Source organism: Pezoporus flaviventris, unplaced genomic scaffold (assembly GCF_033815535.1).
Source record: "Pezoporus flaviventris isolate CSIRO_AGI_PZ_B2104156 unplaced genomic scaffold, CSIRO_AGI_Pfla_v1 ptg000002l, whole genome shotgun sequence".
Lineage (NCBI taxonomy): Eukaryota > Metazoa > Chordata > Aves > Psittaciformes > Psittacidae > Pezoporus > Pezoporus flaviventris.
Genome location: NW_026892550.1, coordinates 69510088 through 69575601, shown reverse-complemented (window position 1 = coordinate 69575601; position 65514 = coordinate 69510088). Strand labels below are relative to the sequence as shown.

The window sequence follows — 65514 nt, the reverse complement described above, 5'->3', positions numbered from 1 at the left end:
TCAGACAAGGTTCGCCAAATGCATGAAATGCAAAGGAAAGAGGAATTGCATTCAACCTGGGCAAAAGTGCTAGAGAAGGTGAGCATTTCTCCTTTTCTCCTTCTGGGTCAGAGGAGGAAAACAACCCTGCTGGCTCTGGGCTCTGCGCCACAGCAGTGTGAGTGGGTGGGAGGACCTGGTCCTTGCCCTCTAGGGCCTGAGAAACCCCCCATGTTCTCTCCATAGCCCGACAAGCATACTAGTAACTTTCCTCCCTTAAAGCGTTCCCTGGAGGAGAGAGAATTCTGCGTTCCCTTGCCCAAGCTCCCTCCTTCTGCAGGGCAGGTGATGTTAAGCATGACCTGAAAATCTCAAAGAAATTAGGCATTGGGAAGCTTCCAAGCACGGAGTTGGTTGGGGTGAGACTTGAGAGCATCCTCTCAAGAGACAGAGGCAAAATCTCCTTCCCTGTAAGACACTTGAGAATCCACTGGATTCCCCTCAGAACAACTCTTTTTTTTCCAGACCATTGACAGAAATGCCATATTTGTCATCGACAATGCCCATTTCATTGACCCCGCCTCCTGGAGTATCATGGCACCTCTGCTCTGGAACATCTCTGTCTTCATGGTCATGAGCTTATGTCCCGGCTTTGCAAGAACCGAGAGCTTTCACAAAGCCACAGCAAACAACCTGATGTCCCATAAAATCATCTGCTTTCAACTAGAGAAGCTGAAACCTTCAGCTGTGGTGCAGAAGCTCTGCCAGGACCTTAGAGTGGTCAGCATCCCTAGGGCTTTAGTGAGGTAAGTTGGAGCAGGGGAGCTCCCTGGACACGAAGCATAGGAGCTGCCAACCCTTTGCTGTTTCACAAGGAGGAAGGGAGGAAGACCCCCAAGGCCAAGCATATCTGGGGTGTGAAAAGGGCTTGGTCTAAGTGGCCAGGCTGTGTGGCAGATTCCCTGGGGCAGAGGTCTGCCCTGCTGCCAGAGAGCACCTAAGCTCCTGAGGAGAGGAAAGGCAGGGCTTGCTGCTCTGTGCTTTGGGCACTGTCTGCAAGTCTTTCCCCAGGGACTTCAGCAAAGGCTGGAGGTTCAGGGGGGCCAAAAACCACATGCCAGCAGGAGGACCTCCCTTTCAGAAGTGAGGTGTAGCTGTGACAAAGATGCTGGCTCCCCAGCTATGCCTGAGTGGCTTGCTACCCACCTCAACTGTTTTTCCTTTTAGGGTGGCGAGTCACTGGAACATGTTGTCCAAAGATGTGGTGAATGCTCCACCCCTGGGAGGGTTCAAGGTCGGGTTGGACAGAGCCTTGGGCGACATGGTCTAGTGTGAGGTGTCCTTGCCCATGGGAGGGGGTTGGAACTAGATGATCCTAAGGTCCTTTCCAAACCAACCCATTCTATGATTCTACTTCTCTTGTGCTGATCACTGCTGGATCTGTTCCTGCCCAGGTTCCTTGTCCAAAGAAGCTTGGGGATCCCGTATTACTTGGAGGAGCTGGTGCACTTCCTTCGTTGCAACGACATGCTCTTGTTCCGCACCAAGAAGTGGGGTGAAAAAGCAGAGGACAGCTGGGAGAACCTGAACAGTAAGAACCTTTGCCACTGACTAATGAGTTGCTGTGTTGCATTCCCTACAGCACAAACTTGCCCCTTCATTGCCCCATGGATTAGGGGCAGAGTAAGATCTTGCAGCAGATCATGCAGAACTTGGCCTGGCAGAGGCACGGGCTTCTGTGTGCCTTGTTGTCAGGACAGCCAAAGCAGTGGCTCACAAGTTGTGGCTTGGAGGGGCCTCAGTTCTTGGGGCTAAACCTCAGGGGAAATGGTTCTGGACCACGTAGGTTGTGGTCGTGAGACGTTCTCATGAGCACAGAACTTATGTTGGCCAAATGCTAGCTTAACTGAGAACAAACTCCAGCTTGAGGTGAGGGCCAGGAGCGGGAAACTTCCAGTGAAAACTATTTTGCTCTGCTCAGAGAGCATGTTCAGCACCCGCAGGTCAGTGCACCTGTACTGTGTGGTGTGAAGGGGCCTTGGACTATTTCAGGTGAACTTGGAAACATTTTCAGGCTGCAGGTCACTTTGCAAATTGCCTCATTCCTTCTCTCTTGCTCCACCTAGCTTTTGCAGTCTTGGAGTCATCCCTCACAGCAAGCTCAAGGTCCAGAGCAGGGGCTGCGGCCATGATCTGCATTGTAAGGCCAGGCGTGAACCTGGACAGCACCATGCTGCCCAGTAACTTGAAAGGTGAGGGGCAGAGAGCCACTCTGCTGGCTCTTGGCTGTGCCGCAGGGGCTGGAGGGAGGCTGGGCATCACTGTGCTGCAGAGTCACCCTCTCAGCTTTGGGGCTGTCCTTGGAAAAGGTGGCTCTGCTCCAACCAGCAACAGTCCTGGCATTGTGGGCAACCATTTTTCCTTCCTGTGTGTGGAGCAGCTTGAGCCTGCTGGTTGCTTTCCAGCAGCAGGTAGAAGAGGAAAAGTTGTTGATGCAACACTAAAATGACTCCCTTTTCTCACAGAAGCAAATCTTCTAATGGGACAAAAATTTGACTTGCCTCTGACTCACCTTTGAACACAGCTTCTATCTTGCTACTTTCTTTTTGAGTTCCCCAGCTAACAGTGGTTTCATGGCATGTTGTGGTGGTTTAAGCCCAGCCACGCATCTCACACTGTCACTCCCCCCCACCCCCCCACCCCCCCTCCCGGAGGGATGGGGAGGAGAATGGAAAGAATGTAACTCCAATGGGTTGAGATAAGAACAGTTCAGTAACTAAGGTATAACACAAACCACTACTGCTACCACCAATAATAATAATGATAAGGGAAATAACAAGGGAAGAGAATACAACCGCTCACCACCTGCCAACCGATACCCAGTCCGACCAAGCAGTGATCTAACCCTTCCTGGTAACTGCCCCCAGTTTACATCCTGGGCATGATGTGCTGTGGTATGGAATACCTCTTTGGCTAGTCTGGGTCAGCTGTCCTGTCTCTGCTTCCTCCTGGCTTCCCCTCCTCCCTGGCAGAGCATGAGACTCAGAAGATCCTTGGTCAGACTAAACATTACTTAGCAACAACTAAAAACGTCGGTGTTACAAGCGTTGTTCCGAGGCTAAAGTCAAAAACACAGCAGTGCACCAGCTACTAAGAAGGAGAAAAATGACTGCTACTGCTGAACCCAAGACACACGTAATTAAAGAAAATAAACCACTTTCCTGTGGATTTTCATGGAAGTTCACCTGTAGCCAGGGGAACTGTCAATGACTGTTGAATGTCCCTCCTGTCTGTCAGTAGCCATTTGTATGAACCTTGAAGAAACATTCCTGCTCTTAAGTTGTTTTGCCCAAAGCAACCCAAGAAGAAAAGTCAAAGAAAAGAAGAGTAAGGTCTGGCTGAGTTGAGACAACCTTTCTCGGGAGCTCTGAGTTCACCTCTGAGGTGGTGAAAGTTGTCTGTTCCCTGCTTGCAGGGCTGGCAAAAACCTAGTCCAGGTTTGGCAGGGCACATTGTGGGACGCATGTACCTGCTGGATCCTGCCCTATCCCAGTGGGGGAGTGTGTCTGTTGAGTGTCTCACTTTTTCCCAGGCCCTGTGAACTGCAAATCCAGTAGGAGCGGAGCCATTGTGCAGACACCTGTCCTGGGCTGCAATTGCCCAGAAGTGGCCAGTGTAGGGCCAAAGCCTATCCTGTTCATGCGTCGAATCTTTGCAGTGCCTCCAGCCTCAGTGTGGGGAAGAGGTAGGACTGAGACGTGTGGCTTCTCCTTGACAGAGATTGTGCTGGCTCAGCTGGACGAGATCACCCCACTGGAGCAGACTGTTTTGAAGTTTGCAGCCATCATCGGGCCGGTGTTCACTACCCAGCTGCTGTCATACATTCTTCCGATTAGAATGAGGCACAAGATGACTACCTTGTTGGACAGTCTAGTGAGTGACAACATCCTCAAGTGGACGGAGAGCACTGAGGAGCCAGAAGACGTCCAAGATCCTAGCAAGGAGCCAGCCACCCCTCCGCAGGCAGAGATTGGTAAGTGGTAGCAGTGGGGTGGACAAGGAGCTCCCAGATGGGCTCCTAAGGGCGTGGCGTGATTCCCTTCCTGTGAGGGCTGGCATGGCTGTTGGGGATGGGTTTGTCAAAGCTGTTACAAGTCAGTCTGAAAGCACACTAGGTTTGCACTGGAGGGAAGTTCCCACCAGCTGTCCCAAATGCCTCTGCTCCCCTGAATCCAAGTGCTGCTCGTAGCGCAGGCATGGGACGAGTGGAATCCCTGACATCCTCTCCCAGCCACCTGCAGCATCCAGACAAAAGATGCCCTCCAGAATGGCCCAGGGTCTTCAGCAAGCTTTTATTGGGCTTTGATTACCCTGTGATGCAGGGTTCCTGCTCAGGAGGCTGGTGGCTGCCATGCCAAGAGCGGGGAGAAAGTGCTGGCTGGGGCTTGCTTTGGCTGGCAACAACATCCCCAGCTCCTGCCTGGACCAGTGCAGCTGAGAACTGCATCCCCAAGGCTGTGCTAGCATCAGCCCTTTCACCCCATGCTGCAGGGCTTGGCGTGCAGCAGCACTGTTGCTATTCAGGATCTGCACCGAGGCATGACTGGCTCCCCATCTGGCCACAGCTTGGGCTCATACAAAGGCCCTTTGCCTTGCAGGTGTGGAGACCTCCCCCCCAAGCAAGCAGAGTGTGGGGTGTCCATTTGGTGTGCTGATGTTCCATAAGCCGCTGCTGCGGGAGGCTGCCTACGAGCTGTGGGTCCAGAAACAGCGGGTCACCCTGCACTCCAAGTGTGCTGCCTTCCTGGAGCGGTATGCACACAAATGCCAGAGCTGCGGCCAAGGGGACTTTATTGTCTTCCACCGCTTCGCTGTCAGCAGCACCCAGGACAAAGGGAGCTGTAAGGACTTTGATGATGGGGATGACCCACACACCTGGAAGGCCTTGGTGCTGGCTGGAAAACAGCTGAAGAAGGAGAGGTTTTACATCTCTGCAGGTATGCTGTGCACCATGCTCTGTAATTTGGGCCCTCCGGGAGCCCAGGGATTGGTGCTGGGGGTCGAGTGGGAGTAGATCTGCTAGGAACGAGCCCAGCAGGAGTGGACACCCACTGCAGACTTTCCTCAGTGTGTTAGCACCTTGCAAGGATCCTTGCAGGCCTACTGGGAGAGGGAGAGCAACTCTTATCCCAGGATACATGTGGGAGGTGTCCCTGGTTTTCTTTCAAGGTATTACAGATACTCAGGAGGAGCAGGAGCAGCAGCAGCAGCAAGCTTTTGTGGAAGAGGATTTTGGGTGAGCAGACAAGGTTCTGATTCTTTTTGAAGCGAGTGAGTTCAGGGTGTGCAGAGGAGACAAAGAAAATGCTGGCTTTTGGCTGTCAGCTGTGACTCTAGCTTAGCGAAGAGGCTTTCCGTGGGGTGGGAGCTGAGAGGAGATGGCTGTGGAGATGAGTGAGTGCTTAAGGACGCCCACGGCTCAGTGTCAAAGAAGCCCTCGCTTTCCAGTTCCTGCAGAGTAGTACTGCAAAATCTACAGGGAAAAAGCCACCACAAGGGCTCAGGTGGTTTGCCTGTGGGAGGTGACAGAAAGCCTAGCTTCTTCCTTACTCCCTCCTCCCAAAGGACTTGTATGACTAGTACCTGTCTGTGGCTTCCTGCTCTGCTTTGCACAAAGGGCTTTTGATGTTGTCTCTGGGAAGGAAGACCACTCTAGATGATACCCTTGTATTCTTTGCTCTCTTCTTCCCCTGGGCACTGTCCTCTGGGTAGTGCGACTGACAGAGAGGACAACAATGCGCTCTCATGTGACTGCAAAGGCATCGTGGAGTCAGTGCTTGTGCCATTGGTTCACCACTACACAACACTGGGCAATGCTGCCAGAGCCTTTTACTATCTTCTGGAGACTGCAGCTGCCTACCTGCATGTCTCCAACTACTACATGGTGAGTCGCCCTGCTTGCAGTGTGTCCTGCCTGGCTCTGGGAAGGACAAGTTTGCGTTGCACTAGGACACGACTTTGTGGGTCCTTGGAAGGAAGATGTTGAGCTCTGAGCCTCACTTCTTCCTTTGGTTTGCCTCTTGTGTGGGAAGAGGCATTGGGTGCTGTGCCCTTAGCATGAGGGGCATTAGCAGGGAGGAGGCCTGAACGATCAGTGGTGCCTGTGCTCTGAGGCACACAGTCAAAAACATGACTGTTTGTGCAGGTATCACCAGGGGAAGAAACAGACCCTCTGAAGACAGATGCCAGAGGCAATGGGGGAGGACAAGGGTAGCCATGGGCTCTGCACTAATCTCACCTGCTCTCCGTGTGCTTTCACAAAGGCCCTCAGGAAGCTGAGCGAAGCAGATATCCTGAGGAACTCTCTAAAGAGTAAAGCGAATGTGATATCCCGCTTTGAAGATGCCACCTTCTTCAGCCTCAAAGGGGAGGTAAAGGCGCGGTCTGGAGGGATCTCCTGAGTGATGGAGCTGGATGCCTTCCCCAGATGCAGTGGACAGGAGAGCTCTGGCTTCTCTGGCCACTGGCAGATCCCTGCAGTCTCTTGGGCATCTAGTCCACATTGCGATGTTTCCCTTTTCCTGTGCAGGTCTGCTATGGTGTGGGACGCACAGAGCTGGCAAAGAAAATGATCAGAAAGGCTTTGAGCCTGCTTGGAAGGCCATTTCCCCGGAACCGCGCTGAAGACTTTGTCAGGTCGCAGGTTGAAAAATTGCAGTGTGCCGCTTATGTTGCCAGAAGAGCATCTTCCCTTCCACAGAAGGCCCAGTAAGAAACACGACCAAGAACCCGGGGGAGAAAGAGTTATTTCCTACCTGGTCACAGGCATATGGGCACAGACCTGACGAGGCTTGAGGCCACACAGAGCAATGTGAGGGTAGAACAGGGAACGATAAAGTTCCTCTCTCCCTCCCTCCCTCTGAGGCCCTTGGAACAAAGCATACCTTAGGGTATCAAAGCAGCTTGCAGCCAGGGATGTGTCTGCTGGCACGAGTTGTGGCAGTGGATTGGTGCTGGCTGGGAAGAGAGAGCTGTACTGAAAAGGGGTGGGGGGGCTGGAGGCAGGACCAGGGCATGGAGAAGGAGCAGTAAGAGGAGCTTGGCCCCCCTGGTGCTGTCAGGCCAACATCCTCTCTAGCGGCCAGCTTCCCACTGTGGTACTTGTTGTTTGCCCCTTTCCCTTCTGGCAGCTCCCCCTCCATCAGCTCTATTTCCTCCAAGGAAGTGTAACGGTCTTGTCTGGCACCCGTTTTGCCCCCTGGCCCTGTCTGACCCAGCTCATAGGCTCTAGCCTGTAGAGCTAAAGCCTCTGGGCCTAGCAGTTTCTCTTGCTTGGCAGGAAGAAGAAGCTCGCCTGGCTGCTGCGGCAGAGCCGCTGTCTTTCCTTACTGGAGCACCTCTTCAGGCTGGAGGGCACTTCTGCTGGATGGAGGCTGTCCTGCCTGGCAGCGCGCATGAGGGCCAGCACAGACAGGGCAGTGGACTTGTATCTGTCAGCAGCCTGCACGAGCTATGATGCTGGCTTGGAAATGATCATATAGTTCATTACCACCATCTATCTTACATTTGGAGAAAGACGGTACTCTCCAAATATTTGTAGTACCGTAAGAAGCAATACATACAAATTATTAAATATTCATGTGTCCCTTCGCATTCAGATTAAATCCTTTTATTGTTACAGGATCTGTAAATATCTCCCAGGACACAGAAGGGAAAGGACAGGAGAAGCAGGCAGTTACTTGGGAGTATTTGCTGGGCTTGGTTGGTTTTTGTTGCGTCCCTAATGAAGAGTCCATCCCCAGCATCCCTATAGCCCCCGTTCAGATACTGGAAGGCTGCTATGAGGTCTCCACGCAGCCTTCTCTTCTCCAGGCTGAACAGCCCCAACTTTCTCAGCCTGTCTTCATACGGGAGGTGCTCCAGTCCCCTGATCATCCTCGTGGCCCTCCTCTGGACTTGTTCCAACAGTTCCATATCCTTTTTATGTTGAGGACAATGGAACTGCACACAATACTCCAAGTGAGGTCTCATGAGAGCAGAGTAGAGGGGCAGGATCCCCTCCTTTGACCTGCTGGTCATGTTCCTTTTGAGCATTTGGTCAATGAGAAACTGAACCTGAGTCGGCTTCAGTGTGCGCTCACAGCCCAGAAAGCAAACCATATCCTGGGCTGCATCAAAAGGAGCAGGACAGAGAAGGGAAAGGACAGGAGAAGTAGGCATTTATTTGGGAGTATTTGCTGGGCTTGGTTGGTTTTTGTTGGGTTTTTGTTGTTTTTTTTTCATTTTACTTATTGTTTAAATTGATTTTAAAATTATCTACCTCTTTTCGCAAGGATTTTCCAGCCAAGTGCAGTCATTTTAAAAGAGCTTTTAAAATCCTGTTGCATTATAGAAGTCTATTATATAAAAGCATGTATTAGTTTTCACGTAATACTATGAATACTATCTTCAGCCCAGTGGTCTCATCTAAACAAATCCAGTGGCTCCCTGGATTAAATCCTTTGCAAGCATTCAATATCATCCAAGTCTTAACAAGTTAGAAGAGCCATGAGGTGGAAGTTCACACCTGGAGGCAGGGAAATGAGCAACTTCCAGTACTTTTTACCAGCAGTGGTAGTCACCTGATGGTAAAAAGGGTCCTCAGACTGACAGGTACAGCTTCACTGACATGTCCATCTGGTGTATACACTGTACATTTCCCATCCTCAGTCCAAGTGAAGTGTCTCACCTCACCCACGTGTTACTGGTACAGCCCAGATGCCCTACGGCCTTCCTTGGAACTTCTTGAACGTGTGCATTTGTTGATCTCCTTCGCTCCAGAGTCAGTGGAGCACTGCTAGTGCTGCCGCTGTGCGGCCTCTTGCAGGGCTGGGAGAGTCCTGGGGGCCGGGGCCTTCTCTTTGGGGTCAGCAGGACCCTGCGGAGGGCGGCTGCAGCGGGATCTGCCGGTTCCAGGGCACAGGGTGCACTGACCCCCCCTTGTGACGTCGCGTGTGGCGAGGCCAGCCTGGCTCGTGCCTGGGGTCCTGCTGCGCACGCTGCGAGGTCTGCAGGGTCGAGCGAGGCTTCTCCTGTTGCTCTGGGTGCTCTGGGGCTGCTGTCAGCAGCACTCGCTGCCCATCCCAGAGCCATCACCAGTGTTTGCCTGGCCCTGCCCGGCTCAGGTAGACGCAGCGCATGACATGTGGAGAAACATTAAAAAAGCAGCAGAAAATCAAGGTGATGTAAACCTGCCCCAAAATCTGAATGCTACATATCCCGTCCGTCACGAGGCGAAGCGACGGGAAGGAAAATGGCGCTCCCGCGAGAACCGGGCGGAGGCAGCGGCGGCGGCTTTCCTCCGGCGAGGGGCTGCGCCTGGTGGCGGCGGGACAAGAAGCTGCAGAGCACGGGCGTGCCGCCTCCACCTCCGCGTTGCGGGAAGGAACAAGGATGTCAGAACTGGAAAGAGGATGTTGATAAGAAAGATCAGGTACACCTTTTGCCCGATGTCGTAAACGTAACCGCAAGGCAGACACAGAGGTGCTTGGCTAATTGCTTGGAAGCGTATAAATGTCGTGTAATCCTTGTAATAAGCAATCCAGCTTGTACTCTACCTCTGGGTCCGTGCCTTCCATCCTCACAGTCAGGAGCACAGGCAAGCTGTTTGGTGCATTTAGACTGCTGCGAGGGGCCAGCTCCACCGCCTTGAGCACTGAACCTCGCCTGGAGCCCCAGCCACTTGCGGCTTTCCGCCCCGCTGCGGATGGGCTGGGGTGCGAGGGCCATGAGACTCCAACCGAGCACTTGGCTGGCCCCAGCAGCACCTGTACAAGTTACCGGCTGAGCCAGGCCTTGGGCGATGTGGCCTTTCCCCTGGCCATGAGCTGAGGTCCTTTCTTCTGGAGAAGCTGTGGCTCCCCCATCGCTGGCAGTGCTCAAGGCCAGGCTCGTCAGGGCTTGGAGCAACCTGCTCTAGTGGAAGGTGACCCTGCCCGTGGCAGGGGGTTGGGACTGGATGAGCTTTAAGGTCGCTTGTAACCCAAACCAGTCTGGGATACTATGATTCTGTGACATGAAGAGCAAAAGCTGCGTGCTCACTGTGCTCAGGGCTGTGGTTTCAGCTCCTGGAGGAGCTTACCAGAGCCACCTTCCTTTGCCAGGTACAGTGGGAGCACGTGTCAGTGGCTGAGGGTGGGAGTCCCAGTGTGATATCCAGCCCAGCCACATCCAGTCCTCTGCAGCTGGGCAGGGATCCTGGTAAGAGAGCCACGCTCATACCAGCCTTGGGCTCTGGGGCGTCGAGAGAGCTGCCTCTCCAAAGGACGGGTAGTCTCGTTGCCGGAAGGGTGCTGGTCCATGCCGCTGGCAGCTTTATGGCCACTTACAGGTGGTTTCATTTCCAGCCGCAGCAAAACTTGAGGGTAACTTCAGGACAACAAGCCTCCTGAGCGAGATGTAAAATGGAAAAGTTGAATCTGAGATGGTATTTCCGCCCCCTGGAGTGGTCTGAGGGGATGCCCCGGGGCTGAGGTGCAGAAAGAAGGTGGAAACAACGGAAAGGCTGTCCCGGACGAGAGAGGGGTTGAGGTGATGGGGGCTCCTGAGGGAAACACTGCTCCCAGATTTCCAGGAGCCTGCAGGTCTACATTAGCTCCAAATGAGAGGGGTTTCCCGTAACGAAAATGCTGCTCCCAGCCCTGTAGGTGGCTGCAGAGGTTCAGAGCTGCGGTGTGGGGAGGGTGCCTCTCCCTGAGGAGAGTGTGTGGGGCTGTGGAAGTGGGTGGAAAGGGCTGTGTGTGAAATAAAGGTTTTGGGAACCTGTGGAACAGTGGAAGGGGAAGGTTTGAGTGGGAGACGGTGGCGTGGGGTGGTTTTGGGGGTAACTGGGGAAGGGGCTTGAAACCTGGGTTTGAGGGAAAGACAAAGCGGATGGAAGAGCTGACCTGAACAAACAGCTTCAGGGAAGCTTCAAGCACAGCATGACTGGCCTTGCCTCTTCCCTGTGCATTTTGCAGGCTGCAGTTACCTTGATTATTGATAGAGTTCCATTTTTCCCACATGAAGGGTGAATATTGCTTCCCCAGACAGCTGTTACCTCGCAGTAGCCGGTAAAACACCAAGAAAGTATGTTCAGAGGAAGGAATGGGTGGGTCTTGTGGCTCAGCAGGATCCCCTTTAGCACCCAAGCTATTTTCATACCTTTGGGGTTCCCCCCCCCCCCCCCCCCCTCCCCCCCGCCTTGCTCTCTCCCCCTTCAACTTCCCCAGTTTGTTTCTTTATGATTTTTAAGGAAATTACTTAGGTTCGGTTTAGGGCATTCCTCCATCCCGGTTTGAGTGTTAGCCCGTTCCATCATCCTTCACTGTAATAACCGTATTTCGTGGTTTAAGCTGAGCCTGTAACCCAGAACCACACAGCCGCTCGCTCTTTCCTCTCCCTTCTTCCTCCCCCTGCTTCCCCTGAGCTCACCTGGTTTTGTCAAAGTTCATTCCTTGTTGGGATGATGGTCGGAGGGAAGTCAGGGTCAGTTGATGGTGACGTGAGGAGAGTTCTGCTGCTGCTGCTGGCTTTTCCCATGACTTTATTCTCCACTGATGATCATGACAGCACATTTCTTCTTTTCAAAGCCCAGAGTGGTGGGGATGGGCATCCAGCTGATGGGCTATAAAAGTGTTATATACCAGGCAACAGCATATAATTGAGTTCATTGGCTGTTTTCCCCCCAGACTGAATCTCCTTGAGGTACACACGGGAATTCCCCATCTTCCCCCATCACCCACCAAGTATATCCGGGTCCCTGAGCAAAAGCAGTCCCACGAGTGGGTCTGCCTTTACCTGAAGCAGGAATAACCCAGACCGTCTTCTCCAGCAAATTCTTCATGTGCACCACAGGAACTTTATCCCCTTCTACAGTATGTGAAAGTTCTGACTGGGCTGGGCCAGCCCTGTTGGCAGATCCTCTGGTGTTGACCAACCAGGTGGCCTTTGGTAAGTGTGTATCCCAATGCTTGAAAGTCCCACCACCCATTCCTCTCAGTGTAGTTTTTAACATCGTACCGTTCGATTTCCCAGAGGCTGGTGCATGGTAGGGGATGTGATATACCCACTCAATGCCATGCTCTTTGGCCCAAGCGTCTATAAGGTTATTCCAGAAATGAGTCCCATTGTCTGACTCAATTCTCTGTGGGGTGCTGTGTCACCACAAAATCTGTTTCTCAAGGCCCAGGATAGTGTTCCGGGCAGTGGCGTGGGGCACGGCGTGTGTCTCCAGCCATCCGGTGGTTGCTTCCACCACGGTAAGCACATGGTGCTTGCCTTGGCGGGTTGGTGGGAGTGTGATACAATCAATCTGCCAGGCCTCCCCATATTTGTACTTCAGCCATCGTCCTCCATACCAAAGAGGCTTTAACCGCTTGGCTTGCTTAACTGCAGCACGTTTCACACTCATGAATAACCTTGGCAATAGTGTCCATTGTTAAGTTCACCCCTTGATCACGAGCCCATCTGTATGTTACATCTCTGCCTTGATGGCATGAGGTGTCTTAGCAACAGCTAAAAACACCGGTGTGTTACCGCATTATTCTCAGACTAAAGTCAAAAACACAGCACTGCACCAGCTAGTAAGAAGGATGAAAATGACTGCTACTGCTGAACCCAGCACACCATACTGATGAAGAGTCTCATTTGTCGGTTTTATGTGCGTGGTCTGGCTGTTGGGTGCCACTGGGATCCTGGCAAAGTGATCTGGGAGAAGCGGGAAGGAAAATATCCATGTCTGTGTGGTCTTAATAGTAATCAATCAGTGCACTGCGTGATATGCCTGCACTTTCTTGCTTCAGCAGGCGGCTTTAACCTCATTTAGGTCAGTGTGAATGTATCCTGGAGGGGTCATTTCCCAGATTTTCCCCCTCTGAAAGCTGGAAGATTTTGTCTTAGGGGGGATTTTTAACCTGAGAAGCAGTGAGACTAAACTGGATTGATTTAAGTGCTCTGGGACAGAGCAAAACAGAAAATAGTGCAAGGCATCGCTGCAGAGTTGATTACTTCTTGTGTAAGAGCCACTGCTTGGGGTTCATCTCCTTCTCCCCTCTGCATTAAACAGCTCTGAGCCCTGATGTTTTTTCGGCACTGGACCAGCTCGACCTTGGTGGGGTTCCAGCAGTGAAGATGAGTGGCATTGGTTGGTGTTGGCTGTGGTTGGAGAGAGAAACGCCCCCAAATGGACCCCAGTAACGTCCCCCCAGGTACAAAGGGCATGTGCCAGCCACTCTGTGGCTCTCAACAAGGTCCCGGCCTGGCCTCTCACGCAGGAATGACTCTTCCTGGTCAATCCTATGAAACATGCCTAATGATTGCATTTGATCCTGCCTACCCCTGCCTGTGTCTGGCAGCATCAGACCTGCAGCAGAACAGACCCTCAATGCAGGGAACGTGTAGCACAGGCAAGCCTGCTCCTCCACTCCTGGGGTTATCCCAGCTTTACTACGTTATTTTTCATGAGGATTCAAGAATTAACTGGGGAAATGAACTGGTGGCACCTTGTAAGCGGCGAGGAGAATCAGACAGGCCAACCCAATATGGGTGATAAGCAACTTCTACCTTATTTGTGACGCAGTTCACACATATATAGGAGTGGTATTCAGCCACTCCTTCTTGGCGCAACAGTATTGGTTAGCCCCCCCACAGCTTCCTCCACATTGTCCTCCCAGGTCCGGTCTCCGACCACCTGTGGGGGCCACCCCCTGCCTTGCTTGCACAGTCCTCCAGAACTCTATGGTCCTGCTCTTAGAGTCATTCTGCAACAATTCCCCCCTTTTTCTTTGTGCAAGCAAGGCATTATGGGTTATTCTGTTCACCTGTTTTATCACACAACTATAAACAAGTCTAATAGCTACGATGATTAACCTAATCATGATACATAAGTGCAATACTTTTAAACAGCAGTGTCTGACTCAACCTGTAATGCCCCGTGAAGACAACCATCTAGTTATTCTTAGGATATTGCTCATTTACTATTGCTGGGTAAGCTGAGCCAGGGTTCTCAGCTGTGCGTGCATCGAATTAACATAATCAGAGAGACTCATACAAGACATTCCATCAGACTCTTCACATCTATGTCCCTGTTCCAACAACAAAAGGTTCTGCAGTGTTGCATGTCTTACAGAGTCAACATTAAAACAAATCGGGAATTGCCTTCGATGTAGAATTGTCTGCTTAGCAACTCAGCAACCCAGTCTGCTTAGTTGAGCTGAAGCACTTACAGTGATTTGGCATATTATGATTGGATACATGTTTTGAAGACCCTTAGTGACTAACATATAATTGCTTAAACACAGCTGTGAGAACTCAACCTTGAAAGCTTGCCAACAGTCCACAGTTCTCATTAACTTGGTGAATTCCAGCCTCTTACCTTGCTTGCTTAAGCTTCTTCGGGCCTCCCATGGCCTTGCTGTATCTTTCAGGACTATTCAAAGTTTATGTACCACTTATGCATTCTCCTGTGAGAACACCGTCTCCACATCTTCCCCCTTTATGTTTTATATATGGTTTGGGTGGCTCTACTTGAGCAGGGGATCCGGGCTAGATTATATTTCCAACATACGCCAACTAGAGGCTGCCTGGGCCTGCCCCTTTTTTCTGCTGTATGGCTCTCTGATAACAGGCTGTATAGCTCTCTGATCCTTCACATCAAGGTCTGGCATGACATGTGTCCCCACCGCTCCACGCCTGCTGGGTTGCAGCCAACAGCGGAGCTAAAGGTTCTTCTTGGTGGCAAACACAGAAGCCAACCCAGTCTTGCCCTTGATTGTGGTAGCAGGCATTTGGTCAGCCTCAGTCCTTGCACCTTGTTGTCAATGCACAGTTTCACCTGCTTCATCCAGTAACAAGTTGCTACTACAGCAAGGCACACACACATTTACATTAGCAGAGTAACTGTTACAGGGTGCAGCAGCATGTTGAAGATGCTGATGGCAGTGAGGGACTAGCCAAAGAAATTTCTTACCAGTGGAATTCTCCCCCCCTCTTAAATTTGTTCCATCACCTGCTTTATAACACTACCATTGTATTAAAATTTTTCTAGCTTTTGCCTTAGCATTTTCTAGCAGCTACTGCAAATTTCCATACTCTAACATCTCTTTTACAAGTGACAAATCTATACAGTACAAGGTGCAGTTTCTTATTAGCAACTAGCTAGTAAATACAGGTGGTTTTATACACAAAATCACAACCTCTAATAATAGCTATTTTACAAGCACACATATTCAGGATGTTACTTTTCAGTTGCCCCCAAGTGATGTTTTGCAGTTATTTGTTCTTTCTCTTCCTCTATCTCATTCTGCTTGGGGTAATCACGGTCAGCTCCTGTAGCTGAGGCATCAGGTTTATCCATTCGTCTGTCCAGCTCATGGCAAGGCTTGACAAACTTTGCAGGCAGTCACCATGGACCTGTAGGCAGGAGGACACCAATATACCCCCTCCCCCAGGTTATCAGTTCTTCAGTTCTTGAGAAGTAGACGGGTTAAACAGGTTAAGTGCAGCATCATTACTCTCTCTCCCTCCCCCCCTCTTTTTAAGTCCCTGCAAAAGCCATCATTACTCCCACTACAGTCCCACGTACAGAACGTGGCACAAGGACCCTGTGGAGACTAACAGCAAACCAGCTCCGAGAAGCATCACTGCAGTGCGAGGTGGCAGGCTCAACCTTAGCGGGCGTCCCCGCAGAGGCTCTGCCTCCCCCACATCGTATGAGGCTTGGGCTTTTATACTGACCAAAATGCACACTCATTCCGACACAGGTGGCCAGCCTGTGCTGGAAGAAGTGGCCAGCAGTATCTACAGAGGTCTCCAAGGGTTGATAGAAACCTGGACATACTTATATTTACCAACTTCTAGTACATGAGTATCACAGAGAAACTGTATGGGCTCCCCCTGTCAGTTGCAAGAAAAAATCATAACATACACAGCTTGAGTATAAGAGGATTGTAACGCATACGTGGTCACTGTTTGTCAGGCCTCCTTAACTATTTTGAGATCAAGAGCTTCCCACTCTTTAGCCCCCTGCTGTGTAGTAAACACAGGATATGCAAAGATGCCCATTGCAGAAAATTCCCCGGTAATGTTCACCTCTTTGATTATCCATTGTTACAACTGAGCGTCTCCAGGGCCAGTAAGTCTGAGCAGACCCACCCGGGAGACGAAGAGTCAGGGTCTGGAAGCAGAGGATATAAATCTGGCTCGGATTCAGGGGATTCGGGGGCTGATCCTGCGCCGAACTCGGGGTCTCCGGTGCTCGCAGCTGTGTCTTTCTTATCAGATGTATCTCGTTCGGTATGTAGCCATCTGCAGACCTGGCTCCTCCGTGACTGAGTTAAAAATTTTTTCACTCTAGGGCATAGTGGGTTGGAGAGGCTCGCGGTTCCTTTAAATCTCCCGCTCGCGCATGATCCCTATTTTCTACTGCGTGCTTCAAAGTGGCGCCGCAATCGATCCGGCGCCGAGGCACCGCCCTCTTTCTTTCGGATTCCTCGGCATTTATCATACGTATACCTTCTAATATACTTTCTCTGTCCTTTTCAAAGTCCCTACTTTCGGAACTGGGGTGGTGGGGGAGCAGGGGGTTGCACCTCCTCCGCGGCACCTTCTGATGGAAGGGGAGAAAAGGAAGGGGGTGGGGGTGGGGGGTGGGGGGAAACCCTGTGCTCCCGCGAGTTGGGGGGGGGAACGAGTTGTAATCTTCCCCCGGTTTCAACCGACCGGGGACGTCTGTTCCTAGTTTCTCCGTTGCTACCGCGGCAGTTTTCTTTTCTGCCTTGTATCTTTTTATACAGTTCATTACTTCCCTCCGTGGTTTACCGAGTTTCTTTGCCTTTTTATAATCATTAAGCACTGAGTCAAATAGTTCATCACCAAACTTTCGCCACTCACTCTCCTCAAATATTGTATTAGGATCTGCAAAAAAAATCCCTTAGCCTTCCCTAGCCGCTAGACCTGCTAGCTGCTTTAGAGTCTCAGGCTCAATTCCCCGCTTTATAAAAAGCACTGTAAAAAGTTCAGGGCTCAGTTCCCCGCTCTTATAAAAAGCACTGTAATAAGTCCAGGGCTACCTCTCGGTCCATTTTCATGGCCAGCCTTTTCCGGATCATCTTCTTCTGGGTCGTCCTGTAACCTCGGTCTCCGGATCGGCCTCCCGACGCAGCAGTGTCTGGTTCGCCCCAGCGGCGGATTCCTTTCGGTTAGTCCGAGCACCCGGGTCCGTCACGCCACCGCAGCAGCATTGCCCGCGCTTCCCGGCCACTGCCGCCGGCGCCGCTCACTCGCCGTTCCGGGTCCCCGTCGAGCGGGGCCGTGTATCCGGGTCCCCGTTAAACCGGGGCCCTGTATCCGGGTCCCCGCTAGTCGGGGCCCTGTATCCGGGTCCCCGTCGACCGGGGCCCTGTATCTGGGTCCCCGCTAGTCGGGGCCCTGTATCCCGGGTCCCCGCTAGTCGGGGCCCTGTATCTGGGTCCCCGTCGACCGGGGCCCTGTATCCGGGTCCCCGTCGACCGGGGCCCTGTATCTGGGTCCCCGCTAGTCGGGGCCCTGTATCCCGGGTCCCCGCTAGTCGGAGCCCTGTAATCCGGGTCCCCAGCGACCAGGGCCCTGTAGTCTGCGTCCCTGTTCGGGCGCCATTTGTAAGCGGCGAGGAAAAGCAGACACGCTAACCCAATATGGGTGATAAGCAGCTTCTGCTTTATTTGTGACGCAGTTCACATATATATAGGAGTGGTATTCAGCCACTCCTTCTTGGCACAACAGTATTGGTTAGCCCCCCCACAGCTTCCTCCACATTCTCCTCCCAGGTCCGATCTCCGGCCACCTGTGGGGGCCACCCCCTGCCTTGCTTGCACAGTCCTCCAGAACTCTATGGTCCTGCTCTTAGAGTCATTCTGCAACAGCACCTAAAGACTAGATTTTATGGGGAGGAAAAAAAATATTAACGTAGGGACAGCATCTGCAACCAATGGGATTCACCTTCTTCTACCCCATAAATATTAATTTTGGCATTTTGAGCCTGTGTCGTGGAGCCAACATCATGGAGCCCCTTGAGAGGCAGGAGGGAAGTCTGCACTGGAGATGTGTCATGGTTTCAACCCAGCCGGCAGCTAAGGACCACGGGGCCACTTGCTCACCCCTGTTCTGTTCCCCTGGGTCAGCTGTCCTGTCTCTGCTTCCTCCTGGCTTCCCCTCCTCCCTGGCAGAGCATGAGACTCAGAAAGTCCTTGGTCAGACTAAACATTACTTAGCAACAACTAAAAACATCGGTGTTATCAGCGTCGTTCCGAGGCTAAAGTCAAAAACACAGCACTGCACCAGCTACTAAGAAGGAGAAAAATGACGGCTACTGCTGGACCCAGGACAGTAAGGAAACATTTTTCCTTGCTACCTGCAAGTGTAAACTCAACATCCCCAAGCTTTCATACACATAGCCCTTTACAAAATCTTAACTACTTCCATTGCCAGATAACATGCCCACCATTTTGGAGTCTGTCCTGGACTTCTGGGTGGCCCACTGCATGCTGCCTGGTGCTCTTCAGATACAGCCCAGCAAGGGTTCCCAGTCCCTCTCCCCCTCCTGTCTCCAGACCAGAGAGCACTGTCCCTTCCCTTTGCTGCAGCAGCAAGGGAGCACTGGAAAAAGAAGCGGGCAAGACTACTGGGAAAACGGTGACAAGCTATTCCGCTGTCGGGAAGGAGCAGTGCTCTCAAACAGCTGTGTGTGCAAGGCACTGCAGCAGGTCTGCATGTGCCTCCCTTGGGTGCTGTCCCCAAGCAATGGGGTGGTGCTGGCCACCTCCAGCCAGTGGCCCAGTGTCAAGGAGGAAGCCTCGGCCACGGGGCAGCAGTTCCAAAGGTGATGACCCGCAGAGAATGTCACTGTCAGCTCATTGTGATGTGTGCGGAGAGCTGACAGGGAAGCAAAGACCTACTGAGGAGGCCACTGCCAGTGACTGTGGCCACCCTGTGGGCAGAGGGACAGTTGCCCCACATGCAGGCACCTCACATGGCGCACTGGGGTCATATTTCTTCTCCCAGCTGGGCACAGCAGATGATCCTGAGGTACCCCGGACACCACAGGGTGCAGATGGCGTCTTCTTCCTGGGAGAGGAAACGTTGCAGCTCAGAGCTGGACAAAGCAGCAGCTTTTCTCCCCAGCCTTGTTTCTAGCGACTACCTCGGGACCAGCTTTCAGGCAGTCCACGGAGTGCTGCTCTTTGCAGATATTTCAGGTAGGGTGCGCAGGGAGGAGCAACTGTGACATCGAGGAACGTGAGCCATTCTGGCACACACCAGGCCCTTTGGAGCCCTGCCCCTGCTGCTGATAGTGAGTGGCCATAATGAATGCTGAGGTCTTCTGCTGGGATTCCCAAAAAGGATGGGCTATCATGGGTGGTTAAGCACTGCTGCAACCCACACTGTGTTGGGGCATGGGAAGGTGCCGGGCTGGGCACCCCGGCTGGCCAGTGTGGAACTGGCTGCCAGGTCCTTTGGTCCCCAGGGCATTCATTTCCTGATTTCTGGGTGTCTCTGTTACAGATTTCACCTCTTTGACAGAGCACTGTATCTGGAAGGGTGGTTCACAGAGAGGCACTGATGAGTTGGCGGAAGACCTCAATCACTACCTGTGTGACGTTTTGGAGGGTAAGAGCCATGCTGCAGGACTGCCTGGCGGCAGGCCATAGGGCTGCTCATGGAATGAGGAGGCTGGTATCCTGGGCAACCTAGTCCTGCTTCCTTGGAAGGGCTGGGACTTTCTGTGGCCTGGAGGAACAGTGAGAACAGCCAGGCTCTCCTGGCAAGTCAGGACAAGTGCAGGTCCTTTCTGCTCCCCACTGTGGCCAAGGAGGCACCCACTTTCTCAGCAGCCACCTCTGTGCTTCTGATGGGAACACCCAGCTCCATGGTGCCTGGGGGCCCAGAGCAGGCTGAGAGCACCAAGCAAGTGCCAGCGCACAAGTGACCTGGACATGCTGGCACTGGCGTTGTGTGGGAAAGACAGGGAGAGACAGAGACCCTTCCAAGCCCATTTTCTCAGGGGATGTCTTGACCCTTCTGAGCTGATTATGAGCACATTCTGGACACCCCTTTGGCAGCATTTGTAAAGAAAAGCAGAAGAGGCCTCGAAGAGGATGAAGGGTCTAGAGCATCTCTCCTACAAGGAAAGGCTGGGGGAACTGGGCCTGTTTAGCCTAGGGAAGAGAAGGCTTCAGGGGATCTTACAGTAATGTGTCTAAAACTTCAAGGGAGGGAGCAGATTAGACAGAGCTAGGCTCTTTCCAGTGGTGCTCATTGTCAGGACCAGAGGCCATGCCATGGGCACGCACTGAAGCACAGCAGTTTCCCTCTGTAAGTTGGGAAACACTTTTTGGCTGTGAGGGGTGACTGACTGATTGCCAGGGAGCTTGAGAAATCTTCCTCTTTTGGCTCTTCCAAAGCCATCTAGCCAGCGTCCTGGGCAGCTGGCTCTGCCCCGCTTGAGAGCAGGGTTGGACCAGATGGACCCCAGAGGTTCCTTCCAGCCTCCACCATTCTGAAAATTAGGTGGCAGCTTGAGGCCATGCCTCTGTGCCTTCTGTGCAGGTACCAGGGCTGCAGCCCCTGGGAGCCTGGGAGGCAGGCCAGGGTGGTGCTTTTCCTAAGCTGTGCCGGATAGTGCACCATCGCCTGGGTGCTCCGCTCTGAGCACGGGGGCTTCCTTTGTGGATTATGGAAGAAGGTGTCCACATGACTCTTCCTTTCCTTCCCTCTGTCTCCAGACATGCTGACTCTTGGAGGTGACATCTTGAAGTTTGCTGGTACGTACTTAGGATGATGATGCCCATGGGTATTAATCTGCAGCACGGGACTGCTGTGGCAGCTCTGCTGTCCTCCTTCAGAGGCTCTGTGCAGCACCTTGAGCCATCTTCCTGGCCACTCTCATACGCCTTTGCAGCGCCCTTTCTCCAGGCTTCTCTTCCCACCCTGGGCCTGCAGTTTGGCTTCGGCAAGGGTGGTGGCTCCCCTCCCTCTGCCTCAGCTTGCAGGGCTCTGTGCTGGGGGTGAGGGCAGAGGCAGCACTGAGAGGAGGAGACCTACTAGAAGGTGAAGCCGAAGGCATTTATTGGAGTGCTGGTGAGGGACGGGGGGACGGGGGAATGGAGGGACGGGCTGGTGACAGCACAGCTCAGGCTGCCAGGCCGCAAGAGGAGGAGGAGTCCCAGCGAGTCCAGAGGTCCTCCAGAGGCCTATGGCCTCCCACAAGTCCATCTTTTTCAGCACGTCATCTGGTTTCTGCTGTCCCTGCCATGGAGCGTAGGTCAGGGAGAGTCAGGTCTCAGCAGAGCCTTGACGTTCCCTTGCTTTCCCCAGGGGATGCTGTGCTGCTGCTGTGGAGAGCAAGACCCAGTGAGATGGCCAAGACCATCAGCCTTGTGGTGCACTGTAGCTGGCAGATCCAGAAGAAGTACCGGAGGCATGACATGCTCGTGGGTCAGAAATTCCGACTTAAGATAGGTACAAGTGCTGTGCCAGGTGCAGATCTGTGGCACTCTCCTGTGCTTCACACTGGCAGGGAATGCGGGGATCCCCGTCTGGGGCTAGCGCCAAAGGAAAGCATCTCCTGCAAGCATTCAAGGGGCCACCTGTAGTTGGACACCAGACCACTGGGTTTGTGTGCGTTCACAGTTAGAATTAAACCTGGCAAGGGATCTGAAAGATAACAGGAAGAGCTTCTATAGGTATGTAGCAAATAAAAAGACAGACTAGGGCAACATGGGCCCTCTCCAGAAGCTATCAGGAGAACTGGCTACCCTGGATTTGGAGAAGGCTGAGGTTCTTAATGACTTCTTTGCCTCAGCCGTCACTGGCAAATGCTCTGAGCACACCACCCAAGTCCTGGAAGGCAGATGCAGGGACTGTGAGAATGAAGACCTTCGGCCCACTGTAGGAGGGCATCTGGTTCAAGATCATCCTAAGAACCTGAATGTGCACAAACCCATGGGAACTGATGCAGTCCGTCTGCGGTTCCTGAAGGAGCTGGTGAATGAAGTTGCAACTGTCCATCATATTTGAAAAATCATGGCAGTCATGTCAAGTCCCTGACGACTGGAAAAAGGGAAATATAACCCCCATTTTCAAGAAGGGGAAAATGGATGACCCAGGGAACTACAGACCAGTCAGTCTCACCTCTGTGCCTGGCAAAATCTTGGAGCAGATTCTCCTGGAAGGCATGCTAAGGCACATGAAAAACAACAAGGTGCTTGGTGACAGCCAGCATGGCTTCACTAAGGGGAAATCCTGCCTGACCAATTTGGCGGCCTTTTGGGTGACATGGTCTAGTGCGAGATGGCAGTGGGGTTGGATCTAGGTGATCTTAAGGTCCTTTCCAGCCCTCACTGTTCTATGGTTTTATGATTCTGTGAAGCTCAAAGGAAGAGCAGGTGTCAGGTTGAATACTGGGGTCTTTGAGCGTCTGCTGTCGGCCAGATGCCTGCAGGAGGAACTTATCCCTTCATTTTTCAGGTGGAGGCAGCTTTGCATCCTTTTCCGTGTTGGATTCTCCCCTGCCTTTCACAAAGAGCAAAGGAGAGCTGCATTGCTTAAGGCTGTGAGAAGGGTTTTGCAGGCTGCAGTTTTTCTTGAGCAGACAGCTACAACCCGCCTGCATGTAAAGGGGGTGGGCGGTGATCAGGGGCTTGGTTTGCTGGGTTTCTGGGGCAGGTTAAGACAGCCAGCACTCTCAACACAGTGTCACTGTCCACTTGGTTTGTCTATTTCTTAACACCCATTTAAGGGTCCTGTGTCAGTAGCCCCTCGAGAAGGATGGAGGATGCCCTCCCCCTCCATAATGACCATCTCCCCACTGGGGTTCAGATTGGCTTCTGAACAGCTGAAATGCTGGAGGCTGTAGAGCTCTGCTTCTCCCTCTCTCTCTCCCAGGGATCTCTGCAGGGAATATGCACCACCTGAGGTTTGGAGACGAGAGGCAGCAGTACTTCTGTGTCATTGGCAAGGCCCTGGAGGATGTCTGTGAGGCCGAAAAGCTTGCGGAAGCAGGTGAAATTGTCCTCTCAGCCTCCTGCTGGGAGCTATGTGAGAAGCACAGGCTCAGAACCAGCCATATTGCGGGCAAAACAGCTGTGAAGGTAGGTGGATGGGACAGCATCTAGAGCCATTCTGAGGACCTGGACCTGAAGGAGGGAGGCCTCAGAAAGCTGAAGAGCTGAATGTGGAGAGAGTTGTAGCTCTGAAAGGGGAGAGCAGCTGATGCTCTTGTCCTTTTATGTTAGGAGTAACTCTGGGCTGGGCTTGCTTGGTTTGAGGGGTCAGGAGGCACTGGAAGAGTTTTGGCCCCACCAGCAGTGTCCTCCGTGGGTCACGGAGCTGTTGACAGCTGGGGGATGCTTGGAAGACGTCTGCTCAGCTCCAGGGTTTCTGAGGAAGCACTGCTGTCCTGTCCAGCCAGATAGGCTTCTTCTCCCCTTTTCTGGACAGTGACAGTGGAGGGCAGGATCTGTCCCCTGGGACTCCTGGAGAAGCCAGTGTCAAGTGCTTTCCTTCTGTGTACCTTCAGGTTACGGGCATGAACCAGATGTCTCTGTCGGAATGCCAAAATGTTTTAGACAAGCTTCCACAGAAGGAGAAGTGCTGCTTCACGGAAAACGAATGTGAGTGCCAGATTCACCTTGTTTTGGTTTTGCTTGGAAACGTGGGGCCTGGCTGCTGCAGGGGTCAGGGATGAACTACCGCTCCCCTCTTCCCCTCTCAGTTAGCAGTCATGCTTTTGGCCCTCTTGTGCATCAGCTGGGGCAGTTGCTGCTGCTGCCATCTCCTTCCAGGGGACAGCTCTGCCCTAAGCACCTGCAGGTGGCAACACAAGCAAACGCAGGAGTCTCTCCCCTGTTGCCAGTGCTAGCCCCTGCTTTCCAACAGCTCGTAGTCCCATCTTCCCACAGCAACCATGTGTGTTTCCTCTCCGCAGATGCTGTCAGGCCTGCTCTTTTCTTGAACCCTGATACTGATGTGGGAGACATACTTAGTTACATCCCAAAAGCTGTTCTCAGGAAGGTACGCCTGGGCCGTTGCTGCTGGGGCTGCTTTTTTTGCAGGGCAGAAGAAGTGGTGCATTCAGAGAGGGAGTTTCCATGAGAGCAAGCCAAACAAAGAAAATGCATCCCGAGATGACAATGTGGGCAAATTGGGCCAAGGGGCACAGGTGCTGCACCACTGGATGAGTTGTCCTCAGAGAGATGGGTGGTGGGGCAGACATTTGCATCTCTTGTCTTTTCTGTGGGTATGGCTCTTCATGTTCTGTGGACGTGATGGCAGGATAGAGGGGAGAATCCACTGAAGCCCCATGAGCATCGCTCAGTGTCACCACTCATGTCCGTAACTGTCCCAAGATGGGGTGTTACCGGAGCGCCCTTCTCGCCTTTGTCATTTGTGTTCTGATTTGGTATCTGACTGCTGCAAGCTGGGCAGCCTGCCGACCATTTAAACCGAGAGGAGGATCTTCTCTTCCCCTACTAGTACCTGCTATTGCCAGGACACCAGCTCTCCCTTTGTACCTGGCGTGGGCAGCCCCTGGGAGAGCAGGCTTGTGAAGCCGTCATGCTCTTGTCTTCCAGCTTGAAGACAGAGTGCCGCAGGACTTCCTCTGTGAGCTACGGCCAGTCACCATCCTCTTCCTCCACCTGAATTTTGATACAAAGGACATAGTATCTTTCCGCAGTGTCCTCAGTGAAGTCAGCAGCCTGATGCAGGAAATCGTCTGTCCTCACAAGGGTGAAGTGAACAAAGTCTTCCTGTTTGACAAAGTGAGTGTGAGGTGGAATCATCTCCCCCCAACCCAAGAGGGTGGATACTGAGCAAGAGGGGAAGGTTCCTTCTTAGGCATTGTGGCAAGATGTGCTGCATCTGTCCTTGGCAGGGCTGTACATTCCTTTGTGTGTTCGGACTCCCTGGAGTAAAGCTGGCCCATGAGAGCATTCATGCCTTGCAGAGTGCTTTTCAGATCTTCAACTCGTGCTCCAAGATCATTGCAAAAACAGGGTGAGTGTCTGGTGGGGCTGAGGGAGCGCATGCTGCCTGGGCCAGCGTAAAGCAGAGGAAGAAAGAGTGTTGCGTCTAGCTTACCCTCCCCTGTCCTCCCTTCCTTGGCAGGAAGGAAACAGTGCCCTGAGAGGTGGCAGGCAACCCCTGGGCTTATCCCTGGGCAGCCAGGCAGAGTGTCTCCAAGCACACCCTGCTAGCCACCATGCTGGAATGAGCCCTAGTGAAGGCGAGAGGCTCCTTGGTGCCAGAAGCAGCACCTTCTGGGTGACTGGCCTGTGAACAGTGATGGGGCCTAGACACCTGATCTTACATTGCTGTCATCACAGGCAGTGACGCTGTGGCACCTTCTTCCCTCCCTCTTTTCCCACTGGTCACAGGTCACAGCTCAGGGAAGGGGGTCTCAGGAGAAGTGCCCAAAAGTTCCTGCCTGTGCTCTAAGCCCTGTTCCTTGTCCTTGCCGCCTGGGTCCTTTACAGCCCTGAGCTCTCTGTACCCCGAACCCCAGGCTGGCAGGGCAGGATGGCCAGTGGCCCAGGCTAGTGCTGAGGGGAGATGCGGGAAGAGATGAAGCTGGGTGGGCAGGACTGCACCTGGAGCGCTTCTGAAGCCGTGTTGTTTCCCTGTGTGCCAGGACAGTGTCTGTGTCTGTTACCAGTGGGATGGCGTTCTGTGGCCTCATTGGCCACCCTCTGAGGCACGAGTACACAGGTACAAGCACGTGTGTGCGGTGTGGGAAACTGGCGTGAGCTGGTGGGAAGAGGAAGACAGGCTGGGGAGAGTGCCTGTCCAACAACCAGCCAGGAATGGCCCAGGCAGCACCAGTCCTGGGCTGGGGTGGGACACTGGGCTCCACAGCTGGTTGTTCCCCTGGGATCTGCTTAACCCACTGTGGGGCTGCGGGTGTCGGATGTAGGGCAGCCGTTGGTCTGGAAGGGCACTGTGGAGCTGGTGGCACAGGTACATCACTGTGTGCTCTTTCTTCATCTCTCTGGCAGTCATTGGCCAGAAGGTGAACTTGGCAGCCCGGATGATGATGAGCTACTCTGGGCTGGTGACCTGTGATACCACAACCTGTGCCAGCTCTGGGCTGCCCTCTTGCTACTTCAAGGAGCTGCCGGAGAGAAAGATGAAAGGCTTCAAACATCCTGTCACTGTCTATCAATATGTGGGGATCACCACCAACAGGTGAGTGTCCTCTTGAGAAGTCTGGATGAGGGGATGGTGGCATCAAGGGTCCAGCTTGGCCAGCATAGAGGAGTTCTGCAGAGAGAGCAGAAGCCGCTCTCCATTCACTGTGGATGAGACGGTCAGAAGCCCTGGTGTAGGAGGCTTTTTACCTCTCTTCCCTGCTGTTTCCTCTTGCTGGGAGAGTGGGAGTGAAACCACAGGAATGGGGAAGGTTTTGTTTTGGTAGACACAACCTGGCTTTCAGGCTCTGTCCAAATGGCTTTCAAACTGTGCTTTCCGTGCTGTGCTCGCTCTACCACATGCCCTGGTAATGCTGACCCAAGAAGGTTTTGTCCTAGCTGCTCTTGAGTGGGAAGCTTTGGGCCAGTCTGGTTCCCATGGATAAAGGTGGACCCTCAGGACATTCTTCATCATGTCTTCCTCCTCAAACCTGGGCTCTTCCTCTGGGCCAGGATTTGACCTTCTTTTTGGATGATGGTTTGAATGTTAGTCTCTGAAAATACAGGAAGACTTAAGCCAGAGGTGCCAGGTGCTTGGAATCCCAGCCCATTGGGTCCTTGTTTCCAAGACTCTCGGTTTTTCCTGGCCAACGCAGTAAAGATATCTGCTAACCAGCAGCTCACTCTTGCTTCTTTCACATGTCTCTGGGTCTGGCCTCTGTTGACGGACTCTCAATATATTCTCTTGTCCTGGTGTGGCTGTTGGGTTTCTTAATGCTTAAAGCTCTCTCAGCATGCCAGCTTGAACTTTGGTGGGGGGGAGCATGCAGGGGATAACATGCTGCTCGAAAGAAAAACAGGTACCCTGAGGAGCACATCCAGCCCCTCCATGCCAGGCTGCTTCTTGATGTCCCTTGGCTTCTAACCAGCTAACTGACTTGTACTTTCTTTTTCCCCTGCTCCTAGCATATTTGGCATGGCTCTTGCCATGAAGATGCCAGAGAACGCCTCCTTGCTGGGTATGTGGAGAATGCCTTGCTCTTCTGAACCCCAGTTTCTTCCCCTCAGTAACATGTATTGGGAACGGAAAAGGTTTTGCTGGGGATAATGTTGCCTGCAGAGGCCCTGAGGAAGTGCTGGCTCTCTCAGTGCCTACTTAGTTGATATCTTTGGGGTGGGAAGCAGGGTGAGGCGCTCGGTGATCCCAGGCAGGCTCCAGACCTGATAGGAAGGTTTGTTTCAAGCTGCTCACACCCTGGGGGCTAAACCAGTCCCACATCCTTGGGATCAGGAAAGAGATTTCCTTCTGCTAGACTGATGGGGAGTTTTGGTGGTTGGTTCTCCCCCTTGTACTCCTCAGAGGTGCTTTCTTGGCAGCATCTGCTTGTAAACATGGAAAAGTCAAGCATCACGGACGCCTTTAATCACTCAGTGTCTTGCTGGATGTTTTGGGCCCTGTCATGGGTTAACCCCGGTAGGGAACTCAGCCCCACACGGCTGCTCACTCCCCACAGTGGGATGGGGAAGAGAATTGGAAGGGTAAAAGTGAGCCCACTGGATACGGACAGCTTAATAGGTAAAGCAGCTGCTGTGCATCCATGACAGGCAAAATCAGGCATTCTTTCACTGCCTCCTGGTGGCAGGCAGGTGTCCAGCCATTCCCAGGAAAGCAGAGCTTCAACATGTGTATCAAGGACTTGGGAAGACAAACACAGGAACTCGTAATGTGCCCCCTTCCTCCTCCTTTTCCCCAGCTTTTCTTGCGAAGCACAGCATCATATGCAATGAAATAAGCCAGCTGGGGTCTGCTGTTGCAGCTGTGCCCCATCCCAACTTCTTGTGCACCCCCAGCCTGCTTTTGCTGGCAGGGTGGCATGAGAAATAGAAAATGCCTTGATGCTGTGCAAGCCCTCTTCAGCAAGAACTAAAACACGGTTGTGTATCAACACTGATGTGCTCTGTGGCCAGTCGTACAGCCAGGAGAAGATGTTCTAAGTCTGTTTGGGACACAGCTGCCTGAAGCAACTCAGATCATCCCTTCCAGCCTTGTACTGGATCCCTGAGGGGGGATTTGCATGGGGCTGTCTGAATCTCTGTGGGACAGGGCATCCGCTACCACTCTGAGGAAGGCAGAGGTGCAAAAGCTGGGACAAGAGGGTTGGAAGGCAGCAGGGGTATCGTAGGCTGCCAGATGTGGTAGTGGGAGGGAAGCTGTGGTGGAGGGTACCAGCCAAAGGGACAGCTCTTTGCTTTCTAGCATGCCCCAGCAGCTCATTTTCTTGTTTGTCTTCACAGGTCGGAAGAAGGAGATTGACCTCTTTGTCAACTGCTTGGAAGCCTCTAACCGTTTTGGACAAAGACACATACTGGCATTTGAGGGCGCAAGGGGCGCTGGGAAGAGCCAATTACTTAATCACCTGTCCCAGTTAGGCCAGTCTGCTGGCTGCAGGTACAGGGTTTTGTCCTGTAGTTTTGGGACACTGCTTCTTTCCATCCCTGAGAGCCATGGAACGCTCCAGCCCCTTGGCCAGTGTGCCTTGGCCTTGGACTGAAGCCTCCTCAAAAAGCCTCATGGAGGCATTCCATAGTTATCTCCTGCGTGCTCTGCTCCTACCCCTGTCTCTTTGGGGTGTTGGAGGTGCTTCTTGACCTGTGGTGTTTCCTCCTTCACAAATAGAAGGAAAAAGCCCAAACTCGGTGCTTTGCATTGGATTCCAGATGCAACATATAGCAGGGTGGCCTGTCTCAGAAGCCCTGCTTGCCCCCTGACTGTTTCCCAGAAGGAATACTGGGCCAGAAAAGCCTCTCTGTGGCTGAGAGGCAGACTGCTAAGGTCTGGAGCCCAAAGGCAAACTCCACTTGCTCCATGATCACCTCTTAGCTCTGCAAGTCCCTCTGCAGTAGGGAGGTAGGGAGACATGGACCAGCGCTGCAGAAACCAGAAGGGGTCTGGACCTAGCTCTCCCAGTGGCTTGGCAGCAACTGCCTCTCTGTGCCCTTTCTCTTACAAGGAGTGAAACTCCCGGTACCACTTTGAAGTGGGAGGCTGAAGAGTTCCCCCTAAAGGCAACTCCAGCTCTTTTGTCTTAGAAGACTTGGGCCGTTGGGGATCTCAGTGCCTTTTGCTTTTGCATGGCAGGGTATTTGGCATGGAACTGCTAGAGGTCAACGTGAGGCAGTCCTTCTCTGCCATGCGTATTCTGATGGCCAGGGTGATGGGCCTCCATGAGTGTGAATCGTGCAGTGCCAGGGAGCACGTGCTACGGACAAATCTCAACGGGATAATCGAAGAGAGCAACTACTGCCTCCTCAATGACATCTTCCTTGTCAAGGTGAGAGCGAGAGGCCTCTCTGACCCTGGAGAAGGCTTTCTCCTGAGCCCTTCTGGTTCTTCAGCAGTCTTCTAAGGCTGCTGGAGTGCCTTAGCTCAGGGGGAGGGATTGCAGGGGGTCACAGCACATGTTTCCCATTCCTGGCCCCGGGGGCTGCCTGTATGTGGTGACTTAATGTCCCGCGCTGCATCTGGCAGTGCCTGGTGCCTTGTTCGGCATTCTGGAAGCAGCACTGGAATGAGGCTGGGTCTGACCTTGTGCTGAGGTCATTGCTGTGTGAGTGGTCTGCTCCAGCCAGCCCAAGATCCCACAGTCAGAGAACCAGCTCTTCAGCCCACCGCCAAGATGCAGCTCTGCCTGAGCCTCTGCTTTAGGCTCTAGTTGAAGTCCCACTGTGGCCTCTTGCACCCGTGCTGGGGAGAGGGAAGGTGCTGAGGCAGAGCAGGGAGGGTTTGCTCTGCCATCTTGCTTGGTGGGTAGGTGTAGCGAGCCCTGGAGACATGTTTCTCCCTGACTTTGCTTTTCTGTCTAGTTTCCCATTTCAGACAAGGTTCGCCAAATGCATGAAATGCAAAGGAAAGAGGAATTGCATTCAACCTGGGCAAAAGTGCTAGAGAAGGTGAGCATTTCTCCTTTTCTCCTTCTGGGTCAGAGGAGGAAAACAACCCTGCTGGCTCTGGGCTCTGCGCCACAGCAGTGTGAGTGGGTGGGAGGACCTGGTCCTTGCCCTCTAGGGCCTGAGAAACCCCCCATGTTCTCTCCATAGCCCGACAAGCATACTAGTAACTTTCCTCCCTTAAAGCGTTCCCTGGAGGAGAGAGAATTCTGCGTTCCCTTGCCCAAGCTCCCTCCTTCTGCAGGGCAGGTGATGTTAAGCATGACCTGAAAATCTCAAAGAAATTAGGCATTGGGAAGCTTCCAAGCACGGAGTTGGTTGGGGTGAGACTTGAGAGCATCCTCTCAAGAGACAGAGGCAAAATCTCCTTCCCTGTAAGACACTTGAGAATCCACTGGATTCCCCTCAGAACAACTCTTTTTTTTCCAGACCATTGACAGAAATGCCATATTTGTCATCGACAATGCCCATTTCATTGACCCCGCCTCCTGGAGTATCATGGCACCTCTGCTCTGGAACATCTCTGTCTTCATGGTCATGAGCTTATGTCCCGGCTTTGCAAGAACCGAGAGCTTTCACAAAGCCACAGCAAACAACCTGATGTCCCATAAAATCATCTGCTTTCAACTAGAGAAGCTGAAACCTTCAGCTGTGGTGCAGAAGCTCTGCCAGGACCTTAGAGTGGTCAGCATCCCTAGGGCTTTAGTGAGGTAAGTTGGAGCAGGGGAGCTCCCTGGACACGAAGCATAGGAGCTGCCAACCCTTTGCTGTTTCACAAGGAGGAAGGGAGGAAGACCCCCAAGGCCAAGCATATCTGGGGTGTGAAAAGGGCTTGGTCTAAGTGGCCAGGCTGTGTGGCAGATTCCCTGGGGCAGAGGTCTGCCCTGCTGCCAGAGAGCACCTAAGCTCCTGAGGAGAGGAAAGGCAGGGCTTGCTGCTCTGTGCTTTGGGCACTGTCTGCAAGTCTTTCCCCAGGGACTTCAGCAAAGGCTGGAGGTTCAGGGGGGCCAAAAACCACATGCCAGCAGGAGGACCTCCCTTTCAGAAGTGAGGTGTAGCTGTGACAAAGATGCTGGCTCCCCAGCTATGCCTGAGTGGCTTGCTACCCACCTCAACTGTTTTTCCTTTTAGGGTGGCGAGTCACTGGAACATGTTGTCCAAAGATGTGGTGAATGCTCCACCCCTGGGAGGGTTCAAGGTCGGGTTGGACAGAGCCTTGGGCGACATGGTCTAGTGTGAGGTGTCCTTGCCCATGGGAGGGGGTTGGAACTAGATGATCCTAAGGTCCTTTCCAAACCAACCCATTCTATGATTCTACTTCTCTTGTGCTGATCACTGCTGGATCTGTTCCTGCCCAGGTTCCTTGTCCAAAGAAGCTTGGGGATCCCGTATTACTTGGAGGAGCTGGTGCACTTCCTTCGTTGCAACGACATGCTCTTGTTCCGCACCAAGAAGTGGGGTGAAAAAGCAGAGGACAGCTGGGAGAACCTGAACAGTAAGAACCTTTGCCACTGACTAATGAGTTGCTGTGTTGCATTCCCTACAGCACAAACTTGCCCCTTCATTGCCCCATGGATTAGGGGCAGAGTAAGATCTTGCAGCAGATCATGCAGAACTTGGCCTGGCAGAGGCACGGGCTTCTGTGTGCCTTGTTGTCAGGACAGCCAAAGCAGTGGCTCACAAGTTGTGGCTTGGAGGGGCCTCAGTTCTTGGGGCTAAACCTCAGGGGAAATGGTTCTGGACCACGTAGGTTGTGGTCGTGAGACGTTCTCATGAGCACAGAACTTATGTTGGCCAAATGCTAGCTTAACTGAGAACAAACTCCAGCTTGAGGTGAGGGCCAGGAGCGGGAAACTTCCAGTGAAAACTATTTTGCTCTGCTCAGAGAGCATGTTCAGCACCCGCAGGTCAGTGCACCTGTACTGTGTGGTGTGAAGGGGCCTTGGACTATTTCAGGTGAACTTGGAAACATTTTCAGGCTGCAGGTCACTTTGCAAATTGCCTCATTCCTTCTCTCTTGCTCCACCTAGCTTTTGCAGTCTTGGAGTCATCCCTCACAGCAAGCTCAAGGTCCAGAGCAGGGGCTGCGGCCATGATCTGCATTGTAAGGCCAGGCGTGAACCTGGACAGCACCATGCTGCCCAGTAACTTGAAAGGTGAGGGGCAGAGAGCCACTCTGCTGGCTCTTGGCTGTGCCGCAGGGGCTGGAGGGAGGCTGGGCATCACTGTGCTGCAGAGTCACCCTCTCAGCTTTGGGGCTGGAAAAGGTGGCTCTGCTCCAACCAGCAACAGTCCTGGCATTGTGGGCAACCATTTTTCCTTCCTGTGTGTGGAGCAGCTTGAGCCTGCTGGTTGCTTTCCAGCAGCAGGTAGAAGAGGAAAAGTTGTTGATGCAACACTAAAATGACTCCCTTTTCTCACAGAAGCAAATCTTCTACTGGGACAAAAATTTGACTTGCCTCTGACTCACCTTTGAACACAGCTTCTATCTTGCTACTTTCTTTTTGAGTTCCCCAGCTAACAGTGGTTTCATGGCATGTTGTGGTGGTTTAAGCCCAGCCACGCATCTCACACTGTCACTCCCCCCCACCCCCCCACCCCCCCTCCCGGAGGGATGGGGAGGAGAATGGAAAGAATGTAACTCCAATGGGTTGAGATAAGAACAGTTCAGTAACTAAGGTATAACACAAACCACTACTGCTACCACCAATAATAATAATGATAAGGGAAATAACAAGGGAAGAGAATACAACCGCTCACCACCTGCCAACCGATACCCAGTCCGACCAAGCAGTGATCTAACCCTTCCTGGTAACTGCCCCCAGTTTACATCCTGGGCATGATGTGCTGTGGTATGGAATACCTCTTTGGCTAGTCTGGGTCAGCTGTCCTGTCTCTGCTTCCTCCTGGCTTCCCCTCCTCCCTGGCAGAGCATGAGACTCAGAAGATCCTTGGTCAGACTAAACATTACTTAGCAACAACTAAAAACGTCGGTGTTACAAGCGTTGTTCCGAGGCTAAAGTCAAAAACACAGCAGTGCACCAGCTACTAAGAAGGAGAAAAATGACTGCTACTGCTGAACCCAAGACACACGTAATTAAAAAAAATAAACCACTTTCCTGTGGATTTTCATGGAAGTTCACCTGTAGCCAGGGGAACTGTCAATGACTGTTGAATGTCCCTCCTGTCTGTCAGTAGCCATTTGTATGAACCTTGAAGAAACATTCCTGCTCTTAAGTTGTTTTGCCCAAAGCAACCCAAGAAGAAAAGTCAAAGAAAAGAAGAGTAAGGTCTGGCTGAGTTGAGACAACCTTTCTCGGGAGCTCTGAGTTCACCTCTGAGGTGGTGAAAGTTGTCTGTTCCCTGCTTGCAGGGCTGGCAAAAACCTAGTCCAGGTTTGGCAGGGCACATTGTGGGACGCATGTACCTGCTGGATCCTGCCCTATCCCAGTGGGGGAGTGTGTCTGTTGAGTGTCTCACTTTTTCCCAGGCCCTGTGAACTGCAAATCCAGTAGGAGCGGAGCCATTGTGCAGACACCTGTCCTGGGCTGCAATTGCCCAGAAGTGGCCAGTGTAGGGCCAAAGCCTATCCTGTTCATGCGTCGAATCTTTGCAGTGCCTCCAGCCTCAGTGTGGGGAAGAGGTAGGACTGAGACGTGTGGCTTCTCCTTGACAGAGATTGTGCTGGCTCAGCTGGACGAGATCACCCCACTGGAGCAGACTGTTTTGAAGTTTGCAGCCATCATCGGGCCGGTGTTCACTACCCAGCTGCTGTCATACATTCTTCCGATTAGAATGAGGCACAAGATGACTACCTTGTTGGACAGTCTAGTGAGTGACAACATCCTCAAGTGGACGGAGAGCACTGAGGAGCCAGAAGACGTCCAAGATCCTAGCAAGGAGCCAGCCACCCCTCCGCAGGCAGAGATTGGTAAGTGGTAGCAGTGGGGTGGACAAGGAGCTCCCAGATGGGCTCCTAAGGGCGTGGCGTGATTCCCTTCCTGTGAGGGCTGGCATGGCTGTTGGGGATGGGTTTGTCAAAGCTGTTACAAGTCAGTCTGAAAGCACACTAGGTTTGCACTGGAGGGAAGTTCCCACCAGCTGTCCCAAATGCCTCTGCTCCCCTGAATCCAAGTGCTGCTCGTAGCGCAGGCATGGGACGAGTGGAATCCCTGACATCCTCTCCCAGCCACCTGCAGCATCCAGACAAAAGATGCCCTCCAGAATGGCCCAGGGTCTTCAGCAAGCTTTTATTGGGCTTTGATTACCCTGTGATGCAGGGTTCCTGCTCAGGAGGCTGGTGGCTGCCATGCCAAGAGCGGGGAGAAAGTGCTGGCTGGGGCTTGCTTTGGCTGGCAACAACATCCCCAGCTCCTGCCTGGACCAGTGCAGCTGAGAACTGCATCCCCAAGGCTGTGCTAGCATCAGCCCTTTCACCCCATGCTGCAGGGCTTGGCGTGCAGCAGCACTGTTGCTATTCAGGATCTGCACCGAGGCATGACTGGCTCCCCATCTGGCCACAGCTTGGGCTCATACAAAGGCCCTTTGCCTTGCAGGTGTGGAGACCTCCCCCCCAAGCAAGCAGAGTGTGGGGTGTCCATTTGGTGTGCTGATGTTCCATAAGCCGCTGCTGCGGGAGGCTGCCTACGAGCTGTGGGTCCAGAAACAGCGGGTCACCCTGCACTCCAAGTGTGCTGCCTTCCTGGAGCGGTATGCACACAAATGCCAGAGCTGCGGCCAAGGGGACTTTATTGTCTTCCACCGCTTCGCTGTCAGCAGCACCCAGGACAAAGGGAGCTGTAAGGACTTTGATGATGGGGATGACCCACACAGCTGGAAGGCCTTGGTGCTGGCTGGAAAACAGCTGAAGAAGGAGAGGTTTTACATCTCTGCAGGTATGCTGTGCACCATGCTCTGTAATTTGGGCCCTCCGGGAGCCCAGGGATTGGTGCTGGGGGTCGAGTGGGAGTAGATCTGCTAGGAACGAGCCCAGCAGGAGTGGACACCCACTGCAGACTTTCCTCAGTGTGTTAGCACCTTGCAAGGATCCTTGCAGGCCTACTGGGAGAGGGAGAGCAACTCTTATCCCAGGATACATGTGGGAGGTGTCCCTGGTTTTCTTTCAAGGTATTACAGATACTCAGGAGGAGCAGGAGCAGCAGCAGCAGCAAGCTTTTGTGGAAGAGGATTTTGGGTGAGCAGACAAGGTTCTGATTCTTTTTGAAGCGAGTGAGTTCAGGGTGTGCAGAGGAGACAAAGAAAATGCTGGCTTTTGGCTGTCAGCCGTGACTCTAGCTTAGCGAAGAGCCTTTCCGTGGGGTGGGAGCTGAGAGGAGATGGCTGTGGAGATGAGTGAGTGCTTAAGGACGCCCACGGCTCAGTGTCAAAGAAGCCCTCGCTTTCCAGTTCCTGCAGAGTAGTACTGCAAAATCTACAGGGAAAAAGCCACCACAAGGGCTCAGGTGGTTTGCCTGTGGGAGGTGACAGAAAGCCTAGCTTCTTCCTTACTCCCTCCTCCCAAAGGACTTGTATGACTAGTACCTGTCTGTGGCTTCCTGCTCTGCTTTGCACAAAGGGCTTTTGATGTTGTCTCTGGGAAGGAAGACCACTCTAGATGATACCCTTGTATTCTTTGCTCTCTTCTTCCCCTGGGCACTGTCCTCTGGGTAGTGCGACTGACAGAGAGGACAACAATGCGCTCTCATGTGACTGCAAAGGCATCGTGGAGTCAGTGCTTGTGCCATTGGTTCACCACTACACAACACTGGGCAATGCTGCCAGAGCCTTTTACTATCTTCTGGAGACTGCAGCTGCCTACCTGCATGTCTCCAACTACTACATGGTGAGTCGCCCTGCTTGCAGTGTGTCCTGCCTGGCTCTGGGAAGGACAAGTTTGCGTTGCACTAGGACACGACTTTGTGGGTCCTTGGAAGGAAGATGTTGAGCTCTGAGCCTCACTTCTTCCTTTGGTTTGCCTCTTGTGTGGGAAGAGGCATTGGGTGCTGTGCCCTTAGCATGAGGGGCATTAGCAGGGAGGAGGCCTGAACGATCAGTGGTGCCTGTGCTCTGAGGCACACAGTCAAAAACATGACTGTTTGTGCAGGTATCACCAGGGGAAGAAGCAGACCCTCTGAAGACAGATGCCAGAGGCAATGGGGGAGGACAAGGGTAGCCATGGGCTCTGCACTAATCTCACCTGCTCTCCGTGTGCTTTCACAAAGGCCCTCAGGAAGCTGAGCGAAGCAGATATCCTGAGGAACTCTCTAAAGAGTAAAGCGAATGTGATATCCCGCTTTGAAGATGCCACCTTCTTCAGCCTCAAAGGGGAGGTAAAGGCGCGGTCTGGAGGGATCTCCTGAGTGATGGAGCTGGATGCCTTCCCCAGATGCAGTGGACAGGAGAGCTCTGGCTTCTCTGGCCACTGGCAGATCCCTGCAGTCTCTTGGGCATCTAGTCCACATTGCGATGTTTCCCTTTTCCTGTGCAGGTCTGCTATGGTGTGGGACGCACAGAGCTGGCAAAGAAAATGATCAGAAAGGCTTTGAGCCTGCTTGGAAGGCCATTTCCCCGGAACCGCGCTGAAGACTTTGTCAGGTCGCAGGTTGAAAAATTGCAGTGTGCCGCTTATGTTGCCAGAAGAGCATCTTCCCTTCCACAGAAGGCCCAGTAAGAAACACGACCAAGAACCCGGGGGAGAAAGAGTTATTTCCTACCTGGTCACAGGCATATGGGCACAGACCTGACGAGGCTTGAGGCCACACAGAGCAATGTGAGGGTAGAACAGGGAACGATAAAGTTCCTCTCTCCCTCCCTCCCTCTGAGGCCCTTGGAACAAAGCATACCTTAGGGTATCAAAGCAGCTTGCAGCCAGGGATGTGTCTGCTGGCACGAGTTGTGGCAGTGGATTGGTGCTGGCTGGGAAGAGAGAGCTGTACTGAAAAGGGGTGGGGGGGCTGGAGGCAGGACCAGGGCATGGAGAAGGAGCAGTAAGAGGAGCTTGGCCCCCCTGGTGCTGTCAGGCCAACATCCTCTCTAGCGGCCAGCTTCCCACTGTGGTACTTGTTGTTTGCCCCTTTCCCTTCTGGCAGCTCCCCCTCCATCAGCTCTATTTCCTCCAAGGAAGTGTAACGGTCTTGTCTGGCACCCGTTTTGCCCCCTGGCCCTGTCTGACCCAGCTCATAGGCTCTAGCCTGTAGAGCTAAAGCCTCTGGGCCTAGCAGTTTCTCTTGCTTGGCAGGAAGAAGAAGCTCGCCTGGCTGCTGCGGCAGAGCCGCTGTCTTTCCTTACTGGAGCACCTCTTCAGGCTGGAGGGCACTTCTGCTGGATGGAGGCTGTCCTGCCTGGCAGCGCGCATGAGGGCCAGCACAGACAGGGCAGTGGACTTGTATCTGTCAGCAGCCTGCACGAGCTATGATGCTGGCTTGGAAATGATCATATAGTTCATTACCACCATCTATCTTACATTTGGAGAAAGACGGTACTCTCCAAATATTTGTAGTACCGTAAGAAGCAATACATACAAATTATTAAATATTCATGTGTCCCTTCGCATTCAGATTAAATCCTTTTATTGTTACAGGATCTGTAAATATCTCCCAGGACACAGAAGGGAAAGGACAGGAGAAGCAGGCAGTTACTTGGGAGTATTTGCTGGGCTTGGTTGGTTTTTGTTGCGTCCCTAATGAAGAGTCCATCCCCAGCATCCCTATAGCCCCCGTTCAGATACTGGAAGGCTGCTATGAGGTCTCCACGCAGCCTTCTCTTCTCCAGGCTGAACAGCCCCAACTTTCTCAGCCTGTCTTCATACGGGAGGTGCTCCAGTCCCCTGATCATCCTCGTGGCCCTCCTCTGGACTTGTTCCAACAGTTCCATATCCTTTTTATGTTGAGGACAATGGAACTGCACACAATACTCCAAGTGAGGTCTCATGAGAGCAGAGTAGAGGGGCAGGATCCCCTCCTTTGACCTGCTGGTCATGTTCCTTTTGAGCATTTGGTCAATGAGAAACTGAACCTGAGCCGGCTTCAGTGTGCGCTCACAGCCCAGAAAGCAAACCATATCCTGGGCTGCATCAAAAGGAGCAGGACAGAGAAGGGAAAGGACAGGAGAAGTAGGCATTTATTTGGGAGTATTTGCTGGGCTTGGTTGGTTTTTGTTGGGTTTTTGTTGTTTTTTTTTCATTTTACTTATTGTTTAAATTGATTTTAAAATTATCTACCTCTTTTCGCAAGGATTTTCCAGCCAAGTGCAGTCATTTTAAAAGAGCTTTTAAAATCCTGTTGCATTATAGAAGTCTATTATATAAAAGCATGTATTAGTTTTCACGTAATACTATGAATACTATCTTCAGCCCAGTGGTCTCATCTAAACAAATCCAGTGGCTCCCTGGATTAAATCCTTTGCAAGCATTCAATATCATCCAAGTCTTAACAAGTTAGAAGAGCCATGAGGTGGAAGTTCACACCTGGAGGCAGGGAAATGAGCAACTTCCAGTACTTTTTACCAGCAGTGGTAGTCACCTGATGGTAAAAAGGGTCCTCAGACTGACAGGTACAGCTTCACTGACATGTCCATCTGGTGTATACACTGTACATTTCCCATCCTCAGTCCAAGTGAAGTGTCTCACCTCACCCACGTGTTACTGGTACAGCCCAGATGCCCTACGGCCTTCCTTGGAACTTCTTGAACGTGTGCATTTGTTGATCTCCTTCGCTCCAGAGTCAGTGGAGCACTGCTAGTGCTGCCGCTGTGCGGCCTCTTGCAGGGCTGGGAGAGTCCTGGGGGCCGGGGCCTTCTCTTTGGGGTCAGCAGGACCCTGCGGAGGGCGGCTGCAGCGGGATCTGCCGGTTCCAGGGCACAGGGTGCACTGACCCCCCCTTGTGACGTCGCGTGTGGCGAGGCCAGCCTGGCTCGTGCCTGGGGTCCTGCTGCGCACGCTGCGAGGTCTGCAGGGTCGAGCGAGGCTTCTCCTGTTGCTCTGGGTGCTCTGGGGCTGCTGTCAGCAGCACTCGCTGCCCATCCCAGAGCCATCACCAGTGTTTGCCTGGCCCTGCCCGGCTCAGGTAGACGCAGCGCATGACATGTGGAGAAACATTAAAAAAGCAGCAGAAAATCAAGGTGATGTAAACCTGCCCCAAAATCTGAATGCTACATATCCCGTCCGTCACGAGGCGAAGCGACGGGAAGGAAAATGGCGCTCCCGCGAGAACCGGGCGGAGGCAGCGGCGGCGGCTTTCCTCCGGCGAGGGGCTGCGCCTGGTGGCGGCGGGACAAGAAGCTGCAGAGCACGGGCGTGCCGCCTCCACCTCCGCGTTGCGGGAAGGAACAAGGATGTCAGAACTGGAAAGAGGATGTTGATAAGAAAGATCAGGTACACCTTTTGCCCGATGTCGTAAACGTAACCGCAAGGCAGACACAGAGGTGCTTGGCTAATTGCTTGGAAGCGTATAAATGTCGTGTAATCCTTGTAATAAGCAATCCAGCTTGTACTCTACCTCTGGGTCCGTGCCTTCCATCCTCACAGTCAGGAGCACAGGCAAGCTGTTTGGTGCATTTAGACTGCTGCGAGGGGCCAGCTCCACCGCCTTGAGCACTGAACCTCGCCTGGAGCCCCAGCCACTTGCGGCTTTCCGCCCCGCTGCGGATGGGCTGGGGTGCGAGGGCCATGAGACTCCAACCGAGCACTTGGCTGGCCCCAGCAGCACCTGTACAAGTTACCGGCTGAGCCAGGCCTTGGGCGATGTGGCCTTTTCCCTGGCCATGAGCTGAGGTCCTTTCTTCTGGAGAAGCTGTGGCTCCCCCATCGCTGGCAGTGCTCAAGGCCAGGCTCGTCAGGGCTTGGAGCAACCTGCTCTAGTGGAAGGTGACCCTGCCCGTGGCAGGGGGTTGGGACTGGATGAGCTTTAAGGTCGCTTGTAACCCAAACCAGTCTGGGATACTATGATTCTGTGACATGAAGAGCAAAAGCTGCGTGCTCACTGTGCTCAGGGCTGTGGTTTCAGCTCCTGGAGGAGCTTACCAGAGCCACCTTCCTTTGCCAGGTACAGTGGGAGCACGTGTCAGTGGCTGAGGGTGGGAGTCCCAGTGTGATATCCAGCCCAGCCACATCCAGTCCTCTGCAGCTGGGCAGGGATCCTGGTAAGAGAGCCACGCTCATACCAGCCTTGGGCTCTGGGGCGTCGAGAGAGCTGCCTCTCCAAAGGACGGGTAGTCTCGTTGCCGGAAGGGTGCTGGTCCATGCCGCTGGCAGCTTTATGGCCACTTACAGGTGGTTTCATTTCCAGCCGCAGCAAAACTTGAGGGTAACTTCAGGACAACAAGCCTCCTGAGCGAGATGTAAAATGGAAAAGTTGAATCTGAGATGGTATTTCCGCCCCCTGGAGTGGTCTGAGGGGATGCCCCGGGGCTGAGGTGCAGAAAGAAGGTGGAAACAACGGAAAGGCTGTCCCGGACGAGAGAGGGGTTGAGGTGATGGGGGCTCCTGAGGGAAACACTGCTCCCAGATTTCCAGGAGCCTGCAGGTCTACATTAGCTCCAAATGAGAGGGGTTTCCCGTAACGAAAATGCTGCTCCCAGCCCTGTAGGTGGCTGCAGAGGTTCAGAGCTGCGGTGTGGGGAGGGTGCCTCTCCCTGAGGAGAGTGTGTGGGGCTGTGGAAGTGGGTGGAAAGGGCTGTGTGTGAAATAAAGGTTTTGGGAACCTGTGGAACAGTGGAAGGGGAAGGTTTGAGTGGGAGACGGTGGCGTGGGGTGGTTTTGGGGGTAACTGGGGAAGGGGCTTGAAACCTGGGTTTGAGGGAAAGACAAAGCGGATGGAAGAGCTGACCTGAACAAACAGCTTCAGGGAAGCTTCAAGCACAGCATGACTGGCCTTGCCTCTTCCCTGTGCATTTTGCAGGCTGCAGTTACCTTGATTATTGATAGAGTTCCATTTTTCCCACATGAAGGGTGAATATTGCTTCCCCAGACAGCTGTTACCTCGCAGTAGCCGGTAAAACACCAAGAAAGTATGTTCAGAGGAAGGAATGGGTGGGTCTTGTGGCTCAGCAGGATCCCCTTTAGCACCCAAGCTATTTTCATACCTTTGGGGTTCCCCCCCCCCCCCCCCCCTCCCCCCCGCCTTGCACTCTCCCCCTTCAACTTCCCCAGTTTGTTTCTTTATGATTTTTAAGGAAATTACTTAGGTTCGGTTTAGGGCATTCCTCCATCCCGGTTTGAGTGTTAGCCCGTTCCATCATCCTTCACTGTAATAACCGTATTTCGTGGTTTAAGCTGAGCCTGTAACCCAGAACCACACAGCCGCTCGCTCTTTCCTCTCCCTTCTTCCTCCCCCTGCTTCCCCTGAGCTCACCTGGTTTTGTCAAAGTTCATTCCTTGTTGGGATGATGGTCGGAGGGAAGTCAGGGTCAGTTGATGGTGACGTGAGGAGAGTTCTGCTGCTGCTGCTGGCTTTTCCCATGACTTTATTCTCCACTGATGATCATGACAGCACATTTCTTCTTTTCAAAGCCCAGAGTGGTGGGGATGGGCATCCAGCTGATGGGCTATAAAAGTGTTATATACCAGGCAACAGCATATAATTGAGTTCATTGGCTGTTTTCCCCCCAGACTGAATCTCCTTGAGGTACACACGGGAATTCCCCATCTTCCCCCATCACCCACCAAGTATATCCGGGTCCCTGAGCAAAAGCAGTCCCACGAGTGGGTCTGCCTTTACCTGAAGCAGGAATAACCCAGACCGTCTTCTCCAGCAAATTCTTCATGTGCACCACAGGAACTTTATCCCCTTCTACAGTATGTGAAAGTTCTGACTGGGCTGGGCCAGCCCTGTTGGCAGATCCTCTGGTGTTGACCAACCAGGTGGCCTTTGGTAAGTGTGTATCCCAATGCTTGAAAGTCCCACCACCCATTCCTCTCAGTGTAGTTTTTAACATCGTACCGTTCGATTTCCCAGAGGCTGGTGCATGGTAGGGGATGTGATATACCCACTCAATGCCATGCTCTTTGGCCCAAGCGTCTATAAGGTTATTCCAGAAATGAGTCCCATTGTCTGACTCAATTCTCTGTGGGGTGCTGTGTCACCACAAAATCTGTTTCTCAAGGCCCAGGATAGTGTTCCGGGCAGTGGCGTGGGGCACGGCGTGTGTCTCCAGCCATCCGGTGGTTGCTTCCACCACGGTAAGCACATGGTGCTTGCCTTGGCGGGTTGGTGGGAGTGTGATACAATCAATCTGCCAGGCCTCCCCATATTTGTACTTCAGCCATCGTCCTCCATACCAAAGAGGCTTTAACCGCTTGGCTTGCTTAACTGCAGCACGTTTCACACTCATGAATAACCTTGGCAATAGTGTCCATTGTTAAGTTCACCCCTTGATCACGAGCCCATCTGTATGTTACATCTCTGCCTTGATGGCATGAGGTGTCTTAGCAACAGCTAAAAACACCGGTGTGTTACCGCATTATTCTCAGACTAAAGTCAAAAACACAGCACTGCACCAGCTAGTAAGAAGGATGAAAATGACTGCTACTGCTGAACCCAGCACACCATACTGATGAAGAGTCTCATTTGTCGGTTTTATGTGCGTGGTCTGGCTGTTGGGTGCCACTGGGATCCTGGCAAAGTGATCTGGGAGAAGCGGGAAGGAAAATATCCATGTCTGTGTGGTCTTAATAGTAATCAATCAGTGCACTGCGTGATATGCCTGCACTTTCTTGCTTCAGCAGGCGGCTTTAACCTCATTTAGGTCAGTGTGAATGTATCCTGGAGGGGTCATTTCCCAGATTTTCCCCCTCTGAAAGCTGGAAGATTTTGTCTTAGGGGGGATTTTTAACCTGAGAAGCAGTGAGACTAAACTGGATTGATTTAAGTGCTCTGGGACAGAGCAAAACAGAAAATAGTGCAAGGCATCGCTGCAGAGTTGATTACTTCTTGTGTAAGAGCCACTGCTTGGGGTTCATCTCCTTCTCCCCTCTGCATTAAACAGCTCTGAGCCCTGATGTTTTTTCGGCACTGGACCAGCTCGACCTTGGTGGGGTTCCAGCAGTGAAGATGAGTGGCATTGGTTGGTGTTGGCTGTGGTTGGAGAGAGAAACGCCCCCAAATGGACCCCAGTAACGTCCCCCCAGGTACAAAGGGCATGTGCCAGCCACTCTGTGGCTCTCAACAAGGTCCCGGCCTGGCCTCTCACGCAGGAATGACTCTTCCTGGTCAATCCTATGAAACATGCCTAATGATTGCATTTGATCCTGCCTACCCCTGCCTGTGTCTGGCAGCATCAGACCTGCAGCAGAACAGACCCTCAATGCAGGGAACGTGTAGCACAGGCAAGCCTGCTCCTCCACTCCTGGGGTTATCCCAGCTTTACTACGTTATTTTTCATGAGGATTCAAGAATTAACTGGGGAAATGAACTGGTGGCACCTTGTAAGCGGCGAGGAGAATCAGACAGGCCAACCCAATATGGGTGATAAGCAACTTCTACCTTATTTGTGACGCAGTTCACACATATATAGGAGTGGTATTCAGCCACTCCTTCTTGGCGCAACAGTATTGGTTAGCCCCCCCACAGCTTCCTCCACATTGTCCTCCCAGGTCCGGTCTCCGACCACCTGTGGGGGCCACCCCCTGCCTTGCTTGCACAGTCCTCCAGAACTCTATGGTCCTGCTCTTAGAGTCATTCTGCAACAATTCCCCCCTTTTTCTTTGTGCAAGCAAGGCATTATGGGTTATTCTGTTCACCTGTTTTATCACACAACTATAAACAAGTCTAATAGCTACGATGATTAACCTAATCATGATACATAAGTGCAATACTTTTAAACAGCAGTGTCTGACTCAACCTGTAATGCCCCGTGAAGACAACCATCTAGTTATTCTTAGGATATTGCTCATTTACTATTGCTGGGTAAGCTGAGCCAGGGTTCTCAGCTGTGCGTGCATCGAATTAACATAATCAGAGAGACTCATACAAGACATTCCATCAGACTCTTCACATCCATGTCCCTGTTCCAACAACAAAAGGTTCTGCAGTGTTGCATGTCTTACAGAGTCAACATTAAAACAAATCGGGAATTGCCTTCGATGTAGAATTGTCTGCTTAGCAACTCAGCAACCCAGTCTGCTTAGTTGAGCTGAAGCACTTACAGTGATTTGGCATATTATGATTGGATACATGTTTTGAAGACCCTTAGTGACTAACATATAATTGCTTAAACACAGCTGTGAGAACTCAACCTTGAAAGCTTGCCAACAGTCCACAGTTCTCATTAACTTGGTGAATTCCAGCCTCTTATCTTGCTTGCTTAAGCTTCTTCGGGCCTCCCATGGCCTTGCTGTATCTTTCAGGACTATTCAAAGTTTATGTACCACTTATGCATTCTCCTGTGAGAACACCGTCTCCACATCTTCCCCCTTTATGTTTTATATATGGTTTGGGTGGCTCTACTTGAGCAGGGGATCCGGGCTAGATTATATTTCCAACATACGCCAACTAGAGGCTGCCTGGGCCTGCCCCTTTTTTCTGCTGTATGGCTCTCTGATAACAGGCTGTATAGCTCTCTGATCCTTCACATCAAGGTCTGGCATGGCATGTGTCCCCACCGCTCCACGCCTGCTGGGTTGCAGCCAACAGCGGAGCTAAAGGTTCTTCTTGGTGGCAAACACAGAAGCCAACCCAGTCTTGCCCTTGATTGTGGTAGCAGGCATTTGGTCAGCCTCAGTCCTTGCACCTTGTTGTCAATGCACAGTTTCACCTGCTTCATCCAGTAACAAGTTGCTACTACAGCAAGGCACACACACATTTACATTAGCAGAGTAACTGTTACAGGGTGCAGCAGCATGTTGAAGATGCTGATGGCAGTGAGGGACTAGCCAAAGAAATTTCTTACCAGTGGAATTCTCCCCCCCTCTTAAATTTGTTCCATCACCTGCTTTATAACACTACCATTGTATTAAAATTTTTCTAGCTTTTGCCTTAGCATTTTCTAGCAGCTACTGCAAATTTCCATACTCTAACATCTCTTTTACAAGTGACAAATCTATACAGTACAAGGTGCAGTTTCTTATTAGCAACTAGCTAGTAAATACAGGTGGTTTTATACACAAAATCACAACCTCTAATAATAGCTATTTTACAAGCACACATATTCAGGATGTTACTTTTCAGTTGCCCCCAAGTGATGTTTTGCAGTTATTTGTTCTTTCTCTTCCTCTATCTCATTCTGCTTGGGGTAATCACGGTCAGCTCCTGTAGCTGAGGCATCAGGTTTATCCATTCGTCTGTCCAGCTCATGGCAAGGCTTGACAAACTTTGCAGGCAGTCACCATGGACCTGTAGGCAGGAGGACACCAATATACCCCCTCCCCCAGGTTATCAGTTCTTCAGTTCTTGAGAAGTAGACGGGTTAAACAGGTTAAGTGCAGCATCATTACTCTCTCTCCCTCCCCCCCTCTTTTTAAGTCCCTGCAAAAGCCATCATTACTCCCACTACAGTCCCACGTACAGAACGTGGCACAAGGACCCTGTGGAGACTAACAGCAAACCAGCTCCGAGAAGCATCACTGCAGTGCGAGGTGGCAGGCTCAACCTTAGCGGGCGTCCCCGCAGAGGCTCTGCCTCCCCCACATCGTATGAGGCTTGGGCTTTTATACTGACCAAAATGCACACTCATTCCGACACAGGTGGCCAGCCTGTGCTGGAAGAAGTGGCCAGCAGTATCTACAGAGGTCTCCAAGGGTTGATAGAAACCTGGACATACTTATATTTACCAACTTCTAGTACATGAGTATCACAGAGAAACTGTATGGGCTCCCCCTGTCAGTTGCAAGAAAAAATCATAACATACACAGCTTGAGTATAAGAGGATTGTAACGCATACGTGGTCACTGTTTGTCAGGCCTCCTTAACTATTTTGAGATCAAGAGCTTCCCACTCTTTAGCCCCCTGCTGTGTAGTAAACACAGGATATGCAAAGATGCCCATTGCAGAAAATTCCCCGGTAATGTTCACCTCTTTGATTATCCATTGTTACAACTGAGCGTCTCCAGGGCCAGTAAGTCTGAGCAGACCCACCCGGGAGACGAAGAGTCAGGGTCTGGAAGCAGAGGATATAAATCTGGCTCGGATTCAGGGGATTCGGGGGCTGATCCTGCGCCGAACTCGGGGTCTCCGTTGCTCGCAGCTGTGTCTTTCTTATCAGATGTATCTCGTTCGGTATGTAGCCATCTGCAGACCTGGCTCCTCCGTGACTGAGTTAAAAATTTTTTCACTCTAGGGCATAGTGGGTTGGAGAGGCTCGCGGTTCCTTTAAATCTCCCGCTCGCGCATGATCCCTATTTTCTACTGCGTGCTTCAAAGTGGCGCCGCAATCGATCCGGCGCCGAGGCACCGCCCTCTTTCTTTCGGATTCCTCGGCATTTATCATACGTATACCTTCTAATATACTTTCTCTGTCCTTTTCAAAGTCCCTACTTTCGGAACTGGGGTGGTGGGGGAGCAGGGGGTTGCACCTCCTCCGCGGCACCTTCTGATGGAAGGGGAGAAAAGGAAGGGGGTGGGGGTGGGGGGTGGGGGGAAACCCTGTGCTCCCGCGAGTTGGGGGGGGGGAACGAGTTGTAATCTTCCCCCGGTTTCAACCGACCGGGGACGTCTGTTCCTAGTTTCTCCGTTGCTACCGCGGCAGTTTTCTTTTCTGCCTTGTATCTTTTTATACAGTTCATTACTTCCCTCCGTGGTTTACCGAGTTTCTTTGCCTTTTTATAATCATTAAGCACTGAGTCAAATAGTTCATCACCAAACTTTCGCCACTCACTCTCCTCAAATATTGTATTAGGATCTGCAAAAAAAATCCCTTAGCCTTCCCTAGCCGCTAGACCTGCTAGCTGCTTTAGAGTCTCAGGCTCAATTCCCCGCTTTATAAAAAGCACTGTAAAAAGTTCAGGGCTCAGTTCCCCGCTCTTATAAAAAGCACTGTAATAAGTCCAGGGCTACCTCTCGGTCCATTTTCATGGCCAGCCTTTTCCGGATCATCTTCTTCTGGGTCGTCCTGTAACCTCGGTCTCCGGATCGGCCTCCCGACGCAGCAGTGTCTGGTTCGCCCCAGCGGCGGATTCCTTTCGGTTAGTCCGAGCACCCGGGTCCGTCACGCCACCGCAGCAGCATTGCCCGCGCTTCCCGGCCACTGCCGCCGGCGCCGCTCACTCGCCGTTCCGGGTCCCCGTCGAGCGGGGCCGTGTATCCGGGTCCCCGTTAAACCGGGGCCCTGTATCCGGGTCCCCGCTAGTCGGGGCCCTGTATCCGGGTCCCCGTCGACCGGGGCCCTGTATCTGGGTCCCCGCTAGTCGGGGCCCTGTATCCCGGGTCCCCGCTAGTCGGGGCCCTGTATCTGGGTCCCCGTCGACCGGGGCCCTGTATCCGGGTCCCCGTCGACCGGGGCCCTGTATCCCGGGTCCCTGCTAGTCGGGGCCCTGTATTCCGGGTCCCCGCTAGTCGGAGCCCTGTAATCTGGGTCCCCAGCGACCAGGGCCCTGTAGTCTGCGTCCCTGTTCGGGCGCCATTTGTAAGCGGCGAGGAAAAGCAGACACGCTAACCCAATATGGGTGATAAGCAGCTTCTGCTTTATTTGTGACGCAGTTCACATATATATAGGAGTGGTATTCAGCCACTCCTTCTTGGCACAACAGTATTGGTTAGCCCCCCCACAGCTTCCTCCACATTCTCCTCCCAGGTCCGATCTCCGGCCACCTGTGGGGGCCACCCCCTGCCTTGCTTGCACAGTCCTCCAGAACTCTATGGTCCTGCTCTTAGAGTCATTCTGCAACAGCACCTAAAGACTAGATTTTATGGGGAGGAAAAAAAATATTAACGTAGGGACAGCATCTGCAACCAATGGGATTCACCTTCTTCTACCCCATAAATATTAATTTTGGCATTTTGAGCCTGTGTCGTGGAGCCAACATCATGGAGCCCCTTGAGAGGCAGGAGGGAAGTCTGCACTGGAGATGTGTCATGGTTTCAACCCAGCCGGCAGCTAAGGACCACGGGGCCACTTGCTCACCCCTGTTCTGTTCCCCTGGGTCAGCTGTCCTGTCTCTGCTTCCTCCTGGCTTCCCCTCCTCCCTGGCAGAGCATGAGACTCAGAAAGTCCTTGGTCAGACTAAACATTACTTAGCAACAACTAAAAACATCGGTGTTATCAGCGTCGTTCCGAGGCTAAAGTCAAAAACACAGCACTGCACCAGCTACTAAGAAGGAGAAAAATGACGGCTACTGCTGGACCCAGGACAGTAAGGAAACATTTTTCCTTGCTACCTGCAAGTGTAAACTCAACATCCCCAAGCTTTCATACACATAGCCCTTTACAAAATCTTAACTACTTCCATTGCCAGATAACATGCCCACCATTTTGGAGTCTGTCCTGGACTTCTGGGTGGCCCACTGCATGCTGCCTGGTGCTCTTCAGATACAGCCCAGCAAGGGTTCCCAGTCCCTCTCCCCCTCCTGTCTCCAGACCAGAGAGCACTGTCCCTTCCCTTTGCTGCAGCAGCAAGGGAGCACTGGAAAAAGAAGCGGGCAAGACTACTGGGAAAACGGTGACAAGCTATTCCGCTGTCGGGAAGGAGCAGTGCTCTCAAACAGCTGTGTGTGCAAGGCACTGCAGCAGGTCTGCATGTGCCTCCCTTGGGTGCTGTCCCCAAGCAATGGGGTGGTGCTGGCCACCTCCAGCCAGTGGCCCAGTGTCAAGGAGGAAGCCTCGGCCACTGGGCAGCAGTTCCAAAGGTGATGACCCGCAGAGAATGTCACTGTCAGCTCATTGTGATGTGTGTGGAGAGCTGACAGGGAAGCAAAGACCTACTGAGGAGGCCACTGCCAGTGACTGTGGCCACCCTGTGGGCAGAGGGACAGTTGCCCCACATGCAGGCACCTCACATGGCGCACTGGGGTCATATTTCTTCTCCCAGCTGGGCACAGCAGATGATCCTGAGGTACCCCGGACACCACAGGGTGCAGATGGCGTCTTCTTCCTGGGAGAGGAAACGTTGCAGCTCAGAGCTGGACAAAGCAGCAGCTTTTCTCCCCAGCCTTGTTTCTAGCGACTACCTCGGGACCAGCTTTCAGGCAGTCCACGGAGTGCTGCTCTTTGCAGATATTTCAGGTAGGGTGCGCAGGGAGGAGCAACTGTGACATCGAGGAACGTGAGCCATTCTGGCACACACCAGGCCCTTTGGAGCCCTGCCCCTGCTGCTGATAGTGAGTGGCCATAATGAATGCTGAGGTCTTCTGCTGGGATTCCCAAAAAGGATGGGCTATCATGGGTGGTTAAGCACTGCTGCAACCCACACTGTGTTGGGGCATGGGAAGGTGCCGGGCTGGGCACCCCGGCTGGCCAGTGTGGAACTGGCTGCCAGGTCCTTTGGTCCCCAGGGCATTCATTTCCTGATTTCTGGGTGTCTCTGTTACAGATTTCACCTCTTTGACAGAGCACTGTATCTGGAAGGGTGGTTCACAGAGAGGCACTGATGAGTTGGCGGAAGACCTCAATCACTACCTGTGTGACGTTTTGGAGGGTAAGAGCCATGCTGCAGGACTGCCTGGCGGCAGGCCATAGGGCTGCTCATGGAATGGGGAGGCTGGTATCCTGGGCAACCTAGTCCTGCTTCCTTGGAAGGGCTGGGACTTTCTGTGGCCTGGAGGAACAGTGAGAACGGCCAGGCTCTCCTGGCAAGTCAGGACAAGTGCAGGTCCTTTCTGCTCCCCACTGTGGCCAAGGAGGCACCCACTTTCTCAGCAGCCACCTCTGTGCTTCTGATGGGAACACCCAGCTCCATGGTGCCTGGGGGCCCAGAGCAGGCTGAGAGCACCAAGCAAGTGCCAGCGCACAAGTGACCTGGACATGCTGGCACTGGCGTTGTGTGGGAAAGACAGGGAGAGACAGAGACCCTTCCAAGCCCATTTTCTCAGGGGATGTCTTGACCCTTCTGAGCTGATTATGAGCACATTCTGGACACCCCTTTGGCAGCATTTGTAAAGAAAAGCAGAAGAGGCCTCGAAGAGGATGAAGGGTCTAGAGCATCTCTCCTACAAGGAAAGGCTGGGGGAACTGGGCCTGTTTAGCCTAGGGAAGAGAAGGCTTCAGGGGATCTTACAGTAATGTGTCTAAAACTTCAAGGGAGGGAGCAGATTAGACAGAGCTAGGCTCTTTCCAGTGGTGCTCATTGTCAGGACCAGAGGCCATGCCATGGGCACGCACTGAAGCACAGCAGTTTCCCTCTGTAAGTTGGGAAACACTTTTTGGCTGTGAGGGGTGACTGACTGATTGCCAGGGAGCTTGAGAAATCTTCCTCTTTTGGCTCTTCCAAAGCCATCTAGCCAGCGTCCTGGGCAGCTGGCTCTGCCCCGCTTGAGAGCAGGGTTGGACCAGATGGACCCCAGAGGTTCCTTCCAGCCTCCACCATTCTGAAAATTAGGTGGCAGCTTGAGGCCATGCCTCTGTGCCTTCTGTGCAGGTACCAGGGCTGCAGCCCCTGGGAGCCTGGGAGGCAGGCCAGGGTGGTGCTTTTCCTAAGCTGTGCCGGATAGTGCACCATCGCCTGGGTGCTCCGCTCTGAGCACGGGGGCTTCCTTTGTGGATTATGGAAGAAGGTGTCCACATGACTCTTCCTTTCCTTCCCTCTGTCTCCAGACATGCTGACTCTTGGAGGTGACATCTTGAAGTTTGCTGGTACGTACTTAGGATGATGATGCCCATGGGTATTAATCTGCAGCACGGGACTGCTGTGGCAGCTCTGCTGTCCTCCTTCAGAGGCTCTGTGCAGCACCTTGAGCCGTCTTCCTGGCCACTCTCATACGCCTTTGCAGCGCACTTTCTCCAGGCTTCTCTTCCCACCCTGGGCCTGCAGTTTGGCTTCGGCAAGGGTGGTGGCTCCCCTCCCTCTGCCTCAGCTTGCAGGGCTCTGTGCTGGGGGTGAGGGCAGAGGCAGCACTGAGAGGAGGAGACCTACTAGAAGGTGAAGCCGAAGGCATTTATTGGAGTGCTGGTGAGGGACGGGGGGACGGGGGAATGGAGGGACGGGCTGGTGACAGCACAGCTCAGGCTGCCAGGCCGCAAGAGGAGGAGGAGTCCCAGCGAGTCCAGAGGTCCTCCAGAGGCCTATGGCCTCCCACAAGTCCATCTTTTTCAGCACGTCATCTGGTTTCTGCTGTCCCTGCCATGGAGCGTAGGTCAGGGAGAGTCAGGTCTCAGCAGAGCCTTGACGTTCCCTTGCTTTCCCCAGGGGATGCTGTGCTGCTGCTGTGGAGAGCAAGACCCAGTGAGATGGCCAAGACCATCAGCCTTGTGGTGCACTGTAGCTGGCAGATCCAGAAGAAGTACCGGAGGCATGACATGCTCGTGGGTCAGAAATTCCGACTTAAGATAGGTACAAGTGCTGTGCCAGGTGCAGATCTGTGGCACTCTCCTGTGCTTCACACTGGCAGGGAATGCGGGGATCCCCGCCTGGGGCTAGCGCCAAAGGAAAGCATCTCCTGCAAGCATTCAAGGGGCCACCTGTAGCTGGACACCAGACCACTGGGTTTGTGTGCGTTCACAGTTAGAATTAAACCTGGCAAGGGATCTGAAAGATAACAGGAAGAGCTTCTATAGGTATGTAGCAAATAAAAAGACAGACTAGGGCAACATGGGCCCTCTCCAGAAGCTATCAGGAGAACTGGCTACCCTGGATTTGGAGAAGGCTGAGGTTCTTAATGACTTCTTTGCCTCAGCCGTCACTGGCAAATGCTCTGAGCACACCACCCAAGTCCTGGAAGGCAGATGCAGGGACTGTGAGAATGAAGACCTTCGGCCCACTGTAGGAGGGGATCTGGTTCAAGATCATCCTAAGAACCTGAATGTGCACAAACCCATGGGAACTGATGCAGTCCGTCTGCGGTTCCTGAAGGAGCTGGTGAATGAAGTTGCAACTGTCCATCATATTTGAAAAATCATGGCAGTCATGTCAAGTTCCTGACGACTGGAAAAAGGGAAATATAACCCCCATTTTCAAGAAGGGGAAAATGGATGACCCAGGGAACTACAGACCAGTCAGTCTCACCTCTGTGCCTGGCAAAATCTTGGAGCAGATTCTCCTGGAAGGCATGCTAAGGCACATGAAAAACAACAAGGTGCTTGGTGACAGCCAGCATGGCTTCACTAAGGGGAAATCCTGCCTGACCAATTTGGCGGCCTTTTGGGTGACATGGTCTAGTGCGAGATGGCAGTGGGGTTGGATCTAGGTGATCTTAAGGTCCTTTCCAGCCCTCACTGTTCTATGGTTTTATGATTCTGTGAAGCTCAAAGGAAGAGCAGGTGTCAGGTTGAATACTGGGGTCTTTGAGCATCTGCTGTCGGCCAGATGCCTGCAGGAGGAACTTATCCCTTCATTTTTCAGGTGGAGGCAGCTTTGCATCCTTTTCCGTGTTGGATTCTCCCCTGCCTTTCACAAAGAGCAAAGGAGAGCTGCATTGCTTAAGGCTGTGAGAAGGGTTTTGCAGGCTGTAGTTTTTCTTGAGCAGACAGCTACAACCCGCCTGCATGTAAAGGGGGTGGGCGGTGATCAGGGGCTTGGTTTGCTGGGTTTCTGGGGCAGGTTAAGACAGCCAGCACTCTCAACACAGTGTCACTGTCCACTTGGTTTGTCTATTTCTTAACACCCATTTAAGGGTCCTGTGTCAGTAGCCCCTCGAGAAGGATGGAGGATGCCCTCCCCCTCCATAATGACCATCTCCCCACTGGGGTTCAGATTGGCTTCTGAACAGCTGAAATGCTGGAGGCTGTAGAGCTCTGCTTCTCCCTCTCTCTCTCCCAGGGATCTCTGCAGGGAATATGCACCACCTGAGGTTTGGAGACGAGAGGCAGCAGTACTTCTGTGTCATTGGCAAGGCCCTGGAGGATGTCTGTGAGGCCGAAAAGCTTGCGGAAGCAGGTGAAATTGTCCTCTCAGCCTCCTGCTGGGAGCTATGTGAGAAGCACAGGCTCAGAACCAGCCATATTGCGGGCAAAACAGCTGTGAAGGTAGGTGGATGGGACAGCATCTAGAGCCATTCTGAGGACCTGGACCTGAAGGAGGGAGGCCTCAGAAAGCTGAAGAGCTGAATGTGGAGAGAGTTGTAGCTCTGAAAGGGGAGAGCAGCTGATGCTCTTGTCCTTTTATGTTAGGAGTAACTCTGGGCTGGGCTTGCTTGGTTTGAGGGGTCAGGAGGCACTGGAAGAGTTTTGGCCCCACCAGCAGTGTCCTCCGTGGGTCACGGAGCTGTTGACAGCTGGGGGATGCTTGGAAGACGTCTGCTCAGCTCCAGGGTTTCTGAGGAAGCACTGCTGTCCTGTCCAGCCAGATAGGCTTCTTCTCCCCTTTTCTGGACAGTGACAGTGGAGGGCAGGATCTGTCCCCTGGGACTCCTGGAGAAGCCAGTGTCAAGTGCTTTCCTTCTGTGTACCTTCAGGTTACGGGCATGAACCAGATGTCTCTGTCGGAATGCCAAAATGTTTTAGACAAGCTTCCACAGAAGGAGAAGTGCTGCTTCACGGAAAACGAATGTGAGTGCCAGATTCACCTTGTTTTGGTTTTGCTTGGAAACGTGGGGCCTGGCTGCTGCAGGGGTCAGGGATGAACTACCGCTCCCCTCTTCCCCTCTCAGTTAGCAGTCATGCTTTTGGCCCTCTTGTGCATCAGCTGGGGCAGTTGCTGCTGCTGCCATCTCCTTCCAGGGGACAGCTCTGCCCTAAGCACCTGCAGGTGGCAACACAAGCAAACGCAGGAGTCTCTCCCCTGTTGCCAGTGCTAGCCCCTGCTTTCCAACAGCTCGTAGTCCCATCTTCCCACAGCAACCATGTGTGTTTCCTCTCCGCAGATGCTGTCAGGCCTGCTCTTTTCTTGAACCCTGATACTGATGTGGGAGACATACTTAGTTACATCCCAAAAGCTGTTCTCAGGAAGGTACGCCTGGGCTGTTGCTGCTGGGGCTGCTTTTTTTGCAGGGCAGAAGAAGTGGTGCATTCAGAGAGGGAGTTTCCATGAGAGCAAGCCAAACAAAGAAAATGCATCCCGAGATGACAATGTGGGCAAATTAGGCCAAGGGGCACAGGTGCTGCACCACTGGATGAGTTGTCCTCAGAGAGATGGGTGGTGGGGCAGACATTTGCATCTCTTGTCTTTTCTGTGGGTATGGCTCTTCATGTTCTGTGGACGTGATGGCAGGATAGAGGGGAGAATCCACTGAAGCCCCATGAGCATCGCTCAGTGTCACCACTCATGTCCGTAACTGTCCCAAGATGGGGTGTTACCGGAGCGCCCTTCTCGCCTTTGTCATTTGTGTTCTGATTTGGTATCTGACTGCTGCAAGCTGGGCAGCCTGCCGACCATTTAAACCGAGAGGAGGATCTTCTCTTCCCCTACTAGTACCTGCTATTGCCAGGACACCAGCTCTCCCTTTGTACCTGGCGTGGGCAGCCCCTGGGAGAGCAGGCTTGTGAAGCCGTCATGCTCTTGTCTTCCAGCTTGAAGACAGAGTGCCGCAGGACTTCCTCTGTGAGCTACGGCCAGTCACCATCCTCTTCCTCCACCTGAATTTTGATACAAAGGACATAGTATCTTTCCGCAGTGTCCTCAGTGAAGTCAGCAGCCTGATGCAGGAAATCGTCTGTCCTCACAAGGGTGAAGTGAACAAAGTCTTCCTGTTTGACAAAGTGAGTGTGAGGTGGAATCATCTCCCCCCAACCCAAGAGGGTGGATACTGAGCAAGAGGGGAAGGTTCCTTCTTAGGCATTGTGGCAAGATGTGCTGCATCTGTCCTTGGCAGGGCTGTACATTCCTTTGTGTGTTCGGACTCCCTGGAGTAAAGCTGGCCCATGAGAGCATTCATGCCTTGCAGAGTGCTTTTCAGATCTTCAACTCGTGCTCCAAGATCATTGCAAAAACAGGGTGAGTGTCTGGTGGGGCTGAGGGAGCGCATGCTGCCTGGGCCAGCGTAAAGCAGAGGAAGAAAGAGTGTTGCGTCTAGCTTACCCTCCCCTGTCCTCCCTTCCTTGGCAGGAAGGAAACAGTGCCCTGAGAGGTGGCAGGCAACCCCTGGGCTTATCCCTGGGCAGCCAGGCAGAGTGTCTCCAAGCACACCCTGCTAGCCACCATGCTGGAATGAGCCCTAGTGAAGGCGAGAGGCTCCTTGGTGCCAGAAGCAGCACCTTCTGGGTGACTGGCCTGTGAACAGTGATGGGGCCTAGACACCTGATCTTACATTGCTGTCATCACAGGCAGTGACGCTGTGGCACCTTCTTCCCTCCCTCTTTTCCCACTGGTCACAGGTCACAGCTCAGGGAAGGGGGTCTCAGGAGAAGTGCCCAAAAGTTCCTGCCTGTGCTCTAAGCCCTGTTCCTTGTCCTTGCCGCCTGGGTCCTTTACAGCCCTGAGCTCTCTGTACCCCGAACCCCAGGCTGGCAGGGCAGGATGGCCAGTGGCCCAGGCTAGTGCTGAGGGGAGATGCGGGAAGAGATGAAGCTGGGTGGGCAGGACTGCACCTGGAGCGCTTCTGAAGCCGTGTTGTTTCCCTGTGTGCCAGGACAGTGTCTGTGTCTGTTACCAGTGGGATGGCGTTCTGTGGCCTCATTGGCCACCCTCTGAGGCACGAGTACACAGGTACAAGCACGTGTGTGCGGTGTGGGAAACTGGCGTGAGCTGGTGGGAAGAGGAAGACAGGCTGGGGAGAGTGCCTGTCCAACAACCAGCCAGGAATGGCCCAGGCAGCACCAGTCCTGGGCTGGGGTGGGACACTGGGCTCCACAGCTGGTTGTTCCCCTGGGATCTGCTTAACCCACTGTGGGGCTGCGGGTGTCGGATGTAGGGCAGCCGTTGGTCTGGAAGGGCACTGTGGAGCTGGTGGCACAGGTACATCACTGTGTGCTCTTTCTTCATCTCTCTGGCAGTCATTGGCCAGAAGGTGAACTTGGCAGCCCGGATGATGATGAGCTACTCTGGGCTGGTGACCTGTGATACCACAACCTGTGCCAGCTCTGGGCTGCCCTCTTGCTACTTCAAGGAGCTGCCGGAGAGAAAGATGAAAGGCTTCAAACATCCTGTCACTGTCTATCAATATGTGGGGATCACCACCAACAGGTGAGTGTCCTCTTGAGAAGTCTGGATGAGGGGATGGTGGCATCAAGGGTCCAGCTTGGCCAGCATAGAGGAGTTCTGCAGAGAGAGCAGAAGCCGCTCTCCATTCACTGTGGATGAGACGGTCAGAAGCCCTGGTGTAGGAGGCTTTTTACCTCTCTTCCCTGCTGTTTCCTCTTGCTGGGAGAGTGGGAGTGAAACCACAGGAATGGGGAAGGTTTTGTTTTGGTAGACACAACCTGGCTTTCAGGCTCTGTCCAAATGGCTTTCAAACTGTGCTTTCCGTGCTGTGCTCGCTCTACCACATGCCCTGGTAATGCTGACCCAAGAAGGTTTTGTCCTAGCTGCTCTTGAGTGGGAAGCTTTGGGCCAGTCTGGTTCCCATGGATAAAGGTGGACCCTCAGGACATTCTTCATCATGTCTTCCTCCTCAAACCTGGGCTCTTCCTCTGGGCCAGGATTTGACCTTCTTTTTGGATGATGGTTTGAATGTTAGTCTCTGAAAATACAGGAAGACTTAAGCCAGAGGTGCCAGGTGCTTGGAATCCCAGCCCATTGGGTCCTTGTTTCCAAGACTCTCGGTTTTTCCTGGCCAACGCAGTAAAGATATCTGCTAACCAGCAGCTCACTCTTGCTTCTTTCACATGTCTCTGGGTCTGGCCTCTGTTGACGGACTCTCAATATATTCTCTTGTCCTGGTGTGGCTGTTGGGTTTCTTAATGCTTAAAGCTCTCTCAGCATGCCAGCTTGAACTTTGGTGGGGGGGAGCATGCAGGGGATAACATGCTGCTCGAAAGAAAAACAGGTACCCTGAGGAGCACATCCAGCCCCTCCATGCCAGGCTGCTTCTTGATGTCCCTTGGCTTCTAACCAGCTAACTGACTTGTACTTTCTTTTTCCCCTGCTCCTAGCATATTTGGCATGGCTCTTGCCATGAAGATGCCAGAGAACGCCTCCTTGCTGGGTATGTGGAGAATGCCTTGCTCTTCTGAACCCCAGTTTCTTCCCCTCAGTAACATGTATTGGGAACGGAAAAGGTTTTGCTGGGGATAATGTTGCCTGCAGAGGCCCTGAGGAAGTGCTGGCTCTCTCAGTGCCTACTTAGTTGATATCTTTGGGGTGGGAAGCAGGGTGAGGCGCTCGGTGATCCCAGGCAGGCTCCAGACCTGATAGGAAGGTTTGTTTCAAGCTGCTCACACCCTGGGGGCTAAACCAGTCCCACATCCTTGGGATCAGGAAAGAGATTTCCTTCTGCTAGACTGATGGGGAGTTTTGGTGGTTGGTTCTCCCCCTTGTACTCCTCAGAGGTGCTTTCTTGGCAGCATCTGCTTGTAAACATGGAAAAGTCAAGCATCACGGACGCCTTTAATCACTCAGTGTCTTGCTGGATGTTTTGGGCCCTGTCATGGGTTAACCCCGGTAGGGAACTCAGCCCCACACGGCTGCTCACTCCCCACAGTGGGATGGGGAAGAGAATTGGAAGGGTAAAAGTGAGCCCACTGGATACGGACAGCTTAATAGGTAAAGCAGCTGCTGTGCATCCATGACAGGCAAAATCAGGCATTCTTTCACTGCCTCCTGGTGGCAGGCAGGTGTCCAGCCATTCCCAGGAAAGCAGAGCTTCAACATGTGTATCAAGGACTTGGGAAGACAAACACAGGAACTCGTAATGTGCCCCCTTCCTCCTCCTTTTCCCCAGCTTTTCTTGCGAAGCACAGCATCATATGCAATGAAATAAGCCAGCTGGGGTCTGCTGTTGCAGCTGTGCCCCATCCCAACTTCTTGTGCACCCCCAGCCTGCTTTTGCTGGCAGGGTGGCATGAGAAATAGAAAATGCCTTGATGCTGTGCAAGCCCTCTTCAGCAAGAACTAAAACACGGTTGTGTATCAACACTGATGTGCTCTGTGGCCAGTCGTACAGCCAGGAGAAGATGTTCTAAGTCTGTTTGGGACACAGCTGCCTGAAGCAACTCAGATCATCCCTTCCAGCCTTGTACTGGATCCCTGAGGGGGGATTTGCATGGGGCTGTCTGAATCTCTGTGGGACAGGGCATCCGCTACCACTCTGAGGAAGGCAGAGGTGCAAAAGCTGGGACAAGAGGGTTGGAAGGCAGCAGGGGTATCGTAGGCTGCCAGATGTGGTAGTGGGAGGGAAGCTGTGGTGGAGGGTACCAGCCAAAGGGATGGCTCTTTGCTTTCTAGCATGCCCCAGCAGCTCATTTTCTTGTTTGTCTTCACAGGTCAGAAGAAGGAGATTGACCTCTTTGTCAACTGCTTGGAAGCCTCTAACCGTTTTGGACAAAGACACATACTGGCATTTGAGGGCGCAAGGGGCGCTGGGAAGAGCCAATTACTTAATCACCTGTCCCAGTTAGGCCAGTCTGCTGGCTGCAGGTACAGAGTTTTGTCCTGTAGTTTTGGGACACTACTTCTTTCCATCCCTGAGAGCCATGGAACGCTCCAGCCCCTTGGCCAGTGTGCCTTGGCCTTGGACTGAAGCCTCCTCAAAAAGCCTCATGGAGGCATTCCATAGTTATCTCCTGCGTGCTCTGCTCCTACCCCTGTCTCTTTGGGGTGTTGGAGGTGCTTCTTGACCTGTGGTGTTTCCTCCTTCACAAATAGAAGGAAAAAGCCCAAACTCGGTGCTTTGCATTGGATTCCAGATGCAACATATAGCAGGGTGGCCTGTCTCAGAAGCCCTGCTTGCCCCCTGACTGTTTCCCAGAAGGAATACTGGGCCAGAAAAGCCTCTCTGTGGCTGAGAGGCAGACTGCTAAGGTCTGGAGCCCAAAGGCAAACTCCACTTGCTCCATGATCACCTCTTAGCTCTGCAAGTCCCTCTGCAGTAGGGAGGTAGGGAGACATGGACCAGCGCTGCAGAAACCAGAAGGGGTCTGGACCTAGCTCTCCCAGTGGCTTGGCAGCAACTGCCTCTCTGTGCCCTTTCTCTTACAAGGAGTGAAACTCCCGGTACCACTTTGAAGTGGGAGGCTGAAGAGTTCCCCCTAAAGGCAACTCCAGCTCTTTTGTCTTAGAAGACTTGGGCCGTTGGGGATCTCAGTGCCTTTTGCTTTTGCATGGCAGGGTATTTGGCATGGAACTGCTAGAGGTCAACGTGAGGCAGTCCTTCTCTGCCATGCGTATTCTGATGGCCAGGGTGATGGGCCTCCATGAGTGTGAATCGTGCAGTGCCAGGGAGCACGTGCTACGGACAAATCTCAACGGGATAATCGAAGAGAGCAACTACTGCCTCCTCAATGACATCTTCCTTGTCAAGGTGAGAGCGAGAGGCCTCTCTGACCCTGGAGAAGGCTTTCTCCTGAGCCCTTCTGGTTCTTCAGCAGTCTTCTAAGGCTGCTGGAGTGCCTTAGCTCAGGGGGAGGGATTGCAGGGGGTCACAGCACATGTTTCCCATTCCTGGCCCCGGGGGCTGCCTGTATGTGGTGACTTAATGTCCCGCGCTGCATCTGGCAGTGCCTGGTGCCTTGTTCGGCATTCTGGAAGCAGCACTGGAATGAGGCTGGGTCTGACCTTGTGCTGAGGTCATTGCTGTGTGAGTGGTCTGCTCCAGCCAGCCCAAGATCCCACAGTCAGAGAACCAGCTCTTCAGCCCACCGCCAAGATGCAGCTCTGCCTGAGCCTCTGCTTTAGGCTCTAGTTGAAGTCCCACTGTGGCCTCTTGCACCCGTGCTGGGGAGAGGGAAGGTGCTGAGGCAGAGCAGGGAGGGTTTGCTCTGCCATCTTGCTTGGTGGGTAGGTGTAGCGAGCCCTGGAGACATGTTTCTCCCTGACTTTGCTTTTCTGTCTAGTTTCCCATTTCAGACAAGGTTCGCCAAATGCATGAAATGCAAAGGAAAGAGGAATTGCATTCAACCTGGGCAAAAGTGCTAGAGAAGGTGAGCATTTCTCCTTTTCTCCTTCTGGGTCAGAGGAGGAAAACAACCCTGCTGGCTCTGGGCTCTGCGCCACAGCAGTGTGAGTGGGTGGGAGGACCCGGTCCTTGCCCTCTAGGGCCTGAGAAACCCCCCATGTTCTCTCCATAGCCCGACAAGCATACTAGTAACTTTCCTCCCTTAAAGCGTTCCCTGGAGGAGAGAGAATTCTGCGTTCCCTTGCCCAAGCTCCCTCCTTCTGCAGGGCAGGTGATGTTAAGCATGACCTGAAAATCTCAAAGAAATTAGGCATTGGGAAGCTTCCAAGCACGGAGTTGGTTGGGGTGAGACTTGAGAGCATCCTCTCAAGAGACAGAGGCAAAATCTCCTTCCCTGTAAGACACTTGAGAATCCACTGGATTCCCCTCAGAACAACTCTTTTTTTTCCAGACCATTGACAGAAATGCCATATTTGTCATCGACAATGCCCATTTCATTGACCCCGCCTCCTGGAGTATCATGGCACCTCTGCTCTGGAACATCTCTGTCTTCATGGTCATGAGCTTATGTCCCGGCTTTGCAAGAACCGAGAGCTTTCACAAAGCCACAGCAAACAACCTGATGTCCCATAAAATCATCTGCTTTCAACTAGAGAAGCTGAAACCTTCAGCTGTGGTGCAGAAGCTCTGCCAGGACCTTGGAGTGGTCAGCATCCCTAGGGCTTTAGTGAGGTAAGTTGGAGCAGGGGAGCTCCCTGGACACGAAGCATAGGAGCTGCCAACCCTTTGCTGTTTCACAAGGAGGAAGGGAGGAAGACCCCCAAGGCCAAGCATATCTGGGGTGTGAAAAGGGCTTGGTCTAAGTGGCCAGGCTGTGTGGCAGATTCCCTGGGGCAGAGGTCTGCCCTGCTGCCAGAGAGCACCTAAGCTCCTGAGGAGAGGAAAGGCAGGGCTTGCTGCTCTGTGCTTTGGGCACTGTCTGCAAGTCTTTCCCCAGGGACTTCAGCAAAGGCTGGAGGTTCAGGGGGGCCAAAAACCACATGCCAGCAGGAGGACCTCCCTTTCAGAAGTGAGGTGTAGCTGTGACAAAGATGCTGGCTCCCCAGCTATGCCTGAGTGGCTTGCTACCCACCTCAACTGTTTTTCCTTTTAGGGTGGCGAGTCACTGGAACATGTTGTCCAAAGATGTGGTGAATGCTCCACCCCTGGGAGGGTTCAAGGTCGGGTTGGACAGAGCCTTGGGCGACATGGTCTAGTGTGAGGTGTCCTTGCCCATGGGAGGGGGTTGGAACTAGATGATCCTAAGGTCCTTTCCAAACCAACCCATTCTATGATTCTACTTCTCTTGTGCTGATCACTGCTGGATCTGTTCCTGCCCAGGTTCCTGGTCCAAAGAAGCTTGGGGATCCCGTATTACTTGGAGGAGCTGGTGCACTTCCTTCGTTGCAACGACATGCTCTTGTTCCGCACCAAGAAGTGGGGTGAAAAAGCAGAGGACAGCTGGGAGAACCTGAACAGTAAGAACCTTTGCCACTGACTAATGAGTTGCTGTGTTGCATTCCCTACAGCACAAACTTGCCCCTTCATTGCCCCATGGATTAGGGGCAGAGTAAGATCTTGCAGCAGATCATGCAGAACTTGGCCTGGCAGAGGCACGGGCTTCTGTGTGCCTTGTTGTCAGGACAGCCAAAGCAGTGGCTCACAAGTTGTGGCTTGGAGGGGCCTCAGTTCTTGGGGCTAAACCTCAGGGGAAATGGTTCTGGACCACGTAGGTTGTGGTCGTGAGACGTTCTCATGAGCACAGAACTTATGTTGGCCAAATGCTAGCTTAACTGAGAACAAACTCCAGCTTGAGGTGAGGGCCAGGAGCGGGAAACTTCCAGTGAAAACTATTTTGCTCTGCTCAGAGAGCATGTTCAGCACCCGCAGGTCAGTGCACCTGTACTGTGTGGTGTGAAGGGGCCTTGGACTATTTCAGGTGAACTTGGAAACATTTTCAGGCTGCAGGTCACTTTGCAAATTGCCTCATTCCTTCTCTCTTGCTCCACCTAGCTTTTGCAGTCTTGGAGTCATCCCTCACAGCAAGCTCAAGGTCCAGAGCAGGGGCTGCGGCCATGATCTGCATTGTAAGGCCAGGCGTGAACCTGGACAGCACCATGCTGCCCAGTAACTTGAAAGGTGAGGGGCAGAGAGCCACTCTGCTGGCTCTTGGCTGTGCCGCAGGGGCTGGAGCGAGGCTGGGCATCACTGTGCTGCAGAGTCACCCTCTCAGCTTTGGGGCTGTCCTTGGAAAAGGTGGCTCTGCTCCAACCAGCAACAGTCCTGGCATTGTGGGCAACCATTTTTCCTTCCTGTGTGTGGAGCAGCTTGAGCCTGCTGGTTGCTTTCCAGCAGCAGGTAGAAGAGGAAAAGTTGTTGATGCAACACTAAAATGACTCCCTTTTCTCACAGAAGCAAATCTTCTACTGGGACAAAAATTTGACTTGCCTCTGACTCACCTTTGAACACAGCTTCTATCTTGCTACTTTCTTTTTGAGTTCCCCAGCTAACAGTGGTTTCATGGCATGTTGTGGTGGTTTAAGCCCAGCCACGCATCTCACACTGTCACTCCCCCCCACCCCCCCACCCCCCCTCCCGGAGGGATGGGGAGGAGAATGGAAAGAATGTAACTCCAATGGGTTGAGATAAGAACAGTTCAGTAACTAAGGTATAACACAAACCACTACTGCTACCACCAATAATAATAATGATAAGGGAAATAACAAGGGAAGAGAATACAACCGCTCACCACCTGCCAACCGATACCCAGTCCGACCAAGCAGTGATCTAACCCTTCCTGGTAACTGCCCCCAGTTTACATCCTGGGCATGATGTGCTGTGGTATGGAATACCTCTTTGGCTAGTCTGGGTCAGCTGTCCTGTCTCTGCTTCCTCCTGGCTTCCCCTCCTCCCTGGCAGAGCATGAGACTCAGAAGATCCTTGGTCAGACTAAACATTACTTAGCAACAACTAAAAACATCGGTGTTACAAGCGTTGTTCCGAGGCTAAAGTCAAAAACACAGCAGTGCACCAGCTACTAAGAAGGAGAAAAATGACTGCTACTGCTGAACCCAAGACACACGTAATTAAAAAAAATAAACCACTTTCCTGTGGATTTTCATGGAAGTTCACCTGTAGCCAGGGGAACTGTCAATGACTGTTGAATGTCCCTCCTGTCTGTCAGTAGCCATTTGTATGAACCTTGAAGAAACATTCCTGCTCTTAAGTTGTTTTGCCCAAAGCAACCCAAGAAGAAAAGTCAAAGAAAAGAAGAGTAAGGTCTGGCTGAGTTGAGACAACCTTTCTCGGGAGCTCTGAGTTCACCTCTGAGGTGGTGAAAGTTGTCTGTTCCCTGCTTGCAGGGCTGGCAAAAACCTAGTCCAGGTTTGGCAGGGCACATTGTGGGACGCATGTACCTGCTGGATCCTGCCCTATCCCAGTGGGGGAGTGTGTCTGTTGAGTGTCTCACTTTTTCCCAGGCCCTGTGAACTGCAAATCCAGTAGGAGCGGAGCCATTGTGCAGACACCTGTCCTGGGCTGCAATTGCCCAGAAGTGGCCAGTGTAGGGCCAAAGCCTATCCTGTTCATGCGTCGAATCTTTGCAGTGCCTCCAGCCTCAGTGTGGGGAAGAGGTAGGACTGAGACGTGTGGCTTCTCCTTGACAGAGATTGTGCTGGCTCAGCTGGACGAGATCACCCCACTGGAGCAGACTGTTTTGAAGTTTGCAGCCATCATCGGGCCGGTGTTCACTACCCAGCTGCTGTCATACATTCTTCCGATTAGAATGAGGCACAAGATGACTACCTTGTTGGACAGTCTAGTGAGTGACAACATCCTCAAGTGGACGGAGAGCACTGAGGAGCCAGAAGACGTCCAAGATCCTAGCAAGGAGCCAGCCACCCCTCCGCAGGCAGAGATTGGTAAGTGGTAGCAGTGGGGTGGACAAGGAGCTCCCAGATGGGCTCCTAAGGGCGTGGCGTGATTCCCTTCCTGTGAGGGCTGGCATGGCTGTTGGGGATGGGTTTGTCAAAGCTGTTACAAGTCAGTCTGAAAGCACACTAGGTTTGCACTGGAGGGAAGTTCCCACCAGCTGTCCCAAATGCCTCTGCTCCCCTGAATCCAAGTGCTGCTCGTAGCGCAGGCATGGGACGAGTGGAATCCCTGACATCCTCTCCCAGCCACCTGCAGCATCCAGACAAAAGATGCCCTCCAGAATGGCCCAGGGTCTTCAGCAAGCTTTTATTGGGCTTTGATTACCCTGTGATGCAGGGTTCCTGCTCAGGAGGCTGGTGGCTGCCATGCCAAGAGCGGGGAGAAAGTGCTGGCTGGGGCTTGCTTTGGCTGGCAACAACATCCCCAGCTCCTGCCTGGACCAGTGCAGCTGAGAACTGCATCCCCAAGGCTGTGCTAGCATCAGCCCTTTCACCCCATGCTGCAGGGCTTGGCGTGCAGCAGCACTGTTGCTATTCAGGATGTGCACCGAGGCATGACTGGCTCCCCATCTGGCCACAGCTTGGGCTCATACAAAGGCCCTTTGCCTTGCAGGTGTGGAGACCTCCCCCCCAAGCAAGCAGAGTGTGGGGTGTCCATTTGGTGTGCTGATGTTCCATAAGCCACTGCTGCGGGAGGCTGCCTACGAGCTGTGGGTCCAGAAACAGCGGGTCACCCTGCACTCCAAGTGTGCTGCCTTCCTGGAGCGGTATGCACACAAATGCCAGAGCTGCGGCCAAGGGGACTTTATTGTCTTCCACCGCTTCGCTGTCAGCAGCACCCAGGACAAAGGGAGCTGTAAGGACTTTGATGATGGGGATGACCCACACACCTGGAAGGCCTTGGTGCTGGCTGGAAAACAGCTGAAGAAGGAGAGGTTTTACATCTCTGCAGGTATGCTGTGCACCATGCTCTGTAATTTGGGCCCTCCGGGAGCCCAGGGATTGGTGCTGGGGGTCGAGTGGGAGTAGATCTGCTAGGAACGAGCCCAGCAGGAGTGGACACCCACTGCAGACTTTCCTCAGTGTGTTAGCACCTTGCAAGGATCCTTGCAGGCCTACTGGGAGAGGGAGAGCAACTCTTATCCCAGGATACATGTGGGAGGTGTCCCTGGTTTTCTTTCAAGGTATTACAGATACTCAGGAGGAGCAGGAGCAGCAGCAGCAGCAAGCTTTTGTGGAAGAGGATTTTGGGTGAGCAGACAAGGTTCTGATTCTTTTTGAAGCGAGTGAGTTCAGGGTGTGCAGAGGAGACAAAGAAAATGCTGGCTTTTGGCTGTCAGCTGTGACTCTAGCTTAGCGAAGAGGCTTTCCGTGGGGTGGGAGCTGAGAGGAGATGGCTGTGGAGATGAGTGAGTGCTTAAGGACGCCCAC

General features: G+C 52.9%; 2 protein-coding genes across 2 annotated transcripts in view; both read left to right on the top strand.

Moving 5' to 3' along the window:
- The first annotated feature begins 18467 nt into the window (after nt 1-18467).
- On the top strand, nt 18468-37546 carry LOC133274788 (adenylate cyclase type 10-like). Its single transcript, XM_061464300.1, has 26 exons — nt 18468-18853; nt 19036-19229; nt 19537-19641; nt 20757-20795; nt 21349-21492; nt 22918-23123; nt 23552-23645; nt 23960-24045; nt 24606-24794; nt 24908-25029; nt 25664-25740; nt 26028-26217; nt 27126-27178; nt 28455-28608; nt 29299-29491; nt 30024-30110; nt 30537-30817; nt 31466-31602; nt 32138-32263; nt 33784-34038; nt 34664-35002; nt 35235-35301; nt 35778-35949; nt 36329-36436; nt 36595-36773; nt 37345-37546. The coding sequence occupies exons 1-26, from the start codon at nt 18468-18470 to the stop codon at nt 37544-37546; spliced, it is 4185 nt and encodes a 1394-aa protein (XP_061320284.1).
- A 10948-nt stretch (nt 37547-48494) lies between these two features.
- Nucleotides 48495-65514, top strand: part of LOC133274773 (adenylate cyclase type 10-like) — a 19085-nt gene continuing 2065 nt past the window's right edge. Inside the window, exons 1-22 of the mRNA XM_061464296.1 lie at nt 48495-48880; nt 49063-49256; nt 49564-49668; nt 50784-50822; nt 51376-51519; nt 52945-53150; nt 53579-53672; nt 53987-54072; nt 54633-54821; nt 54935-55056; nt 55691-55767; nt 56055-56244; nt 57153-57205; nt 58482-58635; nt 59326-59518; nt 60051-60137; nt 60564-60844; nt 61493-61629; nt 62165-62290; nt 63817-64071; nt 64697-65035; nt 65268-65334. Of these exons, the coding sequence (XP_061320280.1) occupies nt 48495-48880; nt 49063-49256; nt 49564-49668; nt 50784-50822; nt 51376-51519; nt 52945-53150; nt 53579-53672; nt 53987-54072; nt 54633-54821; nt 54935-55056; nt 55691-55767; nt 56055-56244; nt 57153-57205; nt 58482-58635; nt 59326-59518; nt 60051-60137; nt 60564-60844; nt 61493-61629; nt 62165-62290; nt 63817-64071; nt 64697-65035; nt 65268-65334 (3524 nt within the window). The remainder of the gene's footprint in view (nt 48881-49062; nt 49257-49563; nt 49669-50783; nt 50823-51375; nt 51520-52944; nt 53151-53578; nt 53673-53986; nt 54073-54632; nt 54822-54934; nt 55057-55690; nt 55768-56054; nt 56245-57152; nt 57206-58481; nt 58636-59325; nt 59519-60050; nt 60138-60563; nt 60845-61492; nt 61630-62164; nt 62291-63816; nt 64072-64696; nt 65036-65267; nt 65335-65514) is intronic.

Excerpts from the sequence above, each read along its gene's own strand:
- LOC133274788 (XM_061464300.1), top strand. The coding sequence starts at position 18,468 with ATGCCCACCATTTTGGAGTCTGTCCTGGACTTCTGGGTGGCCCACTGC. Across the intron at positions 19,642-20,756 it reads CCTGTGTGACGTTTTGGAGG|ACATGCTGACTCTTGGAGGT; the intron begins GTAAGAGCCATG and ends CTCTGTCTCCAG. Across the intron at positions 24,795-24,907 it reads AAGTCTTCCTGTTTGACAAA|GGCTGTACATTCCTTTGTGT; the intron begins GTGAGTGTGAGG and ends TGTCCTTGGCAG.